Genomic DNA, 60948 nt, shown 5'->3' on the forward strand with positions numbered 1-60948 from the left:
GGGGTTGGGGTATGTTCCTTCATGTTGTTCAAACTTAATTAACTCCAACGATGTTTACACATTATTTGTAAGTCGCCATCTTTAGTCTCGTTTAATCACGTTGAATGTGGTGTAAAGTTCATGTTATCTACATTGTTATTGATCAAAACATCGATGTCGAGACCATAATAGCCAATCAAAACAGTTTTTACAAAGACACCCACATCCGCTTTCTTTTATCAAAATTTACACATGTTCGTGAGCTGCATATCAAAAATACTTTCCTCTAATCGGCGTTTTTTTTCTCAAGATGCCAAATACTATTGACAAGTGAGATGAAGTGAAGGTACGTGAAATTGATGCTGGTATAAAAACAAGTTTACCAAAGCAAGAGAGGAGTGTGAGAGAGAGCAGAAGAGAGCCAGGTTAGAGCATGTAAAAACACAGGAGGCGCTGGCTAATGAAAGAAAAAGGAAAAAAAAGAGAGGACTGGTAAGCTTTTGGCTTTGGCCAAGAAGCTGAAGTCTAAATGATCAAATGAAAATTTATTTCAAAAATAACTGGGAACTGTAAATAACTTTTAACTGTAAAAAGTGTAAATAGACATTTTCCTTTTGAAGAAAACATACAAGTGATGTGGACAACAAGATAAAGACAGTCCCCATAAAATATGCATTTGTTTGATTCAATACATTGAATATATGATAATTTTGAATTATAGCTGACAGTGTTGATTACTATATAACTTTTTAAAGTTTAAATAGACATTGTGAAGAAATCATATACAAGTAATGTGGACATTAGGAAAAGGTCAGTTTCCATAACACATGAATGTTTTTATTTAATTCAATATATTGAATATATTAAAATTTGAATTATTAATGGTACTGTAAATAACTATGAATTTTAATGGACATTTTTTAGAAAAACAAGTGATGTTGACGACGAGTAATAACTAGTCCCCATAAAATGTAGATATTATTTTGAATTAATGCAATACACATTGATTTTGATACATATTGTTCTATATAATAGTGTTTTTATTTCAATAAGTATTAAAATAGGCATCAAGTAAAGTTACAGCTCAGATTGCAGGAAATAGGGTTTGTAAGGTCTCATTTTGAAAAAAAATTCCAGGGGGTGTCCCCCCGGACCCCCCTTATTACAGATTTTCTGCTTTTTTCATCAGCACCCACTCTCATCCCTGGTAAAATTATACATATTTTTTAAAATTATATTCCAGGGATCACAAATGGATAAAGACAATGTATAAGAAAAAAAACCCAACAAAATTTACGAATGTGTCTTCAGTTTTAATTTTTGAGATTAATTGTGAGATCTGAATATACAGGGTGTTTCAAAAAATGTGAGATTATTTGAGATGTAAATATCCCAGAAACTACATAGTCTAGGCAAATGAAACTGTTGGCTTAATGTTGAGCAATAGAAGATTTATTCCTCAAAATTTGAATGAGAAATTCAATGTGGATTCCATGAACGATTTCACAAATTTTCAATATGTGTACCACCTGAGACACAGACAGCCTTCCTCTGTGAACTACTTGTGCCATGTCCAAATCTGCATTGCAGTTGGTGCATTTTTAGAGAATTCTCTCATGAATGCACACCGCACAGTCTTGTTCTACTGTTTGAGCGTAGTCTAACACGCAAAACGCCTTTTCTTTTCCAGTGAATGGCATTTCTATACCTAAAAAGGTTAAAACAAAAAACATAAAATTTTGACCTGTTTCCACACATGCTGTTAAAATTTGAGGTCAACTGAACAAGAATTGGCAAAGTTATTAGATTATGAAATTATGTAAAATTTTTTGAAACACCCTGTATATTAAAAGATACGGAGTGTCCACACTGTTGACACACTGTTAGGATCCATGAGGACATTGACAATAATATTGCAGTTCAAGGATGATATTTGTACTTGGAGAAGAATCCAGGGTATAGTTACAGTCCATTACTATGATAATTGTAGTGTAGTGCACAACTTTTTCCATAAATAAAGAGGAGATTTTGGATAAAGTCCTTCATCAGCTGGTGCCACCTCCTATAGCTTCAGAAACTTGCCTGTTTCTTTGGACACATGACATACTATCCTGAACTTTAATTGTATCTACAAACATTTGTAATTTGAATACTACCAATAAATTGAATAATGCTGAGTCAATGCAATATGTACACCATGACCATTTCATATTAAGAACTGTAAAGTTAGCTTAAACAACTTTCAGGATGTTCTGTGAGTGTATGTAAACCTTCCTGTATACTTAGCTTTCCCTGAGTATGTTTGGCAAGACATCAAATTGTTCATGCTACATCTTCCGACGCAGACCTAAGATCTACACTTTCCCCATGCCCCTGAGATACATGGGGAAACTAAAACAGATCAACTGTATTCAGAAGCGACTGATGTTCTTTTTCTCTCAGGTACTGTCTTTTCCCATTGTTGCTGTAACTATAATAAACTTGAGTGTGTTCTCCAGTTGTTTGATAATGTTTCTGTTACTTGTAACTTCTATTCAATTGCCAATAACTACTGGGATAGATGCTCAAATGTACCTAATTTATTTATTTTCTCACTAGTGGTAATGAATAGTTAGAATTCCTTGCCTTGTATAATGCAAGTGACCTGTGATACAGCAATATCTTTAAGCAGCTGGAAATGAAACTGCATGTACCTCAGCCACTGAATTCCTATATCAGGCAAGAATGGCACAATATTTCACTTTCAAAACTACAGCAATTGGTTTCCTTAGTTCCCAAACATTTACAGAGTTTTGTTAAAAGTGGAGGTCATGTAATGCAGTGGTGAACATGCCCCCTTCCTACCTTTTTTGTAACCTGTTGCTGGCTCTAAATTCAAAATAAATACATGTATAGCGCTCTGGAAAAAAAAAATTAAGAGACCTCTCCAATCAACGTCTCTATGTATGGAAGCCCAGAATTCCAGTGTCTATGCTGAAATTCCAATACAAGCACACCTCATTTTACTTAATGAGCTACTGTTTAGGTGATCACCTGAACCAAATCTTATTTAACGAGGAAAAGTATGAAAACCACTGCTGTGGTCATCACTATCCTCTTGCAGTGGGAGCAGTTTGGATGGCAAAAACAGTGCTAGTAGTAACTTAAATTTACAACCCCGATTCCAAAAAAGTTGGGACAAAGTACAAATTGTAAATAAAAACGGAATGCAATAATTTACAAATCTCAAAAACTGATATTGTATTCACAATAGAACAGACAACATATCAAATGTCGAAAGTGAGACATTTTGAAATTTCATGCCAAATATTGGCTCATTTGAAATTTTATGACAGCAACACATCTCAAAAAAGTTGGGACAGGAGCAATAAGAGGCTGGAAAAGTTAAAGGTACAAAAAAGGAACAGCTGGAGGACCAAATTGCAACTCATTAGGTCAATTGGTAATAGGTCATTAACATGATTGGGTATAAAAAGAGCATCTTGGAGTGGCAGCGGCTCTCAGAAGTAAAGCTGGGAAGAGGATCACCAATCCACCTAATTCTGCGCTGACAAATAGTGGAGCAATATCAGAAAGGAGTTTGACAGTGTAAAATTGCAAAGAGTTTGAACATATCATCATCTACAGTGCATAATATCATCAACAGATTCAGAGAATCTGGAAGAATCTCTGTGCGTAAGGGTCAAGGCCGGAAAACCATACTGGGTGCCCGTGATCTTTGGGCCCTTAGACGGCACTGCATCACATACAGGCATGCTTCTGTATTGGAAATCACAAAATGGGCTCAGCAATATTTCCAGAGGACATTATCTGTGAACACAATTCACCGTGCCATCCACCGTTGCCAGCTAAAACTCTATAGTTCAAAGAAGAAGCCGTATCTAAACATGATCCAGAAGCGCAGACATCTTCTTTGGGCCAAGGCTCATTTAAAATGGACTGTGGCAAAGTGGAAAACTGTTCTGTGGTCAGACGAATCAAAATTTGAAGTTCTTTATGGAAATCAGGGACGCCGTGTCATTCGGACTAAAGAGGAGAAGGACGACCCAAGTTGTTATCAGCGCTCAGTTCAGAAGCCTGCATCTCTGATGGTATGGGGTTGCATTAGTGCGTGTGGCATGGGCAGCTTACACATCTGGAAAGACACCATCAATGCTGAAATGTATATCCAGGTTCTAGAGCAACATATGCTCCCATCCAGATGACGTCTCTTTCAGGGAAGACCTTGCATTTTCCAACATGACAATGCCAAACCAAATACTGCATCAATTACAGCATCATGGCTGTGTAGAAGAAGGGTCCGGGTACTGAACTGGCCAGCCTGCAGTCCAGATCTTTCACTCATAGAAAACATTTGGCGCATCATAAAACGGAAGACATGACAAAAAAGACCTAAGACAGTTGAGCAACTTGAATCCTACATTAGACAAGAATGGGTTAACATTCCTATCCCTAAACTTGAGCAACTTGTCTCCTCAGTCCCCAGACGTTTACAGACTGTTGTAAAGAGAAAAGGGGATGTCTCACAGTGGTAAACATGGCCTTGTCCCAACTTTTTTGAGATGTGTTGCTGTCATGAAATTTAAAATCACCTAATTTTTCTCTTTAAATGATACATTTTCTCAGTTTAAACATTTGATATGTCATCTATGTTCTATTCTGAATAAAATATGGAATTTTGAAATTTCCACATCATTGCATTCCGTTTTTATTTACAATTTGTACTTTGTCCCAACTTTTTTGGAATCGGGGTTGTAATTGGAATACAAAAATATATATTCATCATGCTAAAAAGAGTTAAAAAGAGAACTTCTGAGTGAAAAAAGAAGGGTTCAATTCTGGCTTTACTGGCAGAGGGATACAGTGGGCGTCAGGTTGCTTTCATGCTCAAAATTTTAAAAATGGCAGTTCATAAGAACAATGTCAAGCACTGGGGATAACAAAGTTACAGACTGGCAGAGGGTGAAAATGATTCTCCACTGACCAGGATGACCATCAACTCCTTCGAATGTCACTCAACAACCACAGGATGACATCAAGTGACCTACAAAAAGAATGGCAAATGGCAGCTGGGGTTAAGTGCATGGCAAGGATGGTTGAAACAGGCTCCTCCGAGTGGGGTTGAAGTCATGCAAAGTTAGAAAAAAGCCCTTCATCAATGAGAAGCAAAGAAGAGCCAGGCTGAGGTATGCTAAAGACCATAAGGATTGGACCATAAAGGACTGGAATAAGGTCATCTTCTCTGATGTACAAGGTTATCATGTAGAAAGTTTTCCTGAAAGAACACTTGCTTCCTTGAAAATTCGGTCCAATTTTCAGCTTTTCCCATCACCTGGTCGTCTTATATTTAGATGGAGGCCTGGAGAAGCCTACAAGCCACAGTGTCTCGAACCCATTGTGAAATTTGGTGGAGGATCAGTCATGATCTGAGGGTGCTTCAGCAAGGCTGGAATGGAGCAGCTTTTTGTTTGAGAAGGACACATGAATTAAGCCATGTTAATAGTAATAAGAGTATGTTTATTACCTCCAAAAGGAGAGAACCTAAAATTATCCTGGAAGAACACTTAGTTCCTTCTGCTCTGACAATGTTCCCTAACTCTGAGGATTGGGTTTTTCCAGCAGGGATATATATATATGGTTAATGGTTAGAGAAGCAGCTTTGGGACCAAAAGGTCACTGGTTTGATTCCCTGGACCAGCAGGAATGGCTGAAGTGCCCTTGAGCAAGGAACCTGACTCTCAGGCTGCTCAGTATGTTGCTCTTATCCAGAGCATCTGCTAAATGCCATTAATATAATTTGCAAAACACCACATTCTGTTTTTATTTATCTGTTAGCCCGTTTCTCCATGGACTTGATGGCTTGTCTATATGATATAATTCCATTCAACTTTATTTGTATAATGCATTGAGGAATAAACAATAATCCAAAGCAGCTTTACAGAAATACTATATGAATGTAAATTTATGTTCCTAAAAAGTAAGCCAGAGAAAGAAAGTTGGAAAGAAAAATTCCCAGAAATGAAATGAGAGGAACCTTCTGCATTTCATTGAAGAGTGTAATTAATAAATCATTACAGTATTCGGGGATGACAACATCCCAATGAGGAGTTTAAGTACATGTGAATGTAAAAGTTTTACTACAATATACATTTAATTTCTAGCAATGACATTTAATGTTTCTATTAAAAATTTAATTAAAATTAAATTTGTCCTTTTTTCAGTGATTACTGTGCTGGTTTGCCTTTACTCTTCTATCATCATGTACTCACCAACCAATTAATGTGATTATCCAACCCGCCAATCAGCAGCAGCGCAATGCATAAAATCATGCAGATACAGGTTGAAAGCCTCAATTAATTGTTCATCTGAATGAGGGGAAAGATATAATATTTTGGCTCAAATTTATCTGTTTCATGTGAAACTCACAGGTGTGTTGTGATTGGCCAGGATTGAGTTGAACATGATCCTGGCTTATTTACTCCTTCTGAGAGTCCCATTGTTCCCATTTTTCACTCCTTGAATTTTTTTTTTTTAATTTCCAATAGCTAAAACAAAAAAAGGAATATCTTAACCAACAACTTTGAAAAATGTCAAATTTGCATTTTTTTTTTATCATTCCCTTCTCCAACCTGCCAACTTAGAGACTTTGTTGTTAGATTTGGTGAGTTTTTAGATCCCAAATTTTTATTGACTTTAATTCAAAAATTAAGTGACAAATCAAGTGACTTTCTGAGCACACATTATTGACCATCTTGAACTCATTCCAGCTCACATAACAGCTGCTGATATATGAGTCGAGACTGTGAGTTCACTTGATTCACCATCAGTGTGTAATGCTTGACTGTATTGTGTCTGTGACCAAACATTGGCCACCATTATTCCCAATGGCCAATCCCTGTTTACCACTGTTTCCCAACAACCAATCACTGACCACCATTGTTTGTCCAATCTTTGCACATCTTACTTTGTCTCTTCATGGAAATAAAAGTCATAAAATCAAGTTATAAAAGTGAGTATCTGTTTCCTTCACGACTACTCACTATCACTGCTTTTCTTTTGTCTGCTTTCATGATAGAAAGTATATAGATTAGTTTGGAGGTGGTGCCATGACCAAAGTTATGGAGCCCCCAAAGGTCATAATGAGGATTTTTTAAAGATACTTTTATGTTCCCTTGCAATACTTTTGTGTTAAGTTGCAATAAGGATTAGGGTTAAGGATAGGATTAACACAAAAGTATTGTGAGGGAAGGGTGTATGGGGTGACAGGGAGGGAGAGTACCTCTGCAATGGGGGCTTGCCATGCCCTTTCAAGGGTAGCTCATCCTGTTTTGGATCCCACCTGGCACCCAGCTCTCGCCTGTGGCTCCATGAAGTTGTAGCACGCACAGCAGCCAGACCCCAGGCAACTGTTTTGGCTGGCGGGCTAAACCAGGTGAGGCTAGCCAGTTGGGTCGCAAGCCTACCAGTGAGCCAGAAGGTAGGACGTGTCTATCTCTGCATGTGAAGACTGGACCCGGCAGATTGAGCGGAGGAGCCCAACAAAGGCCCAACAGTCATGAAGGTGGTGACAGCATAGTGTTGTGGAGCACTTAGGGCATGGCAAGACACTACAGGTGTCATGGTCATCTACTGCAGCTGCAAGTCTCTGGTCATGACGGCTCTTTGGTACCACCGGAACCTGACTTCCTTAGCCGAGAGAGTGGGACTGCCCCTGTGTATCAACTTTCCCACTATAATCACTTCCCGCACTATGTGCAATCTTTAATCTTCAAAGCCCTGTGGCAATGGGGAAGGGGTGAAGCAACAGGTGGAGGTGACCACTGGGAGTTGTAGTCTCAACCCTTCTCTTATCTCTGACCCTAAGACAACAGGGGAGTTTGGTGTTCTCCCAGGAGACTGAGCAGTCTATTTAGGGTAGCACTGCTCACCCTCACAGGAAGGAAGGGACTAGAAAAGGTGTCTCAAGCATTGCTCATCCCTACCCCAACTGATTAGCTAGCCGCGGCTGGCAGTTCTACCCAAGGTCAATAGTAGTATTTTATAATCAATACGAAATTTGATTGGGAGCCAATGCAGTGTGGATAAGACAGACGTGATATGGTCGGCTAGAGATAAATGAGATAAAGCGGCTAGAGATAATGAGATGAGAAGATAAGATAGCCTTTTATTATCCCACAAGGGGAAATTTGTGCTGCTCTGGTACGCTATTTCATTTTTAAAAAGCATACAGAGCACCATTTTATGAGATCTCTGTTTAAAGAATTCACATCTTTGTGATGATTGAGTTTGGGCTGTTTGGGATAAAGTATCATTTTCAGCCTGCCCAAAGCCACCATAATTGAGGATGAACGTATACAGTGGGACTCATCTCATCTCATTATCTCTAGCCGCTTTATCCTTCTACAGGGTCGCAGGCGAGCTGGAGCCTATCCCAGCTGACTACGGGCGAAAGGCGGGGTACACCCTGGACAAGTCGTCAGGTCATCACAGGGCTGACACATAGACACAGACAACCATTCACACCTATGGTCAATTTAGAGTCACCAGTTAACCTAACCTGCATGTCTTTGGACTGTGGGGGAAACCGGAGCACCCGGAGGAAACCCACGCGGACACGGGGAGAACATGCAAACTCCGCACAGAAAGGCCCTCGCCGGCCCCGGGGCTCGAACCCAGGACCTTCTTGCTGTGAGGTGACAGTGCTAACCACTACACCACCGTGCCGCACAGTGGGACTCATCAATGCAAATAACTATATTTACGTAATCGATTATGCCGACGTGTCATTGCAGCCCTACAATGATTATGATGAGTAAAATTAGTTGACAACGTCGTCTAGTGACTTTTTGAGTATGCTTTAAGCCTTAAAAAAGGCTTATTTATTCTCTTATACTGTAATTTAAAAATGAGCATACTTTAGCTACTTTTGGTAGCACTTTCTTTGGAAGTATAAGCCTAATACTCATACCTAACACCGCTGTCCCCTACATATGCGTCCACACCTCTATCACACTCCTTAGCACATATTATTAGTTCTATTTTATTTTAACTCAATTTATCCTTACGTGTTTCTTTTATCAGAGAACTTTTTGATCTCTGAAGCCAATGGGAAGTAGAGCAGAGCCTCTGTGGGAAGGACACCATGCAGTACAGGATGTGGATTCGGTCACGAGCCCGTCAGTTCCCGCAGCTTCTCACGCCAGCAGCGAGGAAAGTCGCTTTATTTCCAGGTGTGTACTCTTCCTATTGCTGTCTTTGTTTTAAAACTTAGCCTAAATCTTCGCCTTATTTGAGTTTCCAATTTACCTTTTTAATTTCAATATATTTAAAAACATATTTTTATTTATTTATATATTTATCTACGTATAGAGTGTCAGTAGTTTAGGATGGAAAGTCAAACTAACTGTAGCTTGTTCGGTTTTCACTCAAGACTTTACAAGGTGAGAAAAGAGTTAAAGGTGCAATCGTCGATTTTGTTTATTCCTTTCTTGTACAAATAACCCATGTTTACAGAACATGATTTTTAAAGCAATGGATTAAACCGTAGTCTGCGCAAAAGTATTTTCTGTCGCTGAGAAAACTCATTTGGAAAACAGCTATCCTGTCCGGAACACTTGTTTTGTTTGTCTAAACCAGGGGTTTTCAAAGTGTGGGAGAGTCAGCCCCCCCCCCCCCCCCCCAAAGAGCAAATAAACAACAGCGCCCCCACCCCACCCCACACACACACACACAATGTTTGTTGTTGCTATACTTAATGTTCCATTCGTATTAAAAAAAAGGGTTGTTGTACACATTTTAATTTTTTTTTATTTTACACATTTTAAACATCTGTGATTTTTGAAAACATCTTTTTTTACACATTTAAAACATATGAGCTTTATTAAAACATCTTTTTTTTTTACACATTTTAAACATCTGTGCTTTTTAAAACCTCTTTTTTTACACATTTTAAACATCTGTGCTTTTTTTAAAAACATCTCGTTTTTTACACATTTTAAACATATGTGCTTTTTAAAACATCGCTTTTTACACATTTTAAACATCTGTGCTTTAAAAAAAAAACAAACAAACATCGTTTTACACATTTTAAACATCTCATAGCATCGTTAGCTAGCACCTCTTGGCAGACAACACACTGTGGCAGTGGAGCATCTTCAGATCCAATCCATGAAAATCCAAACTTTAAATAATCGTGGTCATACATCCTTCTTTTTTTGCTTGGCCCAGACTCTGTCTCCTCACTCACTGTAGCTTTAGGTACTAAAAATCGATCCATTTTGTCTCTGTCAAAGGCTAGCTGAAGTTCGCTAAATGTCCGCAATAGTAACTTATTCTGGTTTATTTTTCCTCACATTGCGCCCCACACTTTGAAAAGCCCTGTTTTAGAGACACTACACTGTAGATCCTGGGGGCGGAGTTTCTTGAACACAGGCAGAAATTGGTTGTAATGATTAAAAAATAATCCCATGTTGAATCTACCTAGTTGTTTGTATGAAGCGCATTGCATTCACGAAATGAAAACAGACAGCTCACAAGAAAATATCCCATAATAATGAGATCAGGAGCTTGTTGAAATGAACAAAGATGTCATAAGACATCGTGATTCTGAAAAGAAACTGGAAAGGTGTCAAGCGTTTGGTTTATTTTTGAGCAAAAAAATCTTAACGCTGTGTATGTTAACACTTCCTTACCTGCAAAGACAAAAATGTTCATTAAATCATCTTAACTGAGGGGTTTTTTTAGTTTAGCAAAATCGTCCACTTTTGCCACAGTTAAAGATAGACTGCCTTTCAGATTTTTTCAAGTTTAGGTCATAAAAAGAATTTTTCCCGACACTCAGTTATTTTTGTTTAGAGGACTTAAAGCTACTGAATTCGAATCCCAGACTTCCAATTTTATTAGTTTTTTAAAATAGAACAATTAATTAATTTAGGGCCACGTGACCCTAAATTCTCTGCTATTTTTTCTTGCTTCACCATGACCCAATTCAAGATACTACGTCATGCATCACGTGGTGGGCTTTTCCCATTCACACAAGACATTGTGGGATACAAATTTGAAACAGGAGAGGAAAATGGAGGATGCAAATAAAACGTGAAAGACCGACTACAGTAACGGAAAGCGAGAAGAAAAGACGTTATGTTGCGAAGGAAAGGAAACGCAGGACCAAACTAATAAATATCGGCGGTCAGCGAGCACCTCGGTGCGATCAGCTGTTTGTTTAGCGATAGAATGATGTAACTGTCAGTGAACGGTCAAGGTAAACCTATAGATGGCAGTAATGCAACACTTGATGCCAGCTGCCGTAAAACCCAAAAGAGGAAGAAGGTGGTAAACCTGCACATGCGCACACAGACTTCCTCTGTCTGTTTGACTGCACGAAGCGAGCGATTTCATGCACATTATTTGCTAGCAAATCCCCGCAAATTAAATAACTTTCCAGCCACAGAATAACCTGGGTTTTTTTAGATATTGCAGAAATAAAGATATATCACAATGACCAAATTTCAGAGGGAACTATCCATCCATCCTTTATCTGTAGCCGCTTATCCTGTTCTACAGGGTCACAGGCAAGCTGGAGCCTATCCCAGCTTACTATGGGTGAGAGGCGGGGTGCACCCTGGACAAGTCACCAGGTTATCGCAGGGCTAACACATAGAGACAAATAACCATTCACACTCACATTCACACCTACGGTCAATTTAGAGCTACCAATTAACCTAACCTGCATGTCTTTGGACTGTGGGGGAAACCGGAGCACCCAGAGGAAACCCACGCAGACATGGGGAGAACATGCAAACTCCACACAGAAAGGCCCTTGCTGGCCGCTGGGCTCGAACCCAGGACCTTCTTGCTGTGAGGCAACAGTGCTAACCACTACGCCACCGTGCCGCCCAGAGGGAACTAAATTTCACCAATTGTATGAAATCGAAAGGCCGTATAGCTTTAAAATTAGCTAGGCTAACTGTGCATTTTCCATTTGGATTTAGCTTTACATACTAATACTAATCCCATTTACATTAAATAACATTAATATTTACCAGTGTGGGGTGGCACGGTGGTGTAGTGGTTAGCGCTGTCGCCTCACAGCAAGAAGGTCTGGGTTCGAGCCCCGTGGCCGGCTAGGGCCTTTCTGTGCGGAGTTTGCATGTTCTCCCCATATCCGCGTGGGTTTCCTCCGGGTGCTCCGGTTTCCCCCACAGTCCAAAGACATGCATGTTAGGTTAACTGGTGACTCTAAAATTGACCGTAGGTGTGAATGTGAGTGTGAATGGTTGTCTGTGTCTATGTGTCGGCCCTGTGATGACCTGGCGACTTGTCCAGGGTGTACCCCACCTTTCGCCCGTAGTCAGCTGGGATAGGCTCCAGCTTGCCTGCGACCCTGTAGAAGGATAAAGCGGCTAGAGATAATGAGAAATGAGATTTACCAGTGTCTCATACCAAGAAGGAAATAAAAGCAGATTTACTTTGATAGCATCATCATTGCCCACTGTCTTATCCTGTAGCCTCAGTTAGTGACAATTGATAACTAGGCTACCTAAGCTTACCTAATGCACTTTTAACTAGAAGGGCACTCGGTAGAGTGCATACCTTCACCAAGTAACATACGTATTACAAAATTCAAATGTTTACTATGTTTACATACATATTCTGATTTGCATCAAAATCTAGTTGATTGTTCCTTGGCCCATGGCTCACTTTTCCTCAAAATCCATTCACTACTTTTTGAGTTACATTGGGAACAGGCAAACAAACAAACGGAGGTGAAAGCATAACCGCCTCCAATACAGTTGGAATAGGTAATTAATCGAGGAGTCTCCAACCTGTTAACTGATTACTAAATAGTGTGTGTGTGTGTGTGTGTGTGTGTGTGTGTGTGTGTGTGTGTGTGTGTGTGTGTGTGTGTGTGTGTGTTGTGCCATGTATTTCTTCAAGTCCCGATAATGATAGAAATGTGTCTTATGGCTCGGTTGGCAAGTTCTCCATGACGTAGCTTTTATTTGAGAGGTTAAAAAAGTCAAAAGATTTCCTTTTTGTTAGAAAGATTTGATTTGTGTGAAGGCATAACAGTAACATACAAGTCATACATCACTTAAAAAGTGTGTGTGTGTGTGTGTGTGTGTATATGAGTGAGAAAGAGAGTGAGACAAAGCAACACAGATTTTCTTTGTGTGCTGAGCACATGCTACACATGACTTTGGTGTTCTTAACAGAAAGGAAGGTTAATAACAGGCTCCTTTGAGCATCATGTCTGGGCTTGAACTCAAGACCTGGAAAAGGGTTAGCACTGTGTGAAATGTGTAGCATATTCCATCCATCCATCCATTATCCGTAACGGCTTATCCTGTGCAGGGTCGCAGGCAAGCTGGAGCCTATCCCAGCTGACTATGGGCGAGAGGTGGGGTACACCCTGGACAAGTCGCCAAATCATCGCAGGGCTGACACTTAGAGACAAACAACCATTCACACTCATATTCACACCTATAGTCAATTTAGAGCCACCAATTAACCTAACCTGCATGTCTTTGGATTATGGGGGAAACCGGAGCACCCGGAGGAAACCCACGCAGACACGGGGAGAACATGCAAACTCCACACAGAAAGGCCCCTGTCGGCCGCTGGGCTCAAACCCAGAACCTTCTTGTTGTGAGGGGACAGTGCTAACCACTACACCACCATGCTACCCTGTGTAGCACGTTGCAAAAGACAGTTTGTTTCACACTGCGTAAATATCTGAACTCTCTTGTTGCCCCAGGATGGAAATTCCAACTGTGCTTTTATTGCTGGCAATCCAGAACAGTCTCATCAGTGGACAGGGGGACAATGAGGTCCTCAGTCCTACGGATACACAGGCCAGGTACCAGGTCTGTTTAAAAGTTTCAGCTGTGTGATTGATGAGTTTCTTAGAAATGCACGTATCTAGTTCAGTTTATCAGAATAAAAAAATCTGATAATCAAGATGCAAATTAGTCACTGTAGATACATTTCTGGATATGGCTTTATTCATAAACAGAATCAGATTGAGAACACCAGGTTTCTGGATATCAACATCAGACAGAACATTTCTACCACAGGTAAACACTCAGATACGGTGGTGCTTGAAAGTTTGTGAACCCTTTAGAATTTTCTATATTTCTGCTTAAATATGACCTAAAACATAATCAGATTTTCACAAAAATCCTAAAAGTAGATAAAGAGAACCTAATTAAACAAATGAGACAAAAATCGTATACTTGTTCATTTATTTATTGAGGAAAATGATCCAATATTACATATCTGTGAGTGGCAAAAGTATGTGAACCTTTGCTTTCAGTATCTGGTGTGACCCCCTTGTGCAGCAATAACTGCAACTAAATGTTTCCAGTAACTGTTGATCAGTCCTGCACACTGGCTTGGAGGAATTTTAGCCCATTCCTCCATACAGAACAGCGTCAACTGTGAGATGGTGGGTTTCCTCACATGAACTGCTTGCTTCAGGTCCTTCCAAACATTTCGATTGGATTAAGGTCAGGACTTTGACTTGGCCATTCCAAAACATTTAACTTTATTCTTCTTTAACCATTCTTTGGCAGAACAACTTGTGTGCTAAGGGTCATTGTCTTGCTGCATGACCCACCTTCTCTTGAGATTCAGTTCATGGACAGATGTCCTGACATTTTCTTTTAGAATTCGCTGGTATAATTCAGACCCAGATGCAGCAAAACAGGCCCAAACCATCATACTACCACCACCATGTTTCACAGATGGGATAAGGTTCTTATGCTGGAATGCAGTGTTTTCCTTTTTCCAAACATAACGCTTCTCATTTAAACCAAAAACTTCTATTTTGGTCTCGTCCGTGCACAAAATATTTTTCTAAAAGCCTTCTGGCTTGTGCACGTGATCTTTAGCAAACTGCAGACGACCAGCAATGTTTTTTTTGGAGAGCAGTGGCTTTCTCCTTGCAACCCTGCCATGCACACCATTGTGTTCTCCTGATGGTGGACTCATGAACATTAACATTAGCCAATGTTGCCTCTTTTCCACCAAAGCAGTTCCAGGGCTGGTTCGGGGCCAGTGCTTAGTTTGGAACCGGGTTTTCTGTTTCCACTGACAAAGAACTGGCTCTGGGGCCAGAAAAACCGGTTCCAGGCTAGCACCAACTCTTTGCTGGGCCAGAGGAAAGACCCGCTTATGTCAGCAGGGGGGGCGGAGTTGTTAAGACCAACAACAATAGCATGACCGCGAAAGGTCGCCATTTTTAAGCGACGAGAAGCAGCAGCTGTACAAACGCAAAGTCATCCGTTGTTGTTGTTGTTGTTGCTTCGATGTTCACGCCAAAGTTTATGCAAACGCAGCGACATAACTGACGTATACAGCGACGTAATGACGTGGCTCCCCTTAGCACCCCAAACTATGGAAAAGCAAACTGGTTCTCAGCTGGCTCACAAGTTGAAGAGCTGTGAACCAACACTAGCACTGGCCCCAAACCAGCCCTGGAACTGATTTGGTGGAAAAGGGGTATGTGAGAGAGGCCTTCAGTTGCTTAGAAGTTACCCTGGGGTCCTTTGTGACCTCGCTGACTATTACACGCCTTGCTCTTGGAGTGATCTTTGTTGGTCGACCACTCCTGGGGAGGATAACAATGGTCTTGAATTTCCTCCATTTGTACATAATCTGTCTGACTGTGGATTGGTGGAGTCCAAACTCTTTAGAGATGGTCTTATAACCTAATGATGTTTTAGGTCATATTTATGCAGAAATATAGAAAATTCTAAAGGGTTCACAAACTTTCAAGCACCACTGTATGTAGATACACATGCTTTCAGTGTTCATTCATGCGTTAATCAATCAATCAATCAATCAATCAATCAATCTGGTCAACCAAACCTCACTTTTTTTTTTTTTTTACTTAGACCTGACCTCCAGCCCAACTACCAGCCTAGTTAACGATCTAGTGCCTGTGAAGGATCTCAACATTTCCTGTGCTGTAGGATACACTCAGAAAGGGGCTGGAGAGTGTGAGGGTAAGACTTATCCCCTTCTGACACAAGGAAAAAGTGCTATGAACCTTCATGTGTACAATTGTACACATTATGTCCAAAGGGGATATATACACATCCTACACATAAAGGCATAAAAAAATACCAGACATTATTCTATCTACATTCACTGGATATGAGCAATCATGCACTCTGATTGGCTACTCTACTCCTAGGCTATCAGCTCATATAACGTGAGTAGAGAAAAAACAAAATGGCCGAGCGTGTTGCTGAACCAACCAAGGACGAAATAAAAACTCTGCTCAGAAACAAAACCCCAAAAATTGATATCAAGTATTTAAAAGAAACAGGAATAGCTAAAAGAATGTAGTCCCCCCCCCCCCCCCCCCCCCAATAGCTCCTGTTCCACACTCCAGCCCAGTCGGTGGCGGTAATGCACCTTTAAGTTGGTTTGCCAACGACCAAAAAAACCCTAAAGAAGAAGAAAACCCCCATAAATACAAAAATAAATCAACAAAATATGGAATAAAGATATTTGATGGTAAGAATGTATCTTTTTTATTTTTCAAGAATTATTACTATCGCATTTTTCACATTCCTACTGTCATTTCACTGGTTTGTTTACATTCTAAGTGGAAATTATTTTGTCAGACATTTTGTATAAAATTTTTGTTTATCAAATTTGCAAAAAATAAAATAAAAATGCTCTATTTCTCAAAATCCAGTGAATGTGGATATAATAAAAGTTATTTCACTCAGTCTCATCAAACATGGCTTATAGCCAACTCGGTGCTATGCGCCTCATTGGCTGTCAGCTCATGTACGACTCGATTTCGTGGAATAAGTGTTAATTATTCTTTTGCTAAACCTTATCAGCTGTGACGTGCACATAAGTGTACTTTTAGAAGTGCATTTAGATTTGAAAATTGTATTGTGGTAGTTGGATTATGTAATCTATTTACAAAAAGGTATTTGTAAACAGAGTAGGATACGTTTGAAAATGTAAGTTAATTTGGTATGATTTCTTGGATTATATACTTTAATATCTCTCATTGAAGATTGAGATAACATCACTTGCCTGTAGTTTCTTTCAGGGGATTTATTAATTCTAGCTGATTGTTAATAACAGATAGAGATGGTTAATAATATGAGCTAAACGTGAACACACTTGTGTGGTTCATGCAACACTGTCCCTAGTGGACAAGATTACATTGCATGTAACGATGAAGACTTCTTATTGAACATGCTTTCTCTTGTTCTTTCTGTTTCATGAAAGATATTAATGAGTGTGAGCAGAGTGACGAAGGACCCTGTGGCTACCACAGCAATTGTACCAACGTCCCAGGTTCCTTCATGTGTAGCTGCTTTCGTGGTTATCTGATGAGTTCTGGTGGTTGTCAGGGTGAGAATTTATAAAATTATACATACTGTTTTTTTTTTTTTTTTAATAGTGTCACTCAAATGCACAAAACAATATTTATTTATTTATGGCATGTATAGATTATAGAATTATATAATAGCAGAAGGCAGAACATTTTAATAATTAAGTCAATTTTATAGACCATCATCCATCACATCATTTCTGACTTCTGTTACATTCCATGATCATGTTTGATAATGGTATGATTCATTAAATGGATAATGTTACACAGCAGCTAAAGCACTGTCAGCTAATTGTTCACGTTAAACTAAACATGCACTTCTTGTTCTTCATCAACCAGGGTGCAGCACGTCGCTTAACTGTTCACTGTATTTGTTCAAGCTAAATAATATGATTTTTTTCTTTTTGGTCAAATGTTTCAAATAATGCTATGGGATAAGTATAGTTACACAGCAACTAAACAACCTTTAGATAATTGCCAGTGCTTTGTTTAATAATGTTATGTATTTGTTGTAGATATAGATGAGTGTGCATTAGCTGCAGTAACTGGTCTACAGGCGTGTGGGCGAGGGGCAGTGTGTAAGAACAGCCCTGGTTCCTTCCACTGCTACTGTCCTACTGGATTTGTCTTTGGACTTGATGGACACAACTGTGTTGGTGAGTTCCTTGCTAAGTAAAATTTCTATGCATAGAATTATTAGCTTTTTATGTGTTATCTTAGTCCCATACGAATATATCCTTCTTTCATGCAGATGTTGACGAGTGTACTTTTGAAGAGAGCTGCAGAAGGGAGCTCGGGAATATCTGCGTGAACACAGAGGGAAGCTACAAATGTGTGTGTCAGCTTGGCTTCAGAGAAGACAAGGCAGCCTGTATAGGTGTGTGTATGTGTATCCACATATGTTTGTGTACCTATAAATGTAGAATGGAAAAGATAGATGGTATACTCTGTCCCTTCTATTACTTTCTGTACATGCCACTAGCACACAACTCAGGAAGGGTTTGATAAATAGCTCATAAACCAGGTGTGTGAAGTCTTGAAGCCTGTTCATACAATATTGTGGCATTTTACTATTTTCTGCCTCTGCATAGTTCTGAGTAGTTATGATTATGCAATACTTTATATGTAATTACAGTAAGATTACTGACACATGGTTATCCCAGAAGACTTTAATAATAATTAAAACTTATTACAATTCAGATATTGGGCCTCATTTATCAATCTTTTAGTAAGGTCGTGTGTAAACCAAACAAAATGCTTCTGCTGGATTTGCAAAACTTTTTGAAAATGTAGATTTTGATGAATGCCAATCACCCACAAATTACCATGCACATACACAGAAAAACTTTTGGTTGACGCCTACAAAACTCCATAAAAGGCTAAAATGGTGGAATTTCTTAGAGGTAGAAATGAAAGTTATTTTGATTTCTGTCTATGCCAGTTATACTGTACCAAAAAATATCATATTTAACAGTGTTTAACACTTGATTTTCAAATCAGAGTGATCAAGATCCAAAATGAATAAAAATGTAATAGAATTAGTAGTAGAGTTCATGTAACTACACTAAGTAACTTTAAAAACGCACATTGATAAAACTTGCTGATTCGTGCTGAGTTTATCTCAAGAAGAAAAGAAATATATCACAATGGAAAAATAACTTCGTTCCGCTCGAATAAGTTCCAAATCTGTGCTCAAATCAGAATTTAAGGGAGTTGTACTCAATAACGTACAATATGACTCGGGTAGTCAATGACATGGACAGGCTTTAATTTTCAAACAAATTTTGCATACACTGTACACACACAATCTTGTCTATAAATACCCAGGGGAAATGATGGGAAAATTGTCATTATTGAAGATGCCACGCCTAAGCCAAAATCAACGTGAACAGGCCATCGGGATGTTGCGTGCCGGAAGTACACAGACAGAGGTCGCCCGGCACTTCGGTATTCATCATTCGACCATTTCCCGTTTGAGTCAGCGTTACAGACAGACAGGGAGCACCAGGGATCGTCCACGCCCTGGTCAGCCTCGAGTCACGACGCCAGTTCAGGATCAGCACATCAGGCTAGCTCACCTCCGTGACAGATTCCTGACACCCTCAGTCACTGCTGCTGAGACCCCTGGACGACACAGACCCAGAATCTCCAGCATGACGGTCCGAACATGGACCAACTGTCACTTTGAATTTTTTTATTGTGAATTAATTCGAGTCTGACAATAAATGTCCTTTATCGATGTTTCAAGATGTGTGCATTACATACAATATCATAAATTTCAAATATATGCATGGATCTAAAGTGATATCGTGTTGAATTCCATTGTGCGTTTTTAAAGTTACTTAGTATATTTGCAGGTGAAGTCGGAAAGTAGTTCAATTTTAATGCCTGTTTTTTGGCATTACACTCCTCCATGAAAGGTGGTGTGTTTCATGTAAATTTAATGTAATTAAGGAATAAATGGGTGGAGGCTTGTTTCCACGCAGCAGAAGTGGATGCATCATTTGTGCTCAGATCACGGCTTGTTTTGATGTCATAACAGCAGTATCATGAGTCAGCTGCAGATTTGTTCATATGCTTGATCTGTTGTTTCAGTGCTTCTTTGATGAATGATGGTCATTGTCCTTACATTTCAATACTTTTTGTTTCTAGATGTTGATGAGTGTGTTGAGCTGGAAGGTGTGTGTACTAATCAAGGGGAATGTGAGAATACATTTGGGAGCTACAAGTGTGTATGTTCACATGGATACCGTGGCAATGGGACTCACTGCACAGGTAAGATATATATATATATATATATATATATATATATATATATATATATATATATATATATATAATTCTCACACTTTTTTTTGCTTGCACTCATTCTCCTCTTTATATATCCTATGCAGATTCTGTACAGGTTCCACACCTTATAGCACCTAACCCCAATAGGTGGCCCGTGGGCCGGAGAGCCAAATGTCTAGGCCAACCCACTGGCACTAACGCACCTGTCTTAACATGAGAAATAAAGTGCGCACTGCTTTGTTATTTTGACCTCACCCTACACTTGACCTTCAACCTACACGCGCGCAGACGTAAAATACGTAAGTCAAGGCGTACACCAGCTAAGCTGCCTGCCATCTAAGTGAAATATTGCAAGTAAGTCAGATGATAATAAAATTAACTGTCCTAAACGAAGAACAACATGACCTGCATGAAAATGCACAAAGTGGACCAGGACCGTCAGTTCAAATCTGACTGGACTGATCAGTTTTGTTTTATTTTACTGGACCACGCCAATGCTAACCCGACATGCGTGATCTGCATGCAGACTGTAGCTGTCTGCAAAGCAGATAATCTCAAACAGCACTTCAACACTATGCATGCTGCCAGTTGCAATGCCAACTACCCTCCAAGATCAGATCAACACAAACAAAAAATAGCAATGATATACAACGATATGTAAAATATATGTTGATATGTAGAAAAGTTGACATGGTTATCTTTTTGCCTTTTCCTGCTGTGTGCCACTTGCTCTAGTGCTATTCATAATTGTTTTTTGCTATTCAGAATATCAGAATTTATTCTATCCACATTCACTGGATATGAGTAATTGCGCACTCTGATTGGCTACTCTACTACTAGGCTATCAGCTCATGTACCATGAGTAGAGAAAAACAAAATAGTGGAGCGTGTTGCTGAACCAACCGAGGACAAAATAAAAGCTCTACTCAAAAACAAAACCTTAAAAATTATTAGCAAGTATTTAAAAGAAACAGAATCAGCTAAAAGAATATAGTTTTTTTCCTCCCAATGTCTCCTGTTCCATACTCCAACCCAGTCAGTGATGGTAATGCATTTTTAAGTTGATTTGCCAACTACCAAAAAACCCTAAAGAAGAAGAAGAAGAAAACCCCAAAAGATACAAAAAAGAAGCAACAAAATATGGAATAAAAGGATTTGATGGGAAGAACATCCATCTATCCGTTATCTGTAACTGCTTATCCTGTTCTACAGGGTCGCAGGCAAGCTGGAGCCTATCCCAGCTGACTTATGGGCGAGAGGCGGGGTACACCCTGGACATGTTGCCAGGTTATCACAGGGCTAACATAGAGACAAACGACCATTCACACTCACATTCACACCTACGGTCAATTTAGAGCCACCAATTAGCCTAACCAGCATGTCTTTGGACTGTGGGGGAAACCGGAGCACCCAGAGGAAACCCACGCAGACACAGGGAGAACATGCAAACTCCACGCAGAAAAGCCCTCGCCAGCCACGGGGCTCAAACCCAGGACCTTCTTGCCGTGAGGTGACAGTGCTAACCACTACGCCACTGTGCCGCCCTGGGAAGAACATATCTTTTTTTTTTTTTCAAGAATTATTATTATAGTATTTTTCACAAATTGCTACTGTCATTCTGCCGTTTTGTTTACAGTTGAATTGGAAATGATTTTGTTGGACGTTTTGTATAAAGTTTTTATTCATCAAATTTCCATCCATCAATCCATCCATTATCTGTAACCACTTATCCTGTGCAGGGTCACGGGCAAGCTGGAGCCTATCCCAGCTAACTATGGGTGAGAGGCGGGGTACACCCTGGACAAGTCGTCAGATCATCACAGAGCTTTTATCGATTTTGCAAAAAATAAAAATGCTTGGTTTCTCAAAATCCAGTGAATGTGGATAGAATAAAACAGTTATTCCACTCAATCTTGTCGTACATGGCTTATAGCCGACTTGGCGCTACACACCTCGGCTTATAGCCGACTTGGTGCTACGCGCCTGTACGACTCGATTTTGTGGAATAACTGTTAAATATTCCACACACCTGGGACTTTTTGAACTACTGCTCCCTTCTCAATGTCTTCTTTATATTAGGCGTCTATATGGGTGCTGTAAATTAAAATGCTTTTGGCTTGAGTCAGACATAAAAAGGTGTTTACGTGCCAGGATTTAAATTTTTCAGTGTTGGTGGCTGTATAAATGTGTATAAAGACATTTAAATAATTAAGTGGTTGTCTTTGGAGTTATTTTGTTTTCAAGAGTGCTTTTATTTTCTTGTTTTCTTGTGTAACCCTTTGAGAAGCCCAGGCCTAAATTATTACTTCTACAAACTACTACTCCTACTACTACTCCTACTACTACTACTACTACTACTACTAATAATAATAATAATAATTATTATTATTATTATTATTATTATTATTATTATTATAATGAGGATAGGCAGTATGGTGGTGTAGTGGTTAGCACTGTTGCCTCACAGCAAGAAGGTTCTGGGTTTGAGCCCAGTGGCTGAGGGGGGCCTTTCTGTGTATAGTTTGCATGTTCTCCCTGTGTCTGCGTGGGTTTCCTCTGGGTGCTCCAGTTTCCCCCAGAGTTCAAAGACATGCAGGTTAGGTTTATTGGTGGCTCTAAATTGACCGTAGGTGTGAATGTGAGTGTGAATGGTTGTTTGTCTCTATGTCAGCCCTGTGATGATCTGGCGACTTGTCCAGGGTGTACCCCGCCTCTCGCCCATAAGTCAGCTGGGATCATATGATCAGCCAGCTTGCCTGCGACCCTGCACAGTTTAAGTGGTTAAGGATAATGGATGGATGATGATGATGATGATGATGATGATGATGATAGCAGCAACAACATCATCTGCAAATAAATCAAATTTTACTGGCGCAATGGAAAAAAATCCTGGATGTTTTGGCCCTTGGCTTGGCACACTTCACATACTTTGGCCCTTGGGGAAAACTAAGTGGGGAACCCTGCCTGATACATATACTTTACACTGTATTTTTGGACCTTTTTTTTTTTTTTTTTGTTCTGCCAACACTGTGAATTAAACATGCTGATGATAACATGTCAGTATTTTGTATATGATGTCGCTGTCTTTGTAGACCTGAATGAGTGTGTCTCAGGGCTTCATAACTGCAATGTGAATGCTCGCTGTGGAAATGTGATGGGCTCATACTTCTGCCAGTGCCATCAGGGCTACAGTGGAGATGGTCATTCCTGTTACGGTCAGTCTCTGCTATGTTTCAGTTGCTTTGGGGCTGATCATATGTCCATTTTCTGGAGATACCACTGAATTTTAAATGACTTTTTATATGTACTGTCCCAGATAGCAGTGTCAAGGAATGTTAATCCAAGAGCATGCACTTGATCAGCTGCATATGGCAAGTGTAAATAGACGCTAAAACAAAAATGCATGTTAAAAGTTTCCAAACAAACCCAAACTACATTAAGGCCAAAAGGTCTGAGGTTGATTTTTTTTTTTTATTTTATCATTTATCAAAATCTTTCCATGATTCCATATATTGCTTCACTTAATGCATACTTGTGTATTGGCCAAAAATATCCAAATGAAGTTGAAATACAGATAGATGACAAATTAATGCTAAAACTGCTGGCTTGTAATGTGCTATGGGCATTTATATAGTTTGTGTCCACTTGACTCTTAGTAGGACATGTTGTTGCAAATCAATACAAAGGTCTATACAATACAAAGGCCATAGCCTTTGGAGTCACCAGATCGCAACTCAATTGAAGATCTGTGCAATATTTTGGACCGTCGTGTTACATAGCGCACTCTACCATCATCGTAAAAACAACTGAGGGAGTAACTTTTGGTATTTATTTATACAGTACAGTTCAAGAAGCTTATAAAATCTCTGCCAAGGAGTATTAACTCTGTTCTAATGGCTTGTTGGATGCCATATTTTATTCTATTTAACAATACTAGTGATAACTATTACCATCTTTTAGCAACACTACACACTCAGGCACAGTATGAGAATCTGTTTGCAGGATATTTTAGTAAAAACATAAAGCCCACAATTCCAGTACATTTATATTAGTTATATAAACAGTCCAATGTCCAAAACCATCCAAGACAGCAATCAAGACCAAAGGGATATCCAAAAGGCAAAGTCAAAAGTAAAAGAGCAAGCATCATGCACAAAACTGGCAATATCAAGATAAATGGCTCAACACCAGGTAATGGCAAGGCTTCGTAATTACGAAGCCTTGCCATTAAGTAATTACTTAAGGTCCATGAGCAGTTTAGACAGAGAACAACCAGGAAATGACTTGGAACTGTGTATGATCATTAGAGATCGCACAAGAACTCTGTTGGTACAATTATCTTGCAATTAATATGGTCCTCATAATACTTTCAAAAAATGTGAAGAAAACTGTAAACTAATGTTTCTTCCATTGTTGTTGGTGTTTGTTGCCATGTGGTGACAGATGTAGACGAATGTGCTATCAGCAACGGCCCTTGTGAGCATAACTGTGCCAACTTGCCAGGAGGGTACAGTTGCCTATGCAATGCAGGATACACACTGGCAGATGATCTACACAACTGTACAGGTACACACACACACACACACACACACACACACACACACAAAATTTACACAAATGTATTTGTGAAGAAACACAGTACTTTGGTCTATCAGATATCTATAGTCCATGCCATGCAACACTGTTTCTTTTGTCCCCCTTCCTGTCCTGCCATTCTGTCTTTCTGCAGAGGTAGATGAGTGTGGGAGTGGCAATGCGACATGTGAGCAACTTTGCACCAACACACCAGGCTCCTTCCTCTGCTCCTGTTATGCAGGATATCAGCTGCACATTGATAAGCAAAGCTGTGTTGGTTGGTACACACTGAAAATTTATTTCCACCATGTGTCGTTTGGTTGTATGTCTCGAACAGAGAGCTAAGCTCCGAGTTGACGCAAAGAGAAGATAGTAGGAAACAGTGGAGTGCAAAAGTTTATCATGAAATTAATGCAGCAACAAATATTTGATGTAAGTCTACAGTAGTGCTTGAAAGTTTGTGAACCCTTTAGAATTTTCTATATTTCTGCGTAAATATGACCTAAAACATCATCAGATTTTCACATAAGTCCTAAAAGTAGATAAAGAGAACCCAGTTAAACAAATGAGACAGAAATATTATACTTGGTCATTTATTTATTGAGTAAAATGATATAATATTACATATCTGTGAGTGGCAAAAGTATGTGAACCTCTAGGATTAGCAGTTAATTTGAAGGTGAAATTAGAGTCAGGTGTTTTCAATCAATGGGATGACAATCAGGTGTGAGTGGGCACCCTGTTTTATTTAAAGAACAGAGATCTAGCAAAGTCTGATCTTCACAACACATGTTTGTGGAAGTGTATCATGGCATGAACAAAGGAGGTTTCTGAGGACCTCAGAAAAAGCGTTGTTGTTCATCAGGCTGGAAAAGGTTACAAAACCATCTCTAAAGAGTTTGGACTCCACCAATCCACAGTCAGACAGATTGTGTACAAATGGAGGAAATTCAAGACCATTGTTACCCTCCCCAGGAGTGGTCGACCAACAAAGATCACTCCAAGAGCAAGGCGTGTAATAGTCGGCGAGGTCACAAAGGACCCCAGGGTAACTTCTCAGCAACCGAAGGCCTCTCTCACATTGGCTAATGTTAATGTTCATGAGTCCACCATGAGGAGAACACTGAACAACAATGGTGTGCATGGCAGGGTTGCAAGGAGAAAGCCACTGCTCTCCAAAAAGAACATTGCTGGTCATCTGCAGTTTGCTAAAGATCACGTAGACAAGCCAGAAGGCTCTTGGAAAAATGTTTTGTGGATGGATGAGACCAAAATAGAGCGTTTTGGTTTAAATGAGAAGCATTATGTTTGGAGAAAGGAAAACACTACATTCCAGCATAAGAACCTTATCCCATCTGTGAAACATGGTGGTGGTGGTGGTTTGGTTTGAAACATGGTGGTATCATGGTTTGGGCCTGTTTTGCTGTATCTGGGCCAGGACGGCTTGCCATCATTGATGGAACAATGAATTCTGAATTATACCACAGGGTTTTCATTAGTATGGAAAACAATAGATGAAATGTGAAAAGTAATAGATTCAGTCGGGGGTCATGGGGGCCACCTAGGCCTCCATGTGGGTCCAGGGCAATGCCCTGGTGGGGGGACCAGGGGGGCAAAGCCCCGGCCGAAAACGAATTTCGCAGTTTTTAACAGCCAATCGTTAGCTCTCCATGGTCCATCTGAAATAGAAATGCAACAGTCATTCCTGGGTCTCATGGCAATTACAGTTCGTATGCCACAAAGCCCAATCAAGATTTGGGAAATTAGAACATAACACAAATGCTTGCAGAACGAAGAAATCGAATATATAACGACAAACATGCAAAACAGCAATAACTTTTAAAATGTAAACTGGGCAGGGTTCTCCACTTTTCAAAAATGAAAGGTGGTGGAGGGGGCGGGGCACCAGTGGGGGGCCAGGGGGACAAAGTCTCCTGAAGCTGACAGACTTTGGGCTTTTTTGACAGTGAAACTGCCCAATAAATGGATAGGAAATGCTAAATCATTGTTAAAATCATTTTACAAAAAATTAACACATTCTTACTGTACATATCATCTTTATTGTCAATTTGAGACTCATTTGACATTTCAGTTGAGACTGATGCGCCTGTTGCGCATCCCTGAATTTAATTATATTTTTTTTTCTGTGTGTGAAAAATAAGTTAACTTCCATGTATAAACAAAATACCCAATTACAATAAATGCATAATTTTTTTTGCAATACATATAATTAATGTTAATTGGGTGAAACCACTCTAATCAATGCATGAGCTGGTGCGCGTGCCCGAGACTGACACTACAAAACCACCCCGGCCTCCGTAGTTCGGGTTCTTTGACCCAGGAATCCAGAAGTCCTGCAGTAAACAACCACGGAAGCAGCGGGAAAATGCAGCTCTCGCTTACACGATCACAGATACGTAAAATAAAAGACCTAAACTTAACTAATGTGTGTGTGTGTGCTGTTATATGATTACTGTAACTGTGTATGGTCAGAAAAGACGATAGATAAGCGTAACCGTTGCACAATAACGCTACAAACACCCACAAATGATTGGACGATATAAGAAGGATTAGCCAGTTGGTTCCCACCTTTTATCTAGTCACATGTACACAGCCTCAGCAACCAAACGGCGCGCAAGTAACGGCGTTCCTTATCAAATAAGTCCAACGAGAAAGTTCGAACAATTACGGGGAAATTATATTTGGCTGAAAAACAACCGATTCAGATGTCATTACAACCGATGATTTCGATCGGCAATCGGTTACTAATGAAAACCCTGTACCAGTGAATTCTAAAGGAAAATGTCAGGACATCTGTCCATGAACTGAATCTCAAGAGAAGGTGGGCCATGCAGCAAGACAACGACCCTAAGCACACAAAGAATACCAAAGAATGGTTAAAGAAGAATAAAGTTAATGTTTTGGAATGGCCAAGTCAAAGTCCTGACCTTAATCCAATCGAAATGTTGTGGAAGGACCTGAAGCAAGCAGTTCATGTGAGGAAACCCACCAACATCCCAGAGTTGAAGCTGTTCTGTACGGAGGAATGGGCTAAAATTCCTCCAAGCCGGTGTGCAGGACTGATCAACAGTTACTGAAAACGTTTAGTCGCAGTTATTGCTGCACAAGGGGGTCACACCAGATACTGAAAGCAAAGGTTCACATACTTTTGCCACTCACAGATATATAATATTGGATCATTTTCCTCAATAAATAAATTACCAAATATAATATTTTTGTTTAACTGGGTTCTCTTTATCTACTTTTAGGGCTTGTGTGAAAATCTGATGATGTTTTAGGTCATATTTATGCAGAAATATAGAAAATTCTAAAGGGTTCACAAACTTTCAAGCACCACTATAGTTTTGCAGTAAGGAGTACTGATCTTTGTGTAAAAAAATCTGGATAGCTTATTGGCCAGTCAGAGTGAAGCCATCTGGCCACCACACACATCGGATCGGTACTGTTATATCTCTGCCTAGGAAGCTACACAAAACTGGACATGTTATTCATCTAATTGTTGAGAAAAAAAGCACAAATTGGACATGTTATTCATGAAACTGGACTTATTTATACATGTGCGTGTGTGAATGGTTGATTTTTGTGGGGGTGTTTGTGTTTTAATCATAATGTACAGTATTCAGTGCATTCAGGAAGATTACTGCAGATTTTATTATTATTAATAATAATAATTTGATCAAATAGAAAACACAGACAGTACATGCATATAACAGAGAAAAAACAAAGTGTACATTACAACATGACAGAACAATTCTGGTTTCCACAGAGGTGGAGAGAGCATGTGGGTCAGGGTCCACAAAACTAAAGTAATTTCCTGTTGCCTGGAGGCATGTGAACCCTCATCTGCTGTTCCAGATAGGCAATTAAAAAATAAACAAATACATTTTATTGCACAGAATGAAAAATGAAATGAAACTAATCATGCAAATAATGGATGGAACAGAGAGTTACATGTAGATTTTATGAATTAACCACTTAGAAACAGACTGATACCAACCCGTAGCTATAGTTACAAATTATGTATAATCAATCATATATATCAAACTATACCAAACAAAAATAAGATCAATATAACAATTTGTAGAGGTCAGAGCAGGTGGGTGGAGCACAGAAGTACGGCAGGCCAGAACTGAGTTCCAAAAACTATTTTATTTTGCACTTTTCAGTAGCAATATACTCTCCCAGCCACATGCATATACACACACACACACACACACACACACACAAGTCATCTGGTGCGGGAGAGAGCTCCCTTCCTCTGCTCTCTCTCTCCTTATATAGGGCGTGGTTGCTGGGAAGACACACAAACACAGGTTAATTGCTCTCAGGTGAAATGATTCTGCCACTTACCTTCCCTGACTCCGCCCTCCTGTCACAGACCTGCGCTTGACCACGCCCCCGCTGCCACATACCCCCACCGCCCGACTCAGGCCGGGCGTCTGTCCGGCCTGCAGCCAACTCCCCCCCCCCCCCCCCCCCCCCCCCCCCCCCGACGGGAGAGGAAGTCCGCCACGACCATCTGCGCCCCCGGCCTGTGGACCACCTTGAAGTTGAAGGGTTGGAGTGCCAGATACCAACGGGTGATCCGCGCGTTGGCATCCTTCATGCGGTGGAGCCACTGGAGGGGCGCGTGGTCCGAACAGAGGGTGAAAGGGCGCCCCAGCAGGTAGTAACGGAGGGTGAGGACCGCCCATTTGATCGCCAGGCACTCCTTCTCAATCATGCTGTAGCGCCCCTCACGCACTGACAGCTTCCGACTGATGTAAAGGACCGGGCGGTCCTCCCCCTCCACCTGCTGGGACAAAACGGCCCCCAGCCCTCTGTCCGACGCATCCGTCTGTAACGTAAAAGGGAGAGAGAAATCAGGGGAGTGTAAAAGTGGCCCCTCACACAGTGCAGCCTTTACCTCAGAGAAAGCCCGCTGACACTGCTCCGTCCACTGGACCAGATCTGGCGCCCCCTTTTTAGTGAGGTCAGTCAGCGGGCTGGTGACGTCCGAATAATTAGGTATAAACCTACGATAGTAGCCAGCCAGCCCCAGGAACTGTCTCACCCCCTTTTTGGTCTTGGGCCTCGGGCAGGCCGCAATCGCTGCTGTCTTATTAATTTGGGGACGCACCTGCCCGTTGCCCAAGTGGAAGTCCAGATACCGTACTTCCACCCGCCCAATCGCACACTTCTTTGGGTTGGCAGTGAGTCCTGCCCGCCTCAGCGACCTAAGGACGGCCCTCAGGTGTTGCAGGTGCCGCTGCCAGTCGTTACTATAAATGATAATATCATCTAAATACGCGGCCGCATAGGTGGCGTGGGGCCGGAGGACCCTGTCCATCAGCCGCTGAAACGTAGCGGGCGCCCCAAACAGCCCAAACGGAAGTGTGACCAACTGGTGTAAGCCGAACGGTGTGGAAAAGGCTGTTTTCTCCCGGGATAATGGAGTCAAGGGGATCTGCCAATATCCCTTCGTCAAATCCAGTGTCGAGTAAAAGCGAGCCGTGCCTAGTCGATCGAGCAGCTCATCAATACGAGGCATTGGGTACGCGTCGAATTTAGACACCACGTTGACTTTTCTATAGTCCACACAGAACCGGACCGAGCCGTCGGCCTTGGGAACCAAGACCACCGGGCTGCTCCAGTCACTGTGGGACTCCTCGACGATGCCCATTTCGAGCATGGCCTGAAGTTCTTCCCGAACCACCTTTTTTTTGTGTTCGGGTAGCCTGTAAGGGTGGCTATGCACTACCACCCCCGGGGGCGTCTCTATGTGGTGTTCTATGAGGTTAGTGCGACCGGGCAGGGGCGAGAACACATCCGAAAACTCGGCCTGCAACTGGGCGACCTCCGTGAGTTGGGTCAGGGAGAGGTGGTCTCCACAGGGGACCGGAGAGGTACGTGATGCCAATGTCCCTTTTTGAACCTCTGGCCCCAGCTCCGCCTTCTTCGGAACTACTGACACCAACGCCACGGGGACCTCCTCGTTCCAGAGTTTCAGCAGATTGAGGTGGTAGATCTGTAGCGCCCCACCCCTGTCCGTTCGCCTCACCTCATAGTCGACGTCCCCGACTCGCCGTGTGACCTCAAAGGGCCCTTGCCACTTGGCGATCAATTTGGAGCTCGACGTAGGCAACAGTACGAGTACTTTATCTCCCGGTGTGAACTCTCTAAGGCGTGTACCCTTGTTGTACAGGCGGGCTTGCCGTTCCTGGGCCTGCCGCAAATTCTCCTGAGTTAGGTGGGTGAGCGTGTGGAGTTTTGCGCGCAGGTCCATAACGTACTGAATTTCGTTCTTACTTTGTGAAGGTCCCTCCTCCCAATTTTCCCGCAGCACGTCCAGGATGCCGCGCGGCTTACGCCCCAGGAACTGTCTCACCCCCTTTTTGGTCTTGGGCCTCGGGCAGGCCGCAATCGCTGCTGTCTTATTAATTTGGGGACGCACCTGCCCGTTGCCCAAGTGGAAGTCCAGATACCGTACTTCCACCCGCCCAATCGCACACTTCTTTGGGTTGGCAGTGAGTTGGCAATAATTCGAACGGGGAGAACCCCGTGGAGGCTTGGGGGACCTCTCGCACTGAGAACAGCAAGGGTTCGAGCCACTTATCCCAATTACGTGCGTCCTCACTTACGAATTTCTTAATAATATTTTTGAGGGTGCGGTTGAACCGTTCCACTAAACCGTCCATTTGTGGGTGATATACGCTGGTGCGGATCGGCTTAATCCCCAATAACCCATACAGTTCGCGCAGTGTTCGTGACATAAACGTAGTGCTTTGGTCAGTCAGAATTAGTGGTGTGTCGTTCACGAATGAACCGTTCTTTTTGAACGAGTCTTCGAAGTGAACGACTAGAACTAGTTCGCGCTGCCTCTCGTTCTCGGTCGTTCGCGAATCAGCAGTCTCTGCTCGCTGGCAGCAGGGCAGTTGCTGAATCTCGGTCGTTGGCGAATCAGCAGGATCTGTTCAGTAGCAGAAGGGCGTCCAACTTGCATTTTGATCTGTGCAGAGCAGCGCCACTTTACTTCTTTAAGGGCTATCTGAGCCCTATTATCAGAGCGTTGACACATGCCAGGTCTTTAGTTTACAATTTCGAGCTCTCACTCAGCAATACATTTCAGTTCACAGCGAACGAGCTCAGCAGTTCGCAAACGAACGAACAGCCAGCAGCCAGCCTGCCTGCTGTTCGCTGAATACGATGACTTGTAAAGTTGTTTATTCTCTGAAATGAGTGTTGCTGTTAAATAAGCAATTTTTTTTTTGCTTAATGGGTTTGAGAGAACAACTGCATAGCCGGCAGACCATGGCTCTACTAAAATAAATATAATAAATATAAAAACAGCTTTATTCTCATCTACATTTAATTAACTTTCAGAGCTTTGTTTATGTAGTCTTTTTCAGATAATGCTAGGATAATGTTTTTCTTCCATCTTTTTCTCAAGCACATTGTAATGTATGAAAATCTATTGTGGATGGCACCTCTGCCGCCTCTCGTTCACTCAAGATGAACTAAACTTTGGACGACAGCCATTGTTGTGCCGCTTTGGTGTGACGTCATCAAAATGAACGAGTGAACGAACTGAACGAACGAATTTCTTTGCTGAACTGACCGACATGAATGAACTGGCGGAAATGAATCACCATGTCCCACCAATAGTCAGAATCTCTTTCGGGATTCCAACTCGGGAGATGACACGGAAGAGTGCCTCTGCAATACTGCGTGCTGAGATATTGCGCAGAGGCACTGCTTCCGGGTATCGCGTTGCATAGTCCACCAGAACTAATATAAAGCGGTACCCTCGTGCTGACCGATCTAATGGCCCGACGAGATCCATCCCAATTCTCTCAAACGGGGTCTCGATTAACGGTAGAGGGCGCAAAGGCGCTTTTGGAATGGCCGCTGGATTTACTAACTGGCATTCGTGGCATGCCGTACACCACCTACGGACATCGCTGCGAATCCCCAGCCAATAGAATCGGGCCATTATTCGGGCTAATGTTTTATCCTGCCCTAAGTGTCCGGCCATGGGATTAAAGTGAGCCGCCGGGAATACCAATTCCCGGCGGCTCTTTGGAATCAAAAGCTGCATGACTCGCTCTTTAGTTTGAGTGTCCTGCGCCACTCGGTATAATCTATCCTTCATAATCGCGAAGTAGGGGAAGGACGGGGTGGCGTTCGGCGGGAGCGTTTGACCATTGATTACTCTCACTTGGTCAAACGCATGCCACAGCGTCTCGTCTCGCGACTGCTCTAATGGGAAATCCGCGAGGGATTCCCCAATAGAGAGAGGAGGAGCCGGCGGCTCCTCACTCTGACGCGGAGATGACGTAGACGGCTCTGTGACAGCTGCTCCCGCCAAAGCGACACCGGGACCTCCCCCTGTCAACTGGCAGGACCCACTCTCTACTAGGCGCGTCATTAAACCCCGAAATCCCGGCCAATCAGTCCCCAAAATTAAAGAGTGGGTAAGGCGAGGATTAACCGCCGCCTTCACTATAAATTTTTCCCCTCTGAAAATAATGTGGACCGACACCAAAGGGTAGCGGTGAACATCCCCGTGCACACACAACACCCTCACCCCTTGTGCTCCCCCCAATGCCTCGTTTTGAACCAGGCTTTGGCGAATTGAGGTCTGATTACAACCAGAATCCACCAACGCCTGATATGTAGCCCCTTGGATACTCACCGGTATGCGATACGCTCCGGCCCGATCGAGGGCAGCCTCTGGCGCGTCGGGGATCCGAACCACCGCGCCCACTTCCATTGTCGTGCACTGCTGTTGAAGGTGGCCCGGCTCCCCGCAGCGCCAGCCAACCGGCCCGGGCTTTCCCTCTGCACCAGTGATGTGGGGTTCACTCACCTGAGGTGGGGGAGAGACAGACACAGGAGGGAGAAACGGGAGGGCACCGCGGGTGCGGCGGGCCGGCTGGGGTGGGGCCGGCCCCCGCCTCCGCGGTGGGGGAATGGGGCGAGGACGGGACACAGGAGGAGGGGGAGAGAGAGAGAAGAGGAGAGAAGAGAAGACGCCATCTGCCGTCCTGCCGCCGGGACAGCCGCCAAATGGTCCTCCACCAGCTCGACTGCCTGATCCAGCGACGTCGGGCGGTGGCACCGGACCCACTCCGCAGCTCCTGCTGGCAAGCGAGCACCAAACTGTTCCAGCGCCACCTGGTCGAGGATTCCTTCGGCGTCGCGGTTGTTGGCCCTCAGCCACCGCCAGCAGGCGTCCCGGAGCTGCTGGCCAAACGCGAATGGCCGGCCGACTTCCTCCAAGCGCAGCGCGCGGAAGCGCTGGCATTGCTGTTCTGGAGAGCGCCCCACGCGCTGGAGGACAGCCCGGCGGAGGTCCGCGTAGGCCAGTCGGCGGGGAGCTGTAGCGCAGCCAGCTGTGCTTCTCCCGTGAGCAGGGGGAGGAGGCGCGCCGCGCGCTGCTCCATCGGCCACCCCGAGGCTTCGGCGACTTGCTCAAAGAGCGTGATGAACGCCTCGGGGTCATCCTGCGGGCCCATCTTGGTGACAGTGAGGGGAGACGGGCCCGCGGTAGGATCGCTGGTGGACCCCGCCGACGCGAGGAGGTGCCGGAACGCCTGTCGATCTTCTTGTTGGGCCAACACCAGGGCCTCGAACCGCTCTTCTTGCTCCTTTCGGAGGGTGAGTAGCGCCTGGTGCTGGCTTTGCTGGGCCGTGGCAAGGGCGTGGACCAGTTCAGCAAACGGGGAGGGCTCCATGGGGCTGTGAGGCTGCTGTGCTCCAGATCCCGGGTTTCAGCATCACTGTAGAGGTCAGAGCAGGTGGGTGGAGCACAGAAGTACGGCAGGCCAGAACTGAGTTCCAAAAACTATTTTATTTTGCACTTTTCAGTAGCAATATACTCTCCCAGCCACATGCATATACACACACACACACACACACACACACACACACAAGTCATCTGGTGCGGGAGAGAGCTCCCTTCCTCTGCTCTCTCTCTCCTTATATAGGGCGTGGTTGCTGGGAAGACACACAAACACAGGTTAATTGCTCTCAGGTGAAGTGATTCTGCCACTTACCTTCCCTGACTCCGCCCTCCTGTCACAGACCGGCGCTTGACCACGCCCCCGCTGCCACACAATTCAATAGTATAAAAAGGTAATGTGTATTAAAGAAAATGAGATGTGAGATATTAGTGTGAGCACTGAGGAATAATCTATGTTATTGAACTCTATCAGGATCGATTCATGTGTGATGTGAATTATGTAACCAATAAATACTGTTAACACATGACTGTGAGAATGAAGTGAAAATGGCAAATAACATGGGAAAATAATCCTGTTTCAACAACTGTCCTAAATACATAGAAAGCAAGAAGAAATATACAAACGAGAAATAGAAATAGCTGTTCAAAAAATTATCAGAGACTGAACTGGAAAAGAAAAGAAAACAATAACAATGAAGGGAGTGATATAAAGATGTGTAAGATATGTAATGTGGGTAAAGCTGAGAAAATAAGAAGAGGTAATGAAAGGAAAAAAGTCAGGAGATACTTTTCTTGGGCCAAAATTTTGATCAGATATGACGGTTTAACATGTAAGCCAAGCACACACACTTGGCCATTTCACTCGTCTGTACAGCGCGTATTGGCCAATGAGCTATCCAGATATTTTACGTAGAGATCAGTGATTAAGGAGACTTACGGGTTGTTTTACAATCAGGGTACAAAGTTTGTGTCACAGGGGTCCAAAATTCAAATTGATTCAAACTGGTTCTTGTACCAGTTTTTAAGTGAAGGACAAGTTAAAGAACAGATTTCAGGTAATTTTTTGGCATATGTGTATGGTAGTTTTGTGTAATCTGCTATAAGATAAAGATTAAGTGTAGCTTTAAGCAGGGCTGGGAGAAACAAATGAAGTGATTCTCGGAGAGGACGTTTTTTTTGACAATTCAGAATCCACTACTTCCATAGTGCTTTTAAATATAAGGCTGTAAGCTTTGTGTTAGTTGTCTCTAATATTTATGTCCCAATATCTTGACCACATTTTAGGATGAAAATAATCATTTTAGATATGTTATTTTATATTGAAAAATTAGCTGTCTCAGAGAGGACTTTTTTTTTTTTTTTACACAATTACATAATAATTTGATCAAAATAGTCTGAAAACTTACTGGCATTCAACATTAAAACTTAACTATGTTTCCAATGATATGGAACCAAATATTTGTTTTATGGTATAAAGAATGATTTAAGTGCATCCCTTTTGGAGCTACCTGTGGTCAAAAAAGCATTTTTTCTAAATGACATGAGTAATTTTGCTAAATATGACACATATTGCCATACATTCACCAAAAATAACGTTATCACCAATTTTTTTTTTGCATGGTAAATAGAGCTATCACAGGGCCACAATAAACAACCAAGTTTATTTAGTCAAGCCTTTTGATATTGAAGATAATAAGTGTTAAATGTGATTTTTAGCTTGCGTACCCTGATTGTAAAACAACCCTTATAAGAAGTTTTGTCCTTGTGTTCGAATAGTTTTGGCTTTTAGGGATCAGTGCCTAGAATCTTGCATTCATAGGGGTTGTGTTTACTATGGAATTGGTGTGTGTGTGTGTGTGTGTGTGTGTGTGTGTGTCAGTGGCGGCTGGTAGTCTTTCAAACAGGGGAGGCTGGTCGGTTACGATATTTCCAGATTTTAAAAGAAAAAACACATCAATTTTGCCCATACTCTTGCCTCTGATCTGGCTGATTGTTGGCAGGGTCACAAACTGTGAAATAACAGGTTCTTTCGGCCCATTAGCCTACTGTCCAATATACATGATGGTGGTGTTGGGGGGGGGGGGAGGTATATTTTTAAATTTTAAAATTGTGGCATGTTGTTTAAAAATGTATCATTATTGAAAGCAGCTCTTTGTCAGGAACCTCAGCAGTAACAGCAGAGTGTTCTGGAATAGGCACAAGCACACCTTGGGGAGCCAAACATAGAGCTGGGTGCCACACATTTCATTCAAACACACTTTCCCTATATTTTACTTATTTTGACTGAGAAATGTTTTATTGACAATTTTGATAACCCTTCACTTTTAATCCAAGTCTGTAGTGTGAAATGTTCTCGGCTGTGTTTTTGTTTAAAAATGTTTTCCAAATTGTAGCTGTGTTTAATTCATATCCAGAAAAATGTATATTCCAATATAATATACTCAGCATAAACATTTTAAATAGATTCTATATTTTTGGTCTATCCATGACATATATTACTAAAGTAGCCTATTTACTGTTGTTGATGTGGGTCACTTGCTGTTAGCCAATTCACTTTCTCGTACCAGAAGAGCTGAAAGGAACGAGTATTATTCCCTACCTTTTTCACCAAGTCAATTTGAGGCGTTGGTCTACCCTGCTCTTTAATTTTAATTTTTTCCTCGAAAGGAAGACTGGCAAATGGCTTCGCCAAAATTAAATCAGCAATGCTTGGCATCCGTGCGCAGCTTTCTTGCTAGCTGACTAGCCCCCTCAAGTTCAAGTTCAGTCACTCAAACGAAATTTCTGGAACTAAGATAGCAAACTTGACAACACTATATTTACACTTTATTTACAATGAAAATATATACAAACTAAAAAAGCTGGTAGAAACCGTATGTAATGAATGAAATCGAAATGTAAGCTGATCTCTTACAATACACCACAGCACTTGTGAATCCGCATGGGACTGAACTGAAATTCACCGCTGCCTGTCTATATTTGAAACGAGCTGTCAATCAAAGAAAATATCCGGCTGCTTTCACCAATCACCAGTCTCCTCGCGGAAACTGCCATGTCCCTCCCACTGTGAGGCTCGGAGTCCATGGGCGGGTGTTTTCGCAGTATTTGTCCAATTACCGTCTTGCATTTTGAGATTGAAAAGCGCATAGCTCCGAAATGCCATTGAAGTCCACTGAGGCTGGGAGTCTGTGAGACTCCGTGGGCGGGCGTTTTCGCAGTATTTGTCCAATAATCGTCTTGCATTTTGATATTGAAAAGTGCATAGCTCCCAACCATTGAAGTCCACTGAGGCTGGGCTGCATCGCGCTGTCGAGGGGGAAAAACTCACGCACACATTAGGCGAACTGGGGAAAGTTATAACGGAATGATTTCGCACTGTAGTGGGTTGAGCACATATATTTCTATGATTCTGGATCTGAAATAGCAATGTTATAAGGTCGGCTATAACATAAGCCTAGCGCAATTCATCCTACACAATGTTCGTCATTTTTAGAGGAGGCTGAGCCTCCCTCGTTGTCTTAGAGCAATCGCCCGTGGTGTGTGTGTGTGTGTCTTGGTTTGAGGCACAGAATATCTTTACAGTGATATGAAAAGAAAATTTAAAGAAGTGAAATGTTGTTTGGGTATATAATATTTATTATATTGAATAGTATATTTGAATTAGGTTGAAGGTATATTAACACAATAGAAAGGCTTGATAAACAGTTTGTGTGTGTGTGTGTGTGTGTGTGTGTATATACACCTCTGCCTCTGTGTGATTCAGATATAGATGAATGCAAACTGCACAATGGTGGCTGTTCTCACATCTGCACAAACACCCCAGGAGGTCATGTGTGCCACTGCCCTCCTCTACTTGTGCTGGACCACCACAACTCCACCTGCACCAGTATGTTACATCTGTGTGTGCATGTTTGTGTGTGTGGTTATTAGGCATGTAATGATTCGCTTAATTCACAAATTGATTCAAATCAATTCACAATATTGGATTTGATTTTCTCATGATATTTTTGGAAAAAATTTAAGTAAGTAAAATTTATTTCTAAAGCACATTTAAACAGTTTACACTCACCAAAGTGCTGTACAGAGTGTAAAAATAAATAGATATAAAATATATAAAGAAACAAAAACAACTGACTTAAACATCAGCAACAAAAGACAAACACTTAATTACTGACATGACAAAACAAAAACAGTTAAAATGTAGGGAATGCTAATGTGAAAAGGTGTGTCTTGAACTTGGATTTAAAAACAGTAATAGAGGGGGCATTTCTGATGTCAGGAGGCAGAAGGTTCCACAGCTGAGGACCGGCAACTGCAAAAGCTCTGTCACCTTTTAGCTTAAGACGAGTTCGGGGAACATGGAGGAGACCTCTGCTGGAAGATCAAAGAGACATGGGAGCCTCAGGGGGATGAATAGCAGCAGCTAAGTAGTTGGGGGCCAAGCCATGAAGAGCTTTAAAAACCATTAACAGGATCTTAAATTGAATCCTAGACTGGACAGGAAGCCAGTGCAATGAGGCTAGGACAGGTGTGATGTGCTTGTTTTTTTGTGTTAGTAAGCAACCTAGCAGCCGCATTTTGGACAATTTGAAGCTGTGACACCAGTGTTTGAGGGAGACCAAAATAGAGGGAGTTACAGTACACTAAGCGTGAAGTTATAAAGACATGGATGACTTTTTCCAGATCATTGTATGACAGAACAGATTTAAGTTTTGCAATGATCCTTGATTGGTAGAAACTAGTCTGAACAACAGAAGAGATTTGTTTGTCAAGGCTGAGTTGGGAGTCTAGAATAAGACCCAGGTGTAGCAGTTCGTATGGGTGGGTGGAGCACAGAAGGACGGCAGGCCAGAACTGAGTTCACAAAACTCTTTTATTTTCACTTTTCAGTGCAAATGTACTCTCTCAGCCACACACGCACACACTCAAGTCGTCTGGTTGGGGAGAGAGCCCCTCTGCTCTCGCTCTCTCTCCTTAAATAGGGCGCGGTCACTGGGAAGACGCACACAAACAGGTTAATTCATGTCAGGTGTAGTGATTCTGCCACTTACCTTCCCTGACTCCGCCCTCCTGTCACAGACCGGCACTTGACCATGCCCCTGCTGCCACATACCCCCACCGCCCGACTCAGGCTGGGCGGCTGTCCGGCCTGCAGCCGACTCCCCCCTCCGATGGGAGAGGAAGTCCGCCACAACCATCTGCGCCCCCGGCCTGTGGACCACCTTGAAATTAAAGGGTTGGAGTGCCAGATACCAACGGGTGATCCGCGCGTTGGCATCCTTCATGTGGTGGAGCCACTGGAGGGGTGTGTGGTCCGAACAGAGGGTGAAAGGGCGCCCCAGTAGGTAGTAACGGAGGGCAAGGACCGCCCACTTGATGGCCAGACACTCTTTTTCTATTGTGCTGTAGCGCCCCTCACGCACCAACAGCTTCCTGCTGATGTACAGGACGGGGCGGTCCTCCCCCTCCACCTCCTGGGACAAAACCGCCCCCAGCCCTCTGTCCAATGCATCGGTCTGCAACATAAAGGGGACAGAAAAGTCAGGGGAGTGTAAAAGTGGCCCCCCACACAGTGCAGCCTTTACCTCAGAAAAAGCCCGCTGGCATTGCTCCGTCCACTGGACTGGATCTGGTGCCCCCTTTTTAGTGAGATCAGTCAACGGGCTGGTGACGTCTGAATAATTAGGTATAAACCTACGATAATAGCCAGCCAGCCCCAGGAACTGTCTCACCCCCTTTTTGGTCTTGGGCCTCGGGCAGGCCGCAATCGCTGCTGTCTTATTAATTTGGGGACGCACCTGCCCGTTGCCCAAGTGGAAGCCCAGATACCGTACTTCCACCCGCCCAATCGCACACTTCTTTGGGTTGGCTGTGAGATCCGCTCGCCTCAGTGACCTAAGGATGGCCCTTAGGTGTTCAAGGTGCCTCGCCCAGTCATTACTATATATGATGATGTCATCGAGATAGGTGGCCGCATAGGTGGGGTGGGGGCGGAGGACCCTGTCCATCAGCCGCTGAAAAGTAGCGGGCGCCCCAAACAGCCCGAACGGAAGTGTGACGAATTCGTGTAAACCAAACGGTGTGGAAAAGGCCATTTTCTCTCGGGATAGTGGAGTCAAGGGGATCTGCCAATATCCCTTCGTCAAATCCAGTGTCGAATAAAAGCGAGCCGTGCCGAGTCGATTGAGCAACTCATCAATACGAGGCATTGGGTACGCGTCAAATTTAGACACCGCATTGACTTTTCTATAGTCCACACAGAACCGGACCGACCCATCGGCCTTGGGTACCAAGACCACTGGGCTGCTCCAGTCACTGTGGGACTCCTCGACGATGCCCATTTCGAGCATGGTCTCAAGTTCTTCCCGAACCACCTTTTTTTTGTGTTCGGGTAGCCTGTAAGGGCGGCTACGCACTACCACCCCCGGGGGCGTCTCTATGTGGTGCTCTATGAGGTTAGTGCGACCGGGCAGGGGCGAGAACACATCCGAAAACTCGGCCTGCAACTGGGCGACCTCCGTGAGTTGGGTCGGGGAGAAGTGGTCTCCACAGGGGACCGGAGAGGTACGGGATGCCAATGCCCCTTTTTGAACCTCTGGCCCCAGCTCCGCCTTTTCCGGAACCACCGACACCAACGCCACGGGGACCTCCTCGTTCCAGAGTTTCAGCAGATTGAGGTGGTAAATTTGTAGCGCCCCACCCCTGACCGTTCGCCTCACCTCGTAGTCGACGTCCCCGACTCACCGTGTGACCTCAAAGGGACCTTGCCACTTGGCGACCAATTTGGAGCTCGAAGTGGGCAACAGTACGAGTACTTTATCTCCCTGGGTGAATTCCCTAAGGCGCGTACCCTTGTTGTACAGGCGGGCTTGCCGTTCCTGGGCCTGCCGCAAATTCTCCTGGAGTTTTGCGCACAGGTCCATAACGTATTGAATTTCGTTCTTGCTTTGTGAAGGTCCCTCCTCCCAATTTTCCCCCAGCACGTCTAGGATGCCACGCGGCTTACGCCCATATAATAATTCGAACGGGGAGAACCCCGTGGAGGCTTGGGGAACCTCTCGCACTGAGAACAACAAGGGCTCGAGCCACTTATCCCAATTATGTACGTCCTCACTTACGAATTTTTTAATGATATTTTTGAGGGTGCTATTAAACCGTTCCACTAAACCGTCCGTTTGTGGGTGATACACACTGGTGCGGATCGGCTTAATCCCCAATAACCCATGCAGTTCGTGCAGTGTCCATGACATAAATGTAGTACCTTGATCAGTCAGAATCTCTTTTGGGAGTCCGACTCGGGAGATAACGCAGAAGAGCGCCTCTGCAATACTGCGTGCTGAGATATTGCGCAGAGGCACTGCTTCCGGGTATCGCGTTGCATAGTCCACCAGAACTAATATAAAGCGGTACCCTCGTGCTGACCGATCTAATGGCCCGACGAGATCCATCCCAACTCTCTCAAACGGGGTCTCGATCAACGGCAGAGGGCGCAAAGGCGCTTTTGGAATGGCCGCTGGATTTACTAACTGGCATTCGTGGCATGCCGTACACCACCTACGGACATCGCCGCGAATCCCCAGCCAATAGAATCGGGCCATTATTCGGGCTAGTGTCTTAGCCTGCCCTAAGTGTCCAGACATGGGATTAAAGTGAGCCGCCTGGAATACCAATTCCCGGCGGCTCTTCGGAATCAAAAGCTGCATGACTCGCTCTTTAGTTTGAGTGTCCTGCGTCACTCGGTATAACCTATCCTTCATAATCGCGAAGTAGGGGAAGGACGGGGTGGCGTTCGGCTGGAGCGTTTGACCATCGATTACTCTCACTTGGTCAAACGCATGCCGCAGAGTCTCGTCTTGCGACTGCTCTAATGGGAAATCCGTTAGGGATTCCCCAATAGAGAGAGGAGGGGCCGGCGGCTCCTCACTCTGACGTGGAGATGACGTAGACGGCTCTGTGACAGCTGCTCCCGCCAAAGTGACACTGGGACCTCCCCCTGTCAAATGGCAGGACCCACTCTTTACTAAGCGTGTCATTAAACCCCGAAATCCCGGCCAATCAGTCCCCAAAATTAAAGAGTGGGTAAGGTGAGGATTAACCGCCGCCTTCACTATAAATTTTTCCCCTCTGAAAAAAATGTGGACCGACATCAAAGGGTAGCTGTGAACATCCCCGTGCACACACAACACCTTCACCCCCTGTGCTCCCCCCAATGCCTCATTTTGCACCAGGCTTTGGTGAATTGAGGTCTGGTTACAAGCAGAATCCACCAACGCCTGATATGTATCCCCTTGGATACTCACCGGTATGCGATACGCTCCGGCCCGATCGAGGGCGGCCTCTGGCGCGTCGGGGATCCGAACCACTGCACCCACTTCCATTGCCGTGCACTGCTGTTGAAGGTGGCCCGGCTCCCCGCAGCGCCAGCAGACTGGCCCGGGCTTTCCCTCTGCACCGGCATCTGGGGCCCACTCACCTGAGGTGGGGGAGAGACAGATGCAGAAGGGAGAAACGGGAGGGCACCGCGGTGGTGCCGGCCCCCGCCTCTGCGGTGGGGGAATGGGGCGAGGACGGGACACAGGAGGATGGGGAGAGAGGAAGAGAGAAGAGAAGATGCCATCCGCTGTCCTGCCGCCGGGACAGCCGCCAAATGGTCCTCCGCCAGCTTGACTGCCTGATCCAGCGACGCCGGGCGGTGGCTCTCCTCTGCTCTCGCGCTCTCTCTCCTTAAATAGGGCGCGGTCACTGGGAAGACACACACAAACAGGTTAATTCATGTCAGGTGTAGTGATTCTGCCACTTACCTTCCCTGACTCCGCCCTCCTGTCACAGACCGGCACTTGACCATGCCCCCGCTGCCACACCAGGTTTCTTGCATGGGTTTTGACAAATGGAGTAGGAGAGCCAAGGTTGCCAGAGATGGAATTTCTGGATTTTAGGGGGATGAAGATTATGACCTCAGTTTTGTCTTCATTTAACTGGAGGAAGTTATTGGCCATCCAGTTTTTAATTTCTTTAAGGCAGTCCAGAAGAGGCTGCAAGGAATTTCCAGATTTTAGAGGAAGGTACAATTGGGAATCGTCAGCATAAAAGTGGAATGTAATCTTAAATTTTCTAATGATGTTACCCGGTGGGAGCATATAAAGGCAAAAAAGAACAGGACCCAGGATGGACCCCTGGGGGACACCGCAAGACACAGAGGCAGGGGGGTGAGGAGTATTAATAAAATGAAGAAGATTTTATTCCCAAAAAAGCAACATTCATTTTCCTATTCTTTATCAACTTTAAAAAAACAACAACCTTTGTTTCATTTTCTTAATAACCAACAATAATTATTTACTCACACTTGTAAAGGTTGGAGTAAAACAATAGCCTATTAACTAAAATATTCCATTTATTAAAAATGACAAAAGTTGATAAGTATGCCTTTTCTTAATACTCGTTTATAAACATTTATGAAGAATATAGTCTTGATTAAACAGAAAACAACTACCTCCTTTTCAACATTCTGTAAAAAAGATTTATTGTTAAAACTGCATAGTCAATCACAATACAGCTCTTACAGCAGTGTTTTCGCAGCATTAAAGATGCATCACTTCCACCTCGAGTGAAGTCATATGTATTTTACATTATTGCCCCATTTGCTGTCTAAACAACGCAATTACAGCCAAAAAAAACTCCGCCTAATTATCATTGATTCATATTTTATTTCATCGATTCAAATCATCATAAATATGTATCGTGATTTATCATCACACAATATATTGTTACAGGTCTAGCGGGGTTATACTTTAAATGTTTGTTCATTTGTGCCTAATGTCACAATCTTAGCATTGACACTCGTGATTATGTTTGCAAAATGGTTTCTTTACTAAAGACTTTGTAGCGCAGCTGTGTTGGTTTCTGATCACAAAAACAACATCCTAAAGTGTATTGTGTTACAGTGAAGGGAAAGTATTCAGACACTTTTGTTTTTGTTATTTAATATACTTTTGGAGCATATATCCACCTCACATTTACACACACAAAGTCCTTTTTTTGTTAGTATTTATAATTACAAAGTATTCAAAAGCAGAAACAAACAAAGAATAACAGTGACATGGAAATAAGTATTTGGACTGCTGTTCCTGCTGCTCTGAGGTTGTCCTGCAGCTCTTTCAGTGACTGCTGGCTTAATTCATTAATTGTACAGACAGGGATGTTTAAGGACTTTGCTATGACTTTGTAGCATTTTCCATTTGTAAATGGAACGTTTCCCCTGAGAACTTTAGGAAGCTTCTTCACTTTCACCATGATTGTGTGAAATCTTACCATACATCAAAAGTAACATCTTTTATAATGCCGCCAGGTACAATTTGATCATAACTTTTTTGCAGGATTTGCTGTGTATTCATATTAAATGTGTTTCTAATATTGTGTCTGGATAGTTTATTTCATGCTCATTTTTTTTAACATAAAATATACATGCGTACACACATGCACTTGAAGCATATTAAATAATAAATAACAGAAGTGTCCAGATAATTATTTCTCCTGACTATAAATCAAATTCAACATGTGGAACTGTTTCTATAGGTTCTTAAAAAAAAGTCAAAGACTTTCAAACCCATATTTTATCTTTAATGAGTGATTACATATGTCCACAAAATGTTTTTAAGAGTATTCTCTGCATTGCCGAAGTTCCACCTCACTTTCTGGCATCAGGTACAGTGGGGCAAAAAAGTATTTAGTCAGCCACCAATTGTGCAAGTTCTCCCACTTAAAAAGATGAGAGAGGCCTGTGATTTTCATCATAGGTACACTTCAACTATGAGAGACAGAATGGGGGGAATGAATCCAGGAAATCACATATTGTAGGATTTTTAATGAATTAATTGGTAAATTCCTCGGTAAAATAAGTATTTGGTCACCTACAAACAAGCAAGATTTCTGGCTCTCACAGACCTGTAACTTCTTTAAGAGGCTCCTCTGTCCTCCACTCGTTACCTGTATTAATGGCACCTGTTTGAACTCGTTATCAGTATAAAAGACACCTGTCCACAACCTCAAACAGTCACACTCCAAACTCCACTATGGCCAAGACCAAAGAGCTGTCAAAGGACACCAGAAACAAAATTGTAGACCTGCACCAGGCTGAGAAGACTGAATCTGCAATAGGTAAGCAGCTTGGTGTGAAGAAATCAACTGTGGGAGCAATTATTAGAAAATGGAAGACATACAAGACCACTGATAATCTCCCTAGATCTGGGGTTCCACGCAAGATCTCACCCTGTGGGGTCAAAATGATCACAAGAACGGTGAGCAAAAATCCCAGAACCACACGGGGGGACCTAGTGAATGACCTGTAGAGATCTGGGACCAAAGTAACAAAGGCTACCATCAGTAACACACTATGCCGCCAGGGACTCAAATCCTGCAGTGCCAGACGTGTCCCCCTGCTTAAGCCAGTACATGTCCAGGCCCGTCTGAAGTTTGCTAGGGAGCATTTGGATGATCCAGAAGAGGATTGGGAGAATGTCATATGGTCAGATGAAACCAAAATAGAACTTTTTGGTAAAAACTCAACTTGTGTTTGGACGAGAAAGAATGCGGAGTTGCATCCAAAGAACACCATACCTACTGTGAAGCATGGGGGTGGAAACATCATGCTTTGGGGCTGTTTTTCTGCAAAGGGACCAGGACGACTGATCCGTGTAAAGGAAAGAATGAATGGGGCCATGTATTGTGAGATTTTGAGTGAAAACCTCCTTCCATCAGAAAGGGCATTGAAGATGTAAAGTGGCTGGGTCTTTCAGCATGATGATGATCCCAAACACACCACCCGGGCAACGAAGGAGTGGCTTCGTAAGAAGCATTTCAAGGTCCTGGAGTGGCCTAGCCGGTCTCCAGATCTCAACCCCATAGAAAATCTTTGGAGGGAGTTGAAAGTCCGTGTTGCCCAGTGACAGCCCCAAAACATCACTGCTCTAGAGGAGATCTGCATGGAGGAATGGGCCAAAATACCAGCAACAGTGTGTGAAAACCTTGTGAAGACTTACAGAAAACGTTTGACCTCTGTCATTGCCAACAAAGGGTATATAACAAAGTATCAAGATGAACTTTTGTTATTGAACAAATACTTATTTTCCACCATAATTTGCAAATAAATTCTTTAAAAATCAGACAATGTGATTTTCTGGATTTTTTTTTTCTCATTTTGTCTCTCATAGTTGAGGTATACCTATGATGGAAATTACAGGCCTCTCTCATCTTTTTAAGTGGGAGAACTTGCACAATTGGTGACTGACTAAATACTTTTTTGCCCCACTGTACATTTCAGTAGATTGTACTGTCGGGTCATGTGCTGGAATGACACATTAAAATAAGCCTCACCTGCTGTGCTGTCTATAGTTCTGAGGTCACTTCTGCCACACAACCACATACAGTACAATGAACAAGAGGCATTCAGTGAACTCAGTGGAAAATGAATTTTCCAGATGCAACTTGTCTACGCTTAATAGCAACTACAAAAATGCCTTTCAATACAGAAAGTGCACAGAAAACATTCAGGTGTCATTATGTGCAGTTCAAAAAAGTCAAATAATAAACATAATAACACACAATGAGTGTACGCCAAACAGGGGTTTATACTGGGATAGTCTTAGGAGCACATGCATTTCATTACATACATTTGGTTTATTTTGGTTTGTTACAGTATAAAATCTGTGCATTGACATTGCATGGTTATTCTAGTACAAAATACAATTGCTTTGCTTGTGTTATTCAGTTGAAAAGCAAATAATTTCATGTCAGATTTCATTTTAAATATTGATCAATCCATTACTTGATTAAGTGTGTAAATGACTCAAGTTGAAAATTACTAGAAAGGCCATTCTTTGAAAAGCTGCCAAATTGGCCCAAATGGGTGCAACTGTCCCTGAGTGTTAACTCAGAAACAGATTTTATTTTGTACAGTAATATTAATATTTAAAGGATTGAAAATAATGTGTATGTGTCTCTGCATGTATGTTTGTATTCTATTTCTGGTAGACATCACTTCATGTGCCATGCGGAATGGCGGCTGTGATCAGTTATGCTCTCTGGGAGCTGAGGGACATGTGAAGTGTAGCTGCAGAGAGGGTTGGGAGCTGGCCACTGACCAAAGAACATGTCTTGGTACCAACAAATAACTGACACACACACACACACCTGTTAATAACTGATGGGTTAGGTCAGGCTTTAACATCGAGCCTCATTTGAATCTCTTTCATTCTTTCTTTCACTCCATCTGTAGACATGGATGAGTGTATGATGTTTAATGGGGGTTGTGAACAAGTGTGTTTGAATCAGGCAGGCAGTTTTAACTGTACCTGCAAGCCTGGGTTCGAACCTCGTACAGATGATCTCACCAAATGCCAACGTGAGTCTTCCCTAGCCAGTACTCATGTAGACTTTTGTTCAGTTATTCTCAGCCCCAAGTTCTTATTCGTCCTCTCTTTCTCTCTTGCTCCCTCATCTTCTCTTAGCGGTGTGTGAACCTACATGTCAGAATTACGGCGTATGTGTCACACCCAACACCTGTGACTGCCCTGTTGGCTACCCAGGTCCTGGCTGCTCAGGTACAGTGAGCAATTATGTGAGACAGGTTGTGTGTTATTCATAATTGGTGTATTTTTAATATCATAAATGTGTGTATTTGTTAAAAACAGCCATGTGCTCACCACCCTGTGCTCATGGCGGGACTTGTATGCGCTGGAACACTTGTCTGTGTCGTCCTGGCTGGACTGGAGAGGGTTGCCATACAGGTAGATTACTAACTCCCCCTTCGCACAGAGAAATATGGTCTAAGAGCAGAAATGAACTTGTCAAGTAATGAGTGTGATGATGCACGAAAATCAATTTATTCAGTAAAATAATGTCCAACCAAATAATCACCCAGTTAAATCTTTCTTTTTGCGTTCCCATTGACAGAATCCTTTTAGATTCCTGACAATTCTGCCAAGTTTGATGCATGAACAGTACCAGTGCAAACTTTGGACACACTTTCCAAGTCAATGTTTTTTTGGTTATTTTTATGAATTAAAAGACATTTCATGCCTTATAGTAATGATGGACTGTCGTTTATTTTTACTACACAGGGATATGAATGTCATGGCAATATTTGGGCTTTCAGTAATTTCTTTGAACTGTTATTTTCTGTGGCAGAATGTACAGCATACATCTTTAATTTAAAAAACAACAATAACAGAATTTGGTGCACAAGTTTTAATTTTCTTTGGGTTTTCTGAAATCAACACAGGGTCAAAATTATACATACAGGGTCAAAAATATACATACAGCACACCTAATATTTGGGTAAAATGTCTCTTCGCAAGATTCACCTTGACCAAACATTTTTGTTTACCATGAACAAGCTTCTGGCAGAATTCTGGTTGGATATTTCACAACTCTTCATGGTAGAATTGGTAGAGTTCAATTAAATTTGTTTTTTTTTCTTGGCATGGACTCAACTTATAAGCACGATCCATATATTTTCAACAGGGTTGAAGTCAGGACTTGTTTTAAGCATAATATTAGCCTGCTTTATCCTCCACAACCAGCTCTGATGTGTGTTTGGGTTCACTGTCCTGTTGTATCTCTCAAGTCGTGTTCAAGTTTCTGATGGTTTATGCTGAAGAATCCTGAGGTAGTCCTCCTTCATTCCTTCATCCACTTTGTGCAATGAACCAGTTCCACTGGCAGCAAAACAGCCCCAGAGCATGATGATCCTACCACCACCACCAGCTGGTACAGCGTCCATCTGTACATGGTGGTCATTGTGGTCAAACAACTCAATCGTTGTCTCATCTGACCATACAGCTATCCTCCAGAAGGCTTTTTCCTTGTTAAGTTAAGCTTGAAGGTGTCAATTTTGGAGCAGGGTGTTATTTCTTGGAAAGCGGCCTCTTAGTCCATGGTGATCTGAACTCTAGAAACTGCTCCATTAGCTACCAGTTCATGGCAGGGCTGTGCCTTGGTGGTTCCTGACCATCCGAACCAATTTCCTTTCAGCTGAGGGTGACAGTTTGGGTTTTCTTGAAGCAAAGTGGCTTGGCAAATCTCACAATAACTTGGATACAATTGTTTGAACTGATCTTGGAATTTGCAGTTGTTTAGAAATGGCTCCAAGAGACATTCCGGAGTTGTGCACATCTGCGATCCTCTTTCTCAGATCTGCACTGAGCTCCTTGGACTTTCCCATTTTACTGTGTGTTGGTCAATCCAATGAGTGCTGTAAACAAACCCTTTTTATGAAGGCACAGAGAAACTACCAGCTGTAGTCAATCCTGATCACTAACAGGAAGTTAAGAGACCTTGGCCTTGGCAAGATAAGAGACATTTTGGAAGTTTCAGCACCTCTGAATTAATAATTTAAGTGAGTGTGTGTAAATTTTTGACTCTGTATGTATAATTTTGGCCCTGTGTTGATTTCAGAAAACCCAAATAAAATTCAAACTTGTGCACCAAATTCTGTTATTGTTGTTTTTTAAATTAAAGATGTATGCTGTACATTCTGCCACAGAAAAAGAACAGTTCAAAGAAATTACTGAAAGCCCAAATATTGCCATGACATTCATATCCAAGATGACATTCATGTCACTGTATGTAAACTTCTGACCACAACTGTATGTTTCATATGTTATTTGGTAGTTTTGATGTCTTCAGTATTGTTATACAATGTAGAAAATATGGCAAACAGATTCATGACCATACTGAGGTTGGAGAAAAAGATTATTACAATAGGTGCAAAATACATATTAAATGTAGCCCAGGGTGAGTTTGACACCACTAGACCGAAAAATACTTTCTGCTTGACGAACACATTTCTTTCAAACACATGCACAAGCCTATGCTTGTGCATGCGTTTGAGAGAAATGACTAGCTGTAGCCATTTTTTTTTAAAACCTGTATGAATTATTTTGCTTGTTTGTGTTCTAAAGCTGTATGTGAGCTGCCATGTGGGAACGGTGGTCGCTGTGTAGCTCCTAACGTCTGCCAGTGTCCTTCTGATTATACTGGCCTGCAGTGTCTCACTCGTGAGTATATTATTTTTGTGGCCCCACTTATTCCTATAGTGATGTTCTGAAGACAAGTGGTGTGGTATTGTGTCCCACTGATTCCCACATTTCCTGGTTATGGACTGGGTCTCTCTTCATGCCGAGTGAGAATAATTTGATTCAGCACGTATGAAATTCTATCCTGTCCAGGGTAGTTTGAATAAAATTTACTGGAATACTAACTGAGGGGCGGCACGGTGATGTAGTGGTTCACACTGTCGCCTCACAGCAGGAAGGTTCTGGGTTCGAGCCCAGTGCCTGACAGGGGCCTTTCTGTGTGGAGTTTGCATGTTCTCCCTGTGTCTGCGTGGGTTTCCTCTGGGTGCTCCGGTTTCCTCCACAGTCCAAAGACATGCAGGTTAGGCTAATTGGTGGCTCTAAATTGACCGTAGGTGTGAATGAGTGTGAATGGTTGTTTGTCTCTGTGTGTCAGCCCTGTGATGACCTGGCGACTTGTCCAGGGTGTACCCCGCCTTTCGCCCACAGTCAGCTGGGATAGGCTCCAGCTTGCCTGCGACCCTGTACAGGATAAGCGGTTACAGATAATGGATGGATGGATACTTACTGAAATACACAGCTCAAATAAACTGCAGGGGAAACATCTGCTAAAACTGTTTCACATTAATAATGACAGTGGCCAGTGACAAATGAGAAGGCGTGCCCATGGGATTCCAAATCTAACGATGGCAACAATGCATGGTCCTAATATGGTGTTGCTTCTGCACACCACCCTCTTCCGAACACATGCAGTCACGGATGCCCACGATTGGCTTAGTGCTGCTGTGATTGACAGGGGATAACTCACTGCAGGAATAAAGGCTGCTACAAGATTTCATTGTTATAATTTGACCATCTTATTTATTAACTTATTTAATTTGCATTTAATTTAATAGCAGCTGCTGAGCATTACTGCATTGTTGCATACCACATATTGCCAGAAGATCCTCTTTTTCTCAGGAGGAAATTGGTTTCGGGTATGTGATGTCTATTACTCGAAATCTGAATTTGTGTTTAGCTCTGTGTACTCCTCCTTGTCTGAATGGTGGGAGGTGTGTGGATGTCAACACCTGTAGCTGTGCAGGAGCCTGGCAGGGAGCTCGCTGTCAGATAGGTACGCGCGCACACACACAATATCACATACTGCATATACCTACATACTTCCATCTGTATATCCATGTTTTCTCAGAACCAGTGCTATGTGTGAAGCCCTGTAACAATGGTGGAGAATGTGTGGGACTCAACAGGTGTCGATGCTCCATTGGCTTTACAGGAGATCTCTGTGAAACAGGTCTGCGTATTTTCACATGCTTATTTTTGCCCCCAAAATGATCATCTTGACTTGAAAGGGTCTATGGCTCTAAGTTTTAGTAAGATTTTTAACATATTTGGAAATCTTGTCTTCATTTTTGACCATGTCTCATTGTAAATGTGTGTGTGGATGTCTTTAGCTGTGACTATGCCCTGTGTGCCACCCTGCCAGCACGGTGGCACCTGCAGCCCTCATAATACTTGCACCTGCCCAACAGGGACCAGTGGCCTGCGGTGTGAGAAGCTGTAAGTACCGTTGCCACTCATGTTCTGTTGACTAATCATTGGCAACTGTGAACTGCCATGTTCAGGTATCTCCACAGATGTTCTATGGAGTTTAAGTCTAGGCTTTGGCTGGGCCACTTGGAAGACATTCAGAGACTTTTCCTGAAACAACTCTAACATCGTCTTGGTTATCTGTTTTGGGTCGTCATCATGCTCAGTGCAAGTTGTGTGCACTAGAGCAGGTTTTCTTCAAGGTCTCTTTGGATTTGACTGCATTCATCCTTCCCTTGATTGAGGGAATGAGAAGCACCCCATAAAATGATGTTGCCACCACCGTGCTTCACCTCTGGATTGATCATAGCTAGTTGATGAGCAGTACCTGGTTGCAGCAGTTGGATTTCATCCCAGAAAGTTCCATTTTTATCTCATAATACCAGTGAATTCCCTCCCATTCTCTAAGAGCTCTTCAAGTGATTCCCATATGCCTTTTATGTTTCTGTCTAGCTGCTCTACCATGCCTGGCTGATGGAGTATTTCTGAGATAGTTGTCCTTCCATTAGGTTGTTCCATCTATATAGAAGACTTCTGAAGCTCTCTATTACACTGGCCATTGTGTTCTTAGTCACAAGGCTGTTCTGTCCTGTTTGTACTGAGTTTGTCTGGAGGGTTAGCTCTAGGAAAAGTCCTCGTGGTTCCAAACCTCTTCCATTTCACAATGATCCTGTGCTCCTGAGATCAGTCAGAACTTTAGAAAATGGTTTTATACCTTTGCCTAGGTCTATGTTTTGACAATTTGATTGTCGAGGTGTACAGAGTGTTCCCTGGACTTCATGGCTTGGTTTTTGGTCTGGCATGCTATCAGGGCATTACAGACAAACACAAAATCAAACAAAATACAGTTGCCTTTCTGATTTTAAGTGAGTGAGCCTGCTAGTGTGTAATAGTTTGTGCCACATCGTTCTTATTGTTCCAATCAGTGAGATCTCATGAAATATGTTGCTTGACCTTAATTGTTTCATTTTATTGTCAGGCTATTGATAGACATTAGATTTCAGCCTTCTAAGATCTTTCTAAGATCACAACCAGCTGTTACCAAGTACCTCTCTTTTTCTCAGGACTTGTCCAGTGGTGACCACAATAGTCAGCATGGCTCGAGCAGTGCGCAAAGGTTTTAAAGAAAGTTATGTAGATCGCTGTGGACCTCTAGGGGTCCTGCTCTGCACCAAGTACAGGTAAAACGCATGGATCTGTTTCACATGCATATAGTGTATTCCACAATTATTGGCACCCTTAATAAAGATTAGTAAAAAGAGTTGGAGAAAAAAATCCACCTTTTAGTGAAGTAGCTTTGTCTCTCAGTGAAAAAATGAGAAAAATCCAACCTTTAATTGAAAAAATTTATTCAGAGAAAAACAAATCTATCATCAAGAAATAATTTAACAAAAACACATGTGCCACAATTATTGGCACCCCTGGAAATACTTCACCAAAAGTGGATTTTTTTTCTAACCCTTTTTACTAATCTTTACAAGGGGTGCCAATAATTGTGGAGGGTACTGTACAAGTAAAAAATACATGCAACAATACACACACATTCAAAGGCTGCATTTTTTGTTTTTACAGGATAAATCAAGCACGTGTGTATCTCCAAGCATACAGAGTGGGATACAAGATCCAGTGTCCGAGTAAAACAGGAATATGACCCACACAATCCAAACTACACATAGCCCCATCAACTTACACACAAATACACATTTGATCTACTGCATTACATTCCTACACTTTTACTATAGATGCAAACATATCTTCAGCGCATGTTTGGGCTAAGGATTACTTTTTTGGACAAACTTTCAAACAGTGAGTGTATGTACATTCATCAGATGTAGACAAACTAAGTCACAAAGACCCTCATAAGTTGGGCAGCTTTTAGACTTTAGAACTGCTGTCCTTCTGGCATTACGTTAAATAAGTTATAAGCAAGGGCTCAACAATTAGACTTGACACAAGGCCAAATTATCACAGATAATACTTTTTGGTGTCAAAGGGATACCAGCATTCATTTGGAGATTATGTACTGTAAATCAACTGAGTTTTTTTTAATTTAAAAAATACGATCCGCGTTTTATATGCTCTGCCTTCGGTATAACAAAGGTCATGTATGCACTACATGTACAGAAAAACAAAGCTGAGTATAATGTGTGTAGAGTTGTACTTTTGCCATTCTTGCTCCTCACTGTGTTCCTCCCCCCCCGGGAGTTCAGGTTAACAGCAGTCACTGTAAGCACATACACAAACATCTGCAGCATGAGTGTGCATCAGATGTGTGTTGTTCTATTTCACCCCTTCTACCTGGCAAAGCTGGTGTCTAACCTGGATATGCATGTCATTAGTACCCCTTTTCCACCAAGAGAACAGGTTCCTATTCTGATTTGCGCATCAATTTTTAACTGTTCAGGGCATCTCAACCTTTTTTTTTTTTTTTCATTTTAATGACTTTTTTCCAGTTATTAGATGGAGAGTTTCTCTGTCTTATTCATAGTTGGTCCATGTTTATTTTTTGGATTGAAAAATACATGCAATAACAGAACAAAAGCTTGCAGATAATAAATATGATCTACCATCTTGCTATTATAGATGACTTGCAAAATGTGCTACGTCATGAGCATCCGCCATGATGGTGGATATACAAAGCAACTAGGATGGCAGCCGCTGAAAGCGTGTCTGTAAACAATGCTGAATTTTCTCAGTATTACGACGATTTGAACGGTCGAGCAAAGATAGATATGTGTGGTTTTGACCCATATTATTTTAAAAAGTCAGACTTTTCTGAAGATAAGACGCTTCTACCGACCATCAAGTACGAATATAGGTAATTTCGTCTAATGACCATTTCGTCCAATAGTTAAGACATTTTGTCCAAAGCTTTTTTCATATGCACTATCAATTATCAATGAGTTTAACTCCCTTGTCATTGCAGGCTGCTCGCTTGCATGTCTTTGTTTCCGGCTGGATCATATTAAATCTTTAAGCACGGAGCAGCGCTCTTGCGGAGGCTTCGTTTGCAAATCCCGAGCCGAGGCACGGTCCTGCTGACCCGAGGCCATGCTCTTTCGAAGGGGGAGGCTTAGAGGGAGCCTGTAAAATTTGGCTTCGCTGTGAGCTCTGTTGGCCGAGTTATTAATTTTTAAAGCCGGCTGGATCAGGTTAAATCTTTAGGCGCCAAGCAGCGCTCTCGCAGGGCTTTTGTTCGTGAACACTGGAATACCTGAAATATAAAATAATTGATAGTGCATATGAAAAAGGCTTTGGACGAAATGTCTTAACTATCGGATGAAATAGTCATTGGACGAAGTGTCCTGATCCCCTCGTCTCCTCTCCATACTAAGCCTCAGAGTTTCCTTGCCCTGTTTCCGAATCACGGATGGAATTCTAAAAAATCGGAACATGCCACGGTCACGAGTACTGTTGTGACCACAACCATATACAGCACAAAGATGTGGCATAGCTAAAAGAACGATTAAAGCAGTGGAAAAACAAAGAGAGTTGCGCACGTGTGACTATGTTTTGTATGGAGTGTCGCTTGACCCCGCATTTGTATCTCCACCAACATGGCTGACATCTGGGTTTCTATTTTGCTTTGATGTCACTTGCAAGTCAAGGATTGTTTACTTCCCTGTGCAACATCCTCTGTTGATAATGCATCCTTGATTACAATGGTTCTGCTCAAAACAGGTGGAAACATGGGCTGGTTCATTAGCTGGCACCAAGGTTCAAAGAATCCTGAATGGAACCCTTTCAAGAACCTGTTCCCTGTTGATTGAAAAGCAGTATAAGTGACATTGTATTTGTTACAAAAACCTTCATCACTTTTTTTCATTGTCTCTACTTGCCTATGCATGCCAGACTGCATGTAGATATTGGAGCCAACCTGTGTAGCCTTGCGTCTGTGCTTGCGACTATGGACTCTGTTTTTCTCAGCATATTAATTCAGAAACTACTTGCCTTCCACCCATGGCTACCTGAAATCCTGTTAGCTCAGAGCAGCTGCTATAGCCACACTAGTGGACTGAACTGTGAGTACTCACAGAACTGGAGTATGTGTTTCTGCCATTCTCTCTTGCCCTGCAAATAACCTGGCACATCGACTCACTGCTCACCTCCTCAGCTCACAGACCCACAGCTCACAATTCCAGTGACCAAGCTGTATGCAGCTCAAACTCCCATGGACTTGTTCTCGAGTCCAAGAACAGCCACACAAGCTGTGTGCCTACTGCTCAGTGACTCCCTGTGCCAAACGCAAATCCTTAATTTCTCGGGACCCAACCTGATCAGACAACTAGCTCCAAATATTTGGCATGAAGCCGAAGAGCCCAAGGAACATTTCGAAGTGCTCTCATAGTATGTGGCTTGACATAAGACACAGCTTGATAATTTTAGGGCTAAAGCCACATATGACTCACAGACTTCAGTGCAGCTCTCCTAATACCTCAGGGACCAAGCCCCCCATATCTGCATCCAAGAGACTCTTCCATATGGGGGATGAACTGGCAGCTGAGCTGGATCACTCAACTTCAGACTCAAAAGAGTTGACCAAAGCCTTGCTTTTGACAGCCTGGGAGAATGGAAAACACTCCACCAACTGGTTTAAACATAGCACCAGTTTTAACTGGCACAGTCCTCACTTCCAGAAGCATGCCGAACAAACGATCCTGCCTACTTGTTCTTTGGGTCTGTTGCCAAAGAAGCCTTTGATAGGAAAATTCAGGCTTTGGATTGACATCAAGTGTCAATAAAAAGTAGTTCATCCACACAGCACCAGTAAGTTGCCATGCTCAACCAATGATCCGACGTCCTCTGAAACTTTACAGGCTTTGTCAGAACCATAGCACAGGGAGATCTCACACTCATGTTTCTGGGATGTCCCCAGTCCACTGTGGATCCCATGCAACCCACCAATGAATGGCAGGAACTGCAGGCAGGACGATGCTGTTCAACTTTTTTTTTTGTAATTCAGAATAAGGACAGAGGTTTCCTTACAGTCACGTGACCAAGGGAGCAGCAGATCTGGTAGCAATTCAGCCAGGCACAGGTGGACCTCTTTGCCAACACAATGTCAACTCATTGTCTCTTTAGCACAGGTAAATAGGTCTCTGGGACATTGTCCATTGTGTTTCCACCTCCTTACTGATTCTGCTCATGCTATAAAGAACTCAGTAATTGAACCAGGGATGTTAGACACTGCCCCTGGCAGTTATTAGGGGGTAAAATCTGGTTAGCCAGTGTTAATAGAAATACAGTTCTACATATTTTGAAGAGTTTCTGCTGGTATCATTTATTATTCTTCTGTGTAACAGACACGATCATAGGCTGTTTATGGGTCAAATATGCCCCTTTTTTTCTGGTCTTTCCTTTGAAAAATCCAAATAGAAAAATGAATGACAACCTTTAGTACTTAATCCCATTTACTCTTTTACTCATTGATGTATTATTTTATATTATTTTCCATTTATCATTCAGAATGGAACTTACCGTTTCAGCCATGTCTCATGCCCAAATGCAGAAAAAAAGGTTGATTTTAGTTTATTGTATGGTTACTGCTTAATGGTCTTGTTCACACAGCACCATTCCTTTAATGTGTTAACTTTAAAGCAAACCTTTCTGCAACATTGTGGCATTAAATAAATCTGTTACTTAAAGAGTTATTTTGCTGGAATATAGTGTTTATGTTTAGTTTGTTTTGGTTAAAATGGTTTTCAGGTTTATCATTTTTATGCAACAAGCATTCTTGAATAAATAAACAAATTTGTTACAAAATGCTGTATCTGATTTATTTAAGGCTTATTCAATAAACTGGTTTTAACGATGCATTGGTTGAAAGAAGCAAAATGAAAAATAAAGGGAAAAAAGTAAAAATCAAAAGAAAAAATTAAAAGTCTAATTTTCTATCAGGAAAATATAAACACCAGGCAGAGTCACAGAAGATCCAATCAGGATTTCATTCTCCTTCTCTCACTCTTTGCATGGTTCAAAAGAAAACTACTTTTATATGGACTTGTATATGGAGCAATAATTCAAACCGTAGTAGTTTGTGTTTTGATTCGAGCTGCAGCTATTGATCATTTTAGTAATCGGGTATTTTACCAATTATTCAGATAAGAAATACCTTTGCTTTATTAAAGAGCAATAGTAAATATACAAAAGAGAAAATAAGACAGGTATCTTAAAATGAAGAAATAATTGGTAACATTTTTATTGCTTAAATTGCATACAATAATATGTCAAAAGTAAACCAGTTTAATGCATTTAAGTGCCATATTACATTCTGGGTTTCAAAGAAAATGTTTAAAATGCAAACACATTAAAAAATTCTAATTACTTGGAAAAAAGGTATACAGACAATTTAAAACTAAGGCATAATAAATAAACACACACTGTCTTCAATTTGTGCAATGTAACCTTCATAACTGAATGTTTCAGCCCAACTATAGCTCAGATATAATGTAAACCTTTATGTTCTTCTCAGAAGACTTTGTGGCGTTTGTAGGAAGCAAAAAGGAAGTAGACAGGAAATAGTATGTATAGATTCTCAGTCCAGCCTTGATCGCTTGTTTTTCTTCTGAGTGCTTTTACAAAACCAACATGTAATGAGCATTATTCATGAGAAGACACCTCCTTAAATGGCTCAACATATTAGCGTGTGCATATTTTTATACTATAGAAGACCAAATATCCCCACAAGGATAGTAAAATGTGACAATTTTGACGTTGTGGGGACATTTGGATGGTCCCCACAAGAAGCGATGTTTGATTAAAAAAAATAAAAATAAAAGCCAAAAAGTTAACTTTTCATCTCATCTCATCTCATTATCTCTAGCCGCTTTATCCTTCTACAGGGTCGCAGGCAAGCTGGAGCCTATCCCAGCTGACTACGGGCGAAAGGCGGGGTACACCCTGGACAAGTCGCCAGGTCATCACAGGGCTGACACACAGACACAGACAACCATTCACACTCACATTCACACCTACGGTCAATTTAGAGTCACCAGTTAACCTAACCTGCATGTCTTTGGACTGTGGGGGAAACCGGAGCACCCGGAGGAAACCCACGCGGACACGGGGAGAACATGCAAACTCCACACAGAAAGGCCCTCGCCGGCCCCGGGGCTCGAACCCAGGACCTTCTTGCTGTGAGGCGACAGCGCTAACCACTACACCACCGTGCCGCCCTGAGGTTTAGGTATAATGGTTATTTTCTTGAACAAAATGGAGATAACTTATGAACATCATAACTAGCCACCATATTGATTTAAGTTCTTAACTCACCATTAAATGGAGTCATAATTAAAGTTCATTCTTTACTAGCCTTCATCTCAAATAAAATCACATTGATTTACGTTAAATGCTGATGCTAATGTTACCTTGCATCAACTTCCGCTCTGTGGATTGGATACTTTCTGCTGAGATATTAGATAGATAGATTTACTTCATTGATTCCAAGCTGGGGAAAAATTTTTTTTTAAATTAATTAATTTATTTATTTTTGCAGCAGAAAGTTATCAGACATGCATAAAGAAAAAGATACACTGTACAACATAAAATAAAATTTAAAAAATCTGAAGTATTGATGCCATGCTATTGTAGTTAACTAGTTCAGTTTTACAATTTCTGGAGTTGCTTCAGCTTGAAATAATCCCAAACTCTGAACACTTCCGGTCATTTTCTCTGGCCTGTCTCTTCTGTCTTTCTTTTTTGCTTTAAAATAACACTTTCTTGAAAAAGTACAAATGTACAAAACCAGTATGGTAACATCATCATGTTATCATCCTATTAAATACAAAGAACAGAGAAATTATCACAGGGAACCATCTGGTAAAAATATAGTATAAACAACTTATAATACAAAATTGAAAATAAATTATGTAGGAAATGCTGTAGTTAAAGATGTCCATGGGTAGAAAGAAAAAAAAGGAAAACAAGTAAACAAGCAAGAAAAAATAAATTAATAAAACCCATACATACAAGAGGAAAATATTGATGCCATGCTATTGTAGAAAAATAAATAAAAGAGCAATAAAAAAAAGAAGCAAGAAAAGATAGAGTTTTATCTCAGTAATCTAATTCAGTTGGAAAATGTTTTAAAATATCATACAATCTTTCTGCTTTTGCTCCTTTTACACATTTTAAGGATCTTAAGTATAATTTAAATTCCTTCAAGAAAGAAACAAATTTGGGGGATGAGTTTAGGCTTCTATTCTTGTGTATAAAAAAACTTAACCAAACATTACGAGAGAGTTGATCATTTTTGTTTTGGAAGATCATACCAAATGTTATATTGTCTCTCGAAACAGAATCTGGAAATGATGTGAATTTTGTTTTTATGTACCATGACATTTTTCATTAGAAACCCAAATTTTTGGGGTATCACTTTATGAATTTTAACAAAGTCTTATTTGGATGGTTGAAACTGTTTATTGCAGAGTTGTTCATTGTCTAATGAATTTGCATCCATTAAGTGAACTATAGACCATATACAGTGGTGGTTGAAAGTTTGTAAACCCTTTAGAATTTTCTATATTTCTGCATAAATATGACCTAAAATATCATCAGATTTTCATACAAGTCCTAAAAGTAGATAAAGAGAACCCAGTTAAACAAATGAGACAAAAATATTATACTTCACTTATTTATTGAGGAAAATGATCCAATATTACATACCTGTGAGTGGCAAAAGTATGTGAACCTCGAGGATTAGCAGTTAATTTGAAGGTGAAATTAGAGTCAGGTGTTTTCAATCAATGGGATGACAATCAGGTGTGAGTGGGCACCCTGTTTTATTTAAAGAACAGGGATCTATCAAAGTCTGATCTTCACAGCACGTTTGTGGAAGT

At 42.1% G+C, this 60948-nt stretch overlaps 1 protein-coding gene across 2 annotated transcripts; it reads left to right on the top strand.

Annotated features, from left to right (window-relative positions):
• The first annotated feature begins 9143 nt into the window (after nt 1-9143).
• Nucleotides 9144-57811, top strand: si:ch211-221n20.8 (uncharacterized protein LOC100034409 homolog). Of its 2 annotated transcripts, XM_060914047.1 has the most exons (22): nt 9144-9209; nt 13736-13844; nt 13994-14054; nt 15876-15986; nt 17239-17364; nt 17860-18000; nt 18096-18221; nt 19997-20119; nt 23227-23349; nt 24578-24700; nt 24864-24986; nt 38218-38340; nt 47481-47606; nt 47725-47850; nt 47957-48049; nt 48140-48235; nt 50411-50506; nt 51543-51638; nt 51714-51815; nt 51976-52081; nt 53176-53292; nt 53684-57811. In XM_060914047.1, the coding sequence occupies exons 2-22, from the start codon at nt 13737-13739 to the stop codon at nt 53760-53762; spliced, it is 2325 nt and encodes a 774-aa protein (XP_060770030.1). In that variant the 5' UTR covers nt 9144-9209; nt 13736; the 3' UTR covers nt 53763-57811. The 2 variants fall into 2 exon arrangements, with proteins under 2 accessions (XP_060770030.1, XP_060770031.1); XM_060914048.1 differs by lacking the exons at nt 9144-9209; nt 13994-14054; nt 15876-15986 and having other exon boundaries at nt 13796-13844; nt 51543-51815.
• The last annotated feature ends 3137 nt before the right edge of the window (nt 57812-60948 follow it).

This window comes from Neoarius graeffei, chromosome 2, assembly GCF_027579695.1.
Source record: "Neoarius graeffei isolate fNeoGra1 chromosome 2, fNeoGra1.pri, whole genome shotgun sequence".
Taxonomy (NCBI): domain Eukaryota; kingdom Metazoa; phylum Chordata; class Actinopteri; order Siluriformes; family Ariidae; genus Neoarius; species Neoarius graeffei.

Coding starts and splice junctions, on each gene's coding strand:
- si:ch211-221n20.8 (XM_060914047.1), top strand. CDS start 13,737: ATGGAAATTCCAACTGTGCTTTTATTGCTGGCAATCCAGAACAGTCTC. Junction 18,001..18,095: donor TGATGGACACAACTGTGTTG/GTGAGTTCCTTG, acceptor TCTTTCATGCAG/ATGTTGACGAGTGTACTTTT. Junction 52,082..53,175: donor GGCCTGCGGTGTGAGAAGCT/GTAAGTACCGTT, acceptor TCTTTTTCTCAG/GACTTGTCCAGTGGTGACCA.